The 72,089-nt window shown below is 41.3% G+C and overlaps 1 protein-coding gene across 2 annotated transcripts; it reads right to left on the reverse strand.

Moving 5' to 3' along the window:
• Positions 1–18,310: 18,310 nt before the first annotated feature.
• FAM174A (family with sequence similarity 174 member A) lies at positions 18,311–39,883 on the reverse strand. Of its 2 annotated transcripts, XR_012635618.1 has the most exons (4): positions 39,493–39,883; positions 30,872–31,006; positions 30,653–30,765; positions 18,311–18,796 (listed from the first exon to the last, which is right to left on the reverse strand). XR_012635618.1 is itself a non-coding variant. In XM_074932888.1 (3 exons), exons 1-3 carry the CDS (start codon positions 39,768–39,770, stop codon positions 18,775–18,777), a joined length of 435 nt encoding a protein of 144 aa, XP_074788989.1. In that variant the 5' UTR covers positions 39,771–39,883; the 3' UTR covers positions 18,320–18,774. The 2 variants fall into 2 exon arrangements, 1 of the variants encoding a protein (XP_074788989.1); XM_074932888.1 differs by lacking the exon at positions 30,653–30,765 and having other exon boundaries at positions 18,320–18,796.
• Between the last annotated feature and the right edge of the window lie 32,206 nt (positions 39,884–72,089).

Genomic DNA, 72,089 nt, shown 5'->3' on the forward strand with positions numbered 1-72,089 from the left:
AGGGAAAGGAAGGAAAGAACTCAGGCAAGGAAACCTTCAATACATTGAAGTGCTAAGACTTGGACAAACGGTCCAAGCCAGAGCTGACCTGTAGATGAATCCTGTGTATTTTATAACTGAAAACCATTGTGCTAGTAGGTATTGTACTAAGTTATAACAACTCACTTATGTTGATGTGAAAAGTGCTAAAGCATTGAAATACTGAAGCCTGAACAACAGGCCCCAAGCCGAAGCTGCTAACTTAGTCTGTAATCTTTAACAAAGTATGTAAACTCACCTAGTGAAAGATGTGGCCTAGAATATAATCAGTAGTGGGGATGAAATGCTGAGAGAATGTATCCACCTTCCCTTGTTCAGCCTTGTTCAAGGCTGAGAACCCATGTATTTGGTCTTGTTAGAAACTCCCTTGGTTTCCCCCCCTGAGCCCTGGCCAGGCTTTGGGTGGAATCCAACAGGAGAATGAAACCAGAAATATTATGCTCAAAACAAAGGTGCCAGCTATTCTGGCTTGCCAGTCTCTGGTATATAAGGCTGGACCCGCTCACAGCGACTTTGGCAGCCTCACCTATGTTGGGACAGGCTCTGCAAATCCTCCCTGTAACAGGGGCTGCCCAGCGACTGCGGATCTGGATGATGGTAACGTATGCAAGTGGTGATGTATCTTTCTTAATCACTATTCTTCCTCTTACGTAGTAAGATTTGATGCAATACCACAGGGTAATTTTCCTATTTGTTGCTTTAGGTGCATTATTCTGCCTTTTATTACTGCATGTTTTCTGTATTACTCTGTTACATTATTAGTTTATCACCAGTAAAATACACCTACTCTTTTCACTCAGGTGTGTGAGTTTAATTGGTATCCTTAATCACCAAGACACAAATAAAAAGCATAAATTGGTAAACATTGAAGTGTCTTAATCTATGTATTAGCAAACATGCATTATAATTTTCCTATACACTTTGGTTGATCTGCAAAGTGGAGCTCTGTATAAACATCTTATTTTAGGGATTCAACTTCCTTTCAGAAGGATTAAGTCACTAGCGACATTAATTCCTGGCTATCCACTACTTCCTGCAGCTGCTGTGACCTGAAAGAGACAAGCAGTGCTGAAATTCATTGAGTTTGATTGTCCCTTGTGTGGCTGAGGGATGAAAACTTTTCAGGATCTCTGACTGTCGTAAGTCAAATGCTGTCTCTTGGTTTGCTGCAAGCACTTTTCACTTGCAGCTACCCTGACTCAGCCTCCCTAAAGTGCCATGTCTGTCCACATTCAACCCAGTTTGACCAACCAATATTACACACAGACTTGCAAATGGAAATCTGGTGCATCAATCTCTCCTCTTTATCCCAGACATCAACAGTTATGTCTAGGACTAATATGCTTGGTCCAGCAATCTCTCCCAGCCAGCAGCTGTCCCCTAACTTGTCTTTTGGTCCAGCCAAAGGATTGCACAGACTGTGGGTAGGCTTTGCACTGTCCTCTGGAATCTACCATCCCCCGACTTTCTGTTAGGCGTTTAGGCATTACTGGTCATGTAATTCCTCACTGAGAATAAAAATGACCCTTTCTTATTCTCATATTTCATTATTTCTCTGCATGTAACTGCACTGGTTAGACATTCACCAGAACGTTCTTTAGCACAGGAAGACCAAGGCCAACCATCTAATTTGTGTTACATGTTAAGATGACATTTACCTTTCCCTAGTTCAGAAAAGACTCCTTACTTAAAAACTGACCCTTAAATGAAGTTGTTACACCCTTTTATTGCACCTTCATAAGAAAAATAAAAGGAAAGTTTTTGCTGTCACTTTTCCTGAGTGAAAGATCACAAGGGGTTAGTCTATCAAAAAGTTTATGATTTGACCTACCTACACTGCTCCTTCTTGTCTATGATCCCTTATCTGCTTCACCTGCTTAGTTTCTAACCTTTTGGTCTGTTTTTATATTTATGTTGAACCATACACAGTAAATCCTCAACTCGAGGCACCTTTATCTTTCTTGTTAGAAACCTTTTGTAGGCAAAGAATAAAAACGAATACAAGTGGTTGAGAAGGAATCAAACCAGGTATCTACAAAACAGAGCACTTAATTGTACCAGGTTGTTGACACGAATCTATTACAATCTGCAAACCAGACTGATGACATACATCTATTACAAACTGGAGAAAGCCATATCCTCAGACAGAATTTAAAATTTACTCCTGCCAGATAAATGGTTCCTTCAACCTTTTAGTCTGACAGCCACTAGATTCCCGCTCAGTCATCCTTGAGCAATAACTACTGAATTCTAGATAATTAATGCAGTCCACAGATCTAGCTTTGTAACAGGTTATTTAAAAAAAAAAAAAAATCAATTCAGAATTAGTTTCTCTTAGAGAACTAAGTAAATTGAAACCTGCAGAAAGCATATTCAAGAGACATCTGTCTTCTCAACACATCATCAAAGAAATCCTCCTTCCTTCAGAAGAATATTTAATAAAATATTCCCTTCCAAAACAATCACAAATTAAAGTTAACATTTCCCAAGTTCATCCTCCTTTTTTTTTTTTCCTCGTTACTATCCCAGTTCTCCAAAACCAAATAATTTTTTATTAATCATAGCAGAAGAAAGCTGTCCTTTTGTGCATACCCACTCCAATGAAGTCCTTAATTACATAATCAGAAAGTATTTTTCCCAAAGGAGCCTGCTTCATCCAGCATACCAGATGGAGTACACTCAAGGAGTGAACTAGGGATGTATAGTGATTAAAGATCTCCGTGTAATAACAAGGTTAAAAGGAAAAAGAAAAGGAAACAAAATTGAACAATAGAGAGACAGATTCTACTCCAGGCTCTGCCACTGAGTTACCAGGTGATGTTAAACAAATATTTTAACTCAAAATTTGTCCATTTTCTCATTTGCTATGTATTTCTCATTTTCTGATTGATCAAATTAAGATTCCAGCTCTGATCTGTTAAAGTTCTTACAACATGACAATGACTAAAACACCATATACTTTGAACATGTTAAATGCTTCAACACCCTGAAAAATAATTTCTAGCTGTTTTAACTGTGGCGAACTTACTAAAATTAGTAAGATTTTTGTCTCTCACAGTGTCAGTACCCTACCTGTAAAATGGGAATAAGAACCTCTGATGTCTCTGTGAAAATAGATTTGGTTTTATTTGAAGGTCTAAGTCACTATCAGTATGGGTGTCTTGGAAGAAAGCTAAAAAGAAATTCATTGTTTATGTAGAAAAAATTAGAATTTAGGAATAAAGCCAAAATCATGCAGATGTGTGAGGAAAACAGTACATTGAAAATTTGTTTATTGAATCTCTTCACCCTGTTGTAAGCAAGGAAAGTGGGGAAAAAAAAAAAAAAAAAGTTTATACAGTAATAATTATAATATTGCTATATTTATACTTGAGTATTAAATTAAGGTTGCATAGAAAACCTGTAGGATACATTCCAACATATGAACACTTGATCTTCTATTGTAACCACCTATTTTTAACTTCTTTGTATGCAGTGTGGACACACACATACACAAAACATGAAAGAAGCTAACAAGAGGCAGAGAACTTTTATTTTAAATGTTGTCTATATAAATCCTGACAATCAGTTTTCAACGAAGAGATCAACAGTCTTATTGAAAAAGTTTTAACATTAAAAAAAATGAGATGTGTAAAACCAGATCATTGTTACTTTAAGAAAATACAAAACAGCAAAAAAGGTAAAACCAAACTTCTGATCATGAAGGCAGTGAAAAAAAAACCCTTATTGTTAGTAAAATTAAAGATTACTTGGAACAGATGTTATCAAAAGCATCAAAATACTTATGTCTTAGACTCCTATTAAACAAAAATCTTCAAGTAAATGTAATTATTTTTGAAGATACCAATGGATTTGATTGCCTAATGAAACCTGATTACATTTTTACTTTAATACAAAACAAAGAATAATGTTTAACACATCACGTCATTAAATTTTCAGCATTGCATACTGCCATACCCTTCTTGGTACACGGAAGCATCTAGCCTGCTGAACATCTGTTGTTGAACACATGTGATGAAAGTGGTTTGCAAGTTCTTCATATGTTGCAAGTGATCATTTAAATACATCTACTTCAGAGTGAGCCAAAACTCTGTGGTCTGTCAAATTTTGCTTAGTAACACATAATTTATTGACATGATGTATTGGGTCTGGCTGAACTGGAATCGGTTTTCCCCTACAGCAGCCCTCACGGTGCTGTGGTTTATGCTGGGAGCTGGCAGGGTGTCGATAGCACCCTGGTGTTGTGGCTGCTGCTGAGCAGTGCTCACACAGCACCAAGGCTCTTTCTGATATTTCCCCCAGTGGGACGGGGTGGGCAAGATCTTGGGAGGGGACACAGCCAGGACAGCTGACCCAAACTGACCAAAGGGATATTCCATACCATGTGACGTCTGCTCAGTATAAAGCTGGGAGAAAGGAGGAAGGGGGTGGGGTCACCCTTGGTCCTCCGAGGCAACCACTACGCGTATTGGAGCCCTGCTTCCTGAGAAGGCCCGACATGGCCTCTTCATGGGAAGTAGAGAATAAATCTGTTTGCTTTTGCTTCCGCGCACGGACTTTCGCTTTGCTTTGCTTATATTAAAACTGCTTTTGTTTCACCAACAAGGGTTCGTTTATCTTCTTTCCCCTCTTTACCCTGTTGAGAAAACAAAGGGAAGGGGGGGGGGAAGTGATAGAGCGACTTGGTGGATACCTGGCATTTAGCCAGAGTCAAACCATCACACATGAATAGAGTACTGTGTCTGCTTGTATATTTCCACAGGAATGGCTTTCCTATAGCCTGGTAGTTACCTGATTTTTCCAAACTGGAATTCCATTACTATAATTTACAATGCTTCAAAATCTTTGCTAAGCAGAGACATTAGACATAAGTCACATCCAGTTGACCTCTGTAGGAATTAAGCATAAGATTAAGTGATCTGATAAGTTTATTTGTTTTAAATAAGCATCAATATTAATATGTAGTAAGAATATTGCAAGACAGATTTGTGAATAGTGAAGTTATTCTGGAATTAAACATGTGCATTCCTTGTAAATTAACAGTTTCTCCTCTTAGTACACTGTGTTGAGAATATAGAAGAATCTATATTACAATTAGAGCTCCTTAAAAGGGAATTAAGTACCTTGTAATTAGGTATAAAACCATCATGCCTAGATTGTTCCTTTACATCAAATTTAGATTTGAAATGAAAATGTTATCTGCTTCCTGTTTGAGCTTACATCTATGTAAAATGAACTTGGTTGCCCAGATGCTTTCACTATAGAAAAAATCTGTTACACATATAAGACAATGACTTTACATGACTGTCCTGTTTGCACATGCCTGAGTGACTAGGTCAGCCTGCCACATTATCCCTAAGGGTTTATTTAAGCTACAGAGTTTCACCTATATGCACATAACATTCCCACAAGACAATATCTCCACTCATGTATACATTAATAAATCACAGAGACACCACTAGATCAAGATTTAAGACACAAAGAAGTCATGATCTAAGGCAAAACTTGCAATACTTGGTCTAAGTTTGGCAAGCCTGTTCTGGGCATCTTCTCACTACCAACTCATCAGCATCTCTCTCACCTGTCATGTAGGGTTTTTTTAAGCTCTGTCTGGTGTTTACCTTCAATGTCCACAGAAATTTGATTGAATGAGTATGGTACACCAACCTATGATGTACATGGTGGAGGTAGACAAGACCAAGTAGAACTTCAAGAGATATCTAATAAAGCATGAAAGGCAGTTTACTGAATCTCCAACAACTTGGTCAGATAGAAAGAGTAAGTTGTTGTCCATGTAGTTTTGAGTCGTTGGCAGCTTTTGAGTATACGTCCACCATGGTTAAAAAATTACAGGTATACAGACTGATTCCCTCAACTTCTGTACCCATAAATTTCTGGATGCAGGAGGTTACATTCCTGAGCGGGTTGTTGGAGCTGGTGCTATGTTTAATTCAGTAACTTGCATTATCTGGGCTTCTGTTGACATCCAGCAGCAAGAAACACTAACCTTCAAGGGATAAGCAGTACAGCAGTTAGGTACTGCCCAGTTAACATAATTATAATCAAGGTCTGTGACACCACCTGAAATACTTAAAGTAAGTGCCACAGAATTCAGGACACGTATCAGCTCCAACACTGCCAGCCCATAGATAAGAAATATCGTGACTAACATGGGGATCCTGCTGTCAAAATCTAAGGAACAGGGTGAAATGATAGCTGTGTCTTAGTAGAAGTGATTCATGCATACTTGTGGAATGCCTGGGAAACAACGGACATGTTATGAGTGATCCAGACTGAGTGGCATCACTGTAATCAGGCTGTAGCTGTTGGGAAGAACACCGGCAAGGCCAAGAGGATGAGAAACTGTGTGAGTAGCAAAGAAATAAGGATGCCGGACTGTGGGAAATAAAATGTTTGCCTAACAGAAGAATTACGTGTGAACACCATAACGGGACCAACCATAGAGGGCGTGAAGGCTTGTGGACAGTAGTATAGAACCAATCATTGTTTGCTTTCATGTGATTGCTCTTCGATAGTATGTGGGATGCTTTGTACTTGATAAGGTACCTTCGACAGTTTAAGGTGTGCTGTATTACAGAGTCGAGCTGCCATACACTTTCTTTTGCTTGCCCAGGGGCATGGATGTAAAGATTTTGATGGGATGTGTTGTTTTAATCTATCCGACCACAGTCAATTAATGCAAAACCAATTACAATGGATGAAGCAACGTTTACAAAAAACACAAGTGGTTGTCAATCCTTGAGACAAATGGTTACAATCTGGTTTTGGTCTGTCCCTATGGCTACAAGGTCTGTTACAAGAAGGATTGCGGTGATTAGGAATAGTACTATTGATTGTAGTAATTATTAAAATAGCATATAGTTGTATAATGACAAATATTAGTAAATTTATGCTTGTGCAGCCTGCATAAAAAGAAAAAGGGGGAATTGTTGGAGAACGGCTTGCAGAGAGCAAGGCCATGGGTCCCTGCAGAAGCTGACTGCAGCCATCTGAGGTAAACAAAGGAAAAAACCCAGGGTACAGTTATGCCAAACAACAGACTGTTATGTTAACAAAGAGAGAAACTGAGGTACACAATGGCCTTGATGGTAAAAACAACCTTGGGAAAGGAGGCAGGCCAGAAGAGGGAAGATGTTGTGACATGTCTGAGATGCCACAGAGGGCTGGGACATTATAATGTAGCTTTTTACATGTATCCAATAGATTTGTGAGTAGTATGCATGATTATTGTAGAGTGCTTATATAAGGGGTGATTTCTTTCAATAAAGTTGAAGCTTGCTCTATCATTCACATTGAATCGGCTGCTTGCTTCCTCCGCCCGCTGCACATACTTACATTTTCTATTGCCTCTAAACAACACTGAAGTGTATCCGTATCAGAACTCCAGTAACTGTCTCTTGTGGTAAGCTAGCACCCGTTTCAAACACGGGGCAACTACATTGTCAGGAGTACTGCCTTATCTCTGTTGCTCTGATGTCTAACATTGTTCTGTGCAATCACCAAAGCTATTTGAAATAGAAGGTCACAGAATCACAGAATCATCTAGGTTGGAAAAGACCTCGAAGATCATCTAGTCCAACCATTAACCTAACATTTCAGTTAGGTTAAGTCAGCAGCATGGGGACTATATACAACATATAAGGTGATGAACTTTTAAGGAGCCGAGCTATCAACATTATGACCACCGGTAAGACAATTATAATGGATGCTTATAAAAAATTCATCATGATATACTGATCAGATTTGTTGTAATCTCAACCCTTTGAGCCCCACATTGAGCGCAAAAAGGACTGTGGTGGTTTGAACTCGGCCAACAGCCAAATACAGCCAGTCACTCACTCCCCCCTCTCCACCTGGGAAACAGGGGATGGACAAAAAATGGCTAGTAGGTTGAGAGAAAAAACAGTTTTGTGATGGTAATAAAAGAAAACAGTAACAGCAATAGGAGGTAGAAATGGGTAATGCACAATGCGATTGCTCACCAGCCATTGACTGATACCCAGCCCGGTCCCAGCCAGCAACCCCAAAAGAATGAAGATCCCACTATTGCATAACCTGGAAGTGAGAGAGAACCCACCTCCTTTATATATTGAGCATAATGTCCCATGATATGAAATATTCCACTGACAAATCCTGGTCCAACACTCTGGCTGTGCTCCCTCCCACCTCTAGAAAAGTTATCTCTATCCTGGTTAATTCATTAATTAATTAATCTATCTGTTATCCAGAACAGTTAGGCAAGAGCTAAGCATGTTTTCTGCATGTTTACTTTCTGGTGTTGAATGGTTCTGATGCTGCTACAAAATCTCAGGCCCTGAATCGATAAAAACTATTTAGAGCACTAAAATTGAAAATAAGGAACTTCTTATATTTATGTGTGTGGGGAAGAACGAAAAAGGTTTTTATTTCTTATGTTTGTAAAATTCAGAAAATTAATTGAATGCAAATCACTGAAGTTACACATAAACTTCCAATCACTGAGCTAACAGCTAAGATTTCAGAACATCCCCTTCCATCTCATATGGGGGAGAACTGTGCCTAAGGGGAAACACCAAGCATTATTTTGACAGCTGTGAATATTAGCAGAAAATCTCAAACATGCATGTAGCACTCAGGTAAGTTGCATAAGTGATCAAGGCCAAGTGTTGCTTCAGCAGGAAAAAGCAAGTATATCTACTGCTGTCTGAGAACTAAAGACGACATAGAAACATAGAATCATAGGATCACTGAGGTTGGAAAAGACCCTTGGGATCATCGAGTCCAACCATCAGCCCTACTCCACAAAAGTTCTCCCCTACAACATATCCCCCAGTATCTCATCCAAATGACCCTTAAACACATCCAGGGATGGTGACTCCACCCCCAACCGGGCAGCCTTTTCCACTGTCTAACCACTCTCTCTGTGAAAATTTTTTTCCTAATATCCAGTCTGTACCTTCCCTGTTGGAGTTTAAAGCCATTCCCCCTTATTCTGTCGCTAATCCCCTGTGAGAAGAGACCAGCAGCAACCTCTCTACAATGTCCTTTCAGGTAGCTGTAGAGAGTGATGAGGTCTCCCCTCAGCCCAGTTCCTTTAGTCGCTCCTCATAGGATTTATTCTCCAGGCCCTTCACCAGCTTCATTGCCCTCCTCTGCACTCACTCCAGCACCTCGATATCTCTCTCGTATTGAGGTGCCCAAGACTGGATACAATACTCCAGGTGTGGCCTCACCAGTGCAGAGTACACGGGGACTATCACCTCCCTACTTCTGCTGGTCACACTATTTCTAATACAAGCCAGGATGCGGTTGGTCCTCTTGGCCACCTGGGCACACTGCTGGCTTGTCATTTAGAACCCCCAGATCCTTCTCTTCCAGACAGCTCCAGCCACACCTCCCCAAGCCTGTAGCCATGCAGGGGGTTGTTGTGGCCCAAGTGCAGGACCTGGCATTTGGCCTTGTTGAAGCTCATCCCGTTGACGTTGGGCCACCAATCCAATCTATCCAAGTCTCTCCGTAGTGCCTCCCTACGTTCATGCAGATTGATACTCGTGCTTAACTTGGTGTCATCTGCAAATTTACTGATGACACACTCTATGTCCTTATCAAGATCATCAATAAAGATGTTGAACAGAAATTGTCCCAACACTGAGCCCTGAGGAACACCACTTGCCACCAGCTGGATTTAGCTCCATTGACCAGTGCTCTCTGGGACTGTCCATCCGGCTAGTGCTTGACCCAGCAGATTGTTTGCTCATCCAGGCCATGAGCAGCCAGTTTTTCTATAAAGATCCTACAGGGAACTGTGTCGAATGCTCTCTGAAAATCCAGGTAGATAATATCCACAGCTTTTCCCTCATCCAATAGGTGGGTCTTTTTGTCATAGAAGGACATCAGGTTTGTCAGGCAGGACCTGCCTTTCATAAACCCATGCTGACTAGGCCTGATCCGTTAGTTGGCAATTATATGACTTGTAATGGCACTCGAGATGACCTGCTCCATGGCCTTCCCTGGCACCAAAGTCAGACTGACAGGTCTATAGTTTCCTGGATCGTCCTTTCTGCCTCTCTTGTAGATGGGTGTCACGTTTGCCACCCTCCAGTCCAGTGGGACCTCCCCAGTTAGCCATGACTTCAGGTAAATCATGGACAGCGGTGAAAGAAAGAGCTTCACTCAACAGTCAGAATTAACTGTTAAGCAGGTATTCTTTTACGCAGTGCTGGGCAGCACTGGGGATCTCTCCACCATAAGTGCCACACTTAGTAACAAAAGCCTCTGACTAATATACACAAAAAGCATACATATGCATTAAATTTCTTAGAAAAGGCAGTCTTATGCTAATGGATTCTTAGAATTCATTTACATAGTCTGAACATGTGTAGTAAAAATAGAATGAGGGTCTTCTCCCTTCCTTAGATGCCCCCATAGCCTTTCTCACAGTGCCCATTAGTGAACTTTAGGTTTCTAGTGTCCATATATGGTCATAGATTTACCTCATCTGTCCTTCAGCTCCTGTTTGTTCCAGCTTTCTGCACTTATCTTGATACTGGTATCTTCTTAGGCCTTCGTTTTCTTTAGGTTCCTGCTATTAGGGATGTATTCAGAGAGTTTTTCAGACTGTCCAAGGCCTGTCTTATCTTTACTAGGCAAGGTGTTAAAGGTTTTAAAACTTCTTATAAGTGGGTAACTGGGTAATGACTACAGAGGGTAGTTAGGAAAAAGTATAAATTAAATTATAAACATTACAGTAAAATACAGGAAATATACAGGAAAAAATAACCTAGTAAAACATAAGTGATATCTAACATTAAAACTAGATGTCTTATTATACAGGTCCCTGTACATTAGCAATTTCAAGTATACTTGTAGCAGCTTCCCTTCAGTGGCTTGGCGAGCACAGCTGCCGACTCCTTAAGCACCCTTGGGTGTAACCCATCCAGTCCCACAGACTTGTGTACATCCAAGTGGTGTAGCAGGTCTCTGACCACTTCTTCTTTAATTGTGATGATCTCATTCTGCTTCCCCTCCCCATCTCCCAGCTCATGAGGCTGGGTGTCCAGGGAACACCCAGTTTCACTGCTAATGACTGAGGCAAAGTAGGTGTTGAGCACCTCAGCCTTTTCCTCATCCTTAGTTACCATGTTTCCCTCTGCATCCACTAAAGGAGAGAGGTTTTCCCTAATCCTCCTTTTGCTGGTAACGAATTCATAGAAACATTTTTCGTTATTTGTGGAATGACTGGAAAACAATGGATATATTATGAGCGATCCAGACCGAGAGGCTGTAGCTGTGGTGAAGAACACCTGCAAGGCCAAAGGGGCTGAGAAACTGTGTGCGTACCAAAAAGATAAGGAAGCTGGACTCTGGAAAACAAGATGTTTGCCTAGCAGGAGAGCGGCTCATGGATATTAACAACCCTCCCACCCCAGTCATAGAGGGCAAAAGGGCTCATGGACAAGTAGCTTTAGTCTATTAGCAATCAAGTAGCTGTGTGTGTACTTTATGGTAGTCTATAAATTGCTGTGTATCCTTCAATAAAATGTCATTAACTTGATCACATTGGTCATATAAGTTATGTCCGGAACTTCCATGCCAGAAAGTGGCGCCCAAACAGGGACCCTCTCATCGGTGCTCAACCGAGCAAGAAAAGAAGGCTCAGAGGGGGCGGAAGCCAGCCGGAGTGGGCGCTGCTCCGGTGCCCAGGAAGACACGTGTGCGCAGGTTGGATAACTCGCCTTGATCAGGTGAGCTGCTGAGGAGGAGATGGGGTCCACACCGAGCAAAGAAGAAGTGGCAGTGGTTATACTCCTTCAACATATAGTCTCTGTGAGAGGATTATCTCATGAGGGGAACCTGAGGAAGTTGCTTCCATGGGCTGGACACCACTGGCTAATCCCCACAGTGAGTGCAGCCTTTGAAGTAGTTACTTGGGAAAAAAATAGGCGCAGCACTGTGGGACGATATTAGTTCAGGTTCCAAAGACAGTGGGAAACTCTCCACCGTGTGGAGATTGATCCTAGAGACTCTGAAAGAGATGAAAGCAGAACGGCAGACCATCGCCTCTGCTTTCGCTGCCTTGTCAGCAGAGGCAGAAGGCAGTGGCACTAAGGATTCCGCTACTGCTGTGGCATTTGCGGGATCCCTGTTCCCCAAGACAGCTCCTAAAGAGAGGGGTGGGGACGCCTCATGCGCAGTGCCCAGAGACGCTTCACATGCAGCACCTGTGCGGCAGGAAATTCAAGAGCAAAAATCAACAATTCGCCGCTGCCACTTGATTCTCCCCTTTCAAGCTCATGGGAAAAATCCCTGGAGCGCCGTAGCCCACTCCCGCTGCCTTTCACCCAAGCCCCCCTGCACTGCCACTACTGTCTCGGGAGAGGAAGGCACCCGCCGCCCCCTGCCCCCATCCTCACCTCCATCACCCTGAGCAGGGCATGAACAATATCGTTACGGCTTACAAGATCAGCAGTTTTGAGAACTAACGAGAAAACTAGTAGAACAACTTAACATGCAAGTAAAGGAATTGGCTCGGCCTATTCCTACGGCACCACTGCCACCCCCTCTTGCTATTAACCCCTTTTTTTCACAACAGTGCGGGGCGGGTGGTCAGGGGAGAACAGTGGCAATCAGGCCGCTGCCATCATCGGCTCAGATGGGAGGGGGGGCACTGGGAGGCACAGGGGTTAATGGTAATCCAGCATGTCGATGGCGGGGAGTTATTCAGGATGCAATAATTGAGGGGCATTTAACCAGCTTGAACCAATGTTTCCAGTAATAGTAACCCCACAAGGCAATAAATGGGAGACCTTAGATTGGAAAATGATTAAGGAGGTATGAGACCAACTGATTGATGGAAAATCACCTGGTAAAGGTGATCAACTTATATTCTCTAAGAGAGGGATAATTTATAACAAAACTTCTGTGCAAAGGTTCCTTAAATGGTGTAGAACCCCCGGCATCCTGTCAATGCCGTCACAGCCTCTGAACCAGAAAAATGGGCTGAAATAGGTGAATAGTTGTGGGATGCTCTTGCCAAGGGGGATCAGCATGCCAGTGAGCTGGCAACTGCTTGGAAGTTAGTTTCGCACACTCTTAAGGTGAGGAGTTGGCAGCAGCAGTCCGGGGCCTCCCCGAGCCCCGCCGTTGCGGAGTGACCACCTGCGGCTGAGCCTGGCACCGTGCTCTCGGCTCGCACCCACCTACGCACACACCACACCCCCCCCTCCCCCCCCCGCTCCGCCAAAAGCAGCATTTTTTTCACAGAGAAGGTGCTGACACTGTCATGCAGCAATGGCTTTATATATTCTTAATGGTGTTTTCATGTTTGTAGTATTTGTCATTTTATGCTGTGTCAGTAATAAGTGTAAGGGGCCCCATTGTGTGGTCGTGTGACTGTTGCGCATGTGTGAGACACAGCCCAACTGCAGCTGCGGAGTTCTCCAGCCGCCAGGGAAGCAGCTGGAGAGGAAGGAAGTGCAGGGCAGACTCTGTACCAGTGTGGGGGTAGTGTAGGATGAGTGAACATTCCTCAGTGCAGAGGGCCCTAGGGCCTGCCCGCTGGGTCATCAGTGCTGCTGTTTGTTCGGGCTCAGTGTTTTAAGTGTCACAGGTGAAATATCTCCTCTAGCAGGATGCAGTAATTCTGTGTTCATTGTTGTCTTGAATTTCGGTGCATACTCTGCGGGGACAGTGCATCTCTGTACCATCTGCCTGAAGGAAATATTGTCAAAAGATCATCTACAACTTTACAGGGGTTGTTCATTTTACCGGGTGTCATAGCTGCTGATTAAGAAGGGGGAATCAGAATTATGTCTTCGAACCTGTATTTTACTGTGGCTCCCCCTAATAGTATGGCAAGAAGCCACAGTGACCCAGGATTTGGATCAGCAGGTACTCCTCAAATATTCTGAGCTCAGACAGTGACAAAAGGTTGACCTCCTGGTAAAATGTGCCCTCACTAAAGCAGAAGAATCTGTTGAACTGACAGGCATTTTAGATACTGGTGCGGATGTGACTGTAATATCTGTGAGCAGATTGGCTGTTAGCTCTGGTACCTCAAATGCTTTTCAGGGTTGATGGTCATGCTGTAGCAATTTAAAGCAAGGATCTCATTCATGTAAGGGGCCCAGAAAACTGGGTAGCAAATATTCATCCATTTATATTGGAGACCCCTATTACATTTTGGGGTCATAACTGTATGGCTCAATGGGGAACTCAAATTGGATCAAATTTGTCTTAATCACCACTGCAGCACAACCCACCCCTAAACCCACCCTGAAACTAACCTGGAAAACAGAATCACCTGTGTGGGTGGGTCAGTGGCCCTTGCCAAGGGAAAAGTCATGCCACCTTAATGATTTAATTCAGGAACAATTAAGTGCAGGACACATCATACCTACCACCAGTCCTTAGAACTCTCCAATGTTTGTTATTTTAAAGAAAGTGGTAAACAGTGACTTTTACATGAGCTCTGACACATTAATGATGCCATGGAGGATAACAGTACTTTACAACCATGAATGCCCTCCCCAACAATGATTACCTGAAACTGGCACCTTATAATAATTGATCTAAAGGATTGCTTTTTTTAACATTCCCTTGCATCCAGATGGTGCACCTAAATTTGCCTTTTCTGTTCCCACTATTAGTGAACCTGCAAAACGGTACCACTGGGTTATTTTACCATAAGACATTAAAAAGTCCCACCAGGTCCCCCAGACTGTTATATATCATTATATGGATGACATCCTTACAGCAGCAGAAACACAGGAGATCATGGCAAAGGCTCTTGCTTTAACCAAAGACTCACAATCTCAAATGGAGTTGCAAATAAAACAAAAGGTACAGATATCATCAGGCAGCACCTGGGCTGGAGAATTTGTGAACAGACTATTATACTGCAACAGGTTAAACTTAAAACAGATGTTAAGACTTTATATGATTTATAGAAACTGTTAGGAGCCATAAACTGGATACAGCTATTGTTGGGCCTAACTAATTACGATCTGCATAGCTTGTTTGATATTTTATTAAGAGATCCTTCACTGACATCACCCAGAGTACTTAAGAGAAAGCCAAACAAGATCTCCACCGTATAGCTAACTCCATCTCAAACAGAAAAACATCATGAGTATACGCCACACCACAGGTATACCGCATTCCCCACATCACAGGTATACTGCATCCCCCCATGGGACAAGCCATCATGGAAAGAACGCACCAAACCTTCACAGAGCTTTTGCAAAAATAAAAAGGGAGGAGAGGTCTTGGCTCCAGGGCGGCCATATGCTCTGCTGTTTCAGTGGGAAGAAACACTTAGTGACCCTCTTTTTATTATTGCATGGACTTGTTTTTTATCACACCAACTGCACAAGATCACTACTTGTCCAGAAATGTTTGCCAAACTGATCATGAAAGGTTGGCAGCACCTACTATTACTTACTGGTCAGGAACCTGTGTGTATCATTGTTACAGTTACTATGCACATGCTACAGTGGCTAATACAGATGTCTTCAAGCAAGCACAGCTTTCACATGCATTTTTTCCACCAGAATGCCAGGGCAATACAAAAACAGTTTTCTTTATCAAGGCATGAGGCTAAAGACATCACTGCAACTTGCCCTGAGTGCCAGGACTCCCTCTCCTCAACAGCTAGTGGTGTCAGCCCTCAGGAACTCACGTCCTCAGAATTATGGCAACCTGATGTCACTCACTTCACTGCATTTGGAATGTTAAAATATGACACGTGTCTGTTGATGCCTTTTCTGGAGCAGTGTTTGCATCCTGCCATACAGTATTCTGGCTGGCATTCCCCACTTGCTGACCAGACAGGCCATTTTGGAGTGTATGCCTGGCACGCTAAAGTGTCTATTACAACAAAAAGGGGGAGATGCAGGGTATCAATCTACACCTCATGAAAGGCTAAATAAGGCATTATATGTCATGAACTTTATAAACATTCCCCCTGTCTCACAGGTGCTACCAATATTGTGTCACTTCTCCAAGTGTTAATAAAAAACCTAGAAAGTGGTAACTGGGAAGGACCATATCTTTTAATAACCTGGGGAAGAGGTTATGCTTGTGTCTCCACAGGTCACGTTCCCCGGTGGTTACTGGCAAGGTGTGTGCGACCATACCTGAGGCATGAGAGGCAGCCAGCACTCAGGATCCAGCTGTGGGTGCAATGGATGTCCCTGTGCCGACAGTTTGCAGTTCCTTCAACTGATCATTTAAGCAGGATGTCTGGGTAATGTTTGCTACTGCAACAGGACAACACACTATGGTTGCCAATTCTTTTAAGAGAAAATGCTAACAGTAATTGCAACTCCTTAATGAGATATATAAGCTTACTATTCACTAGTGAAAGATGTAGCTTACACAGGATGTAGTTATTAATGAGGATGAAATGCTGTAAGAATGAGTCCTGGTTCAGCTAGGATAGAGTTAAGTTTTCTCCCAAGCAGTGGGAGGGGATCTCCAGCTGGGTTATTCATACCATGCTGACATCAGGTCCAGCGTGGCAGCGCAGGAAGCTTTTCTTTGGTGGCTTTGGTCACGGGAAGCATGTGGCAGACTGTCTGTATCCATTATGGTATTTCTCTGTATATCTTTTGACTTGTTTACTGTTATTACTGTTTGTTGTTGTTATTATCGGTATTGTTCTTGTTCAGATTGTTCATTACATGTTGTATTAAATTTCTTCTTATTTTAACCCGGGGTTTGTGCCCTACTTGTGTCCAAGGGTGGGAGAGGGGCAACGGCAGTGTGCTCTCTGGTCCTGGCTGGGCTTAAAACTATCACAATATATAAGTAACCTTTTTGTTGGTTGGTTGGTTGGTTTGTTTGTTTGTTTGTTTGTTTGTTTTCAGGAAAATCTCAAGAATTACTTTCAGGAGACACAAGAGCTTTCAGAAGAAGTGTTTGAATTTCCAGGGTTTCTAACAAGTACCTATGCTTATCAAGCATAATAGCTCCTCAGGATGTATTAAGCTCAAAGCCTAGAAAGATTCTACAGAATTAAAACAACAGATTTTAGGATGTCAGGAAGACAGTCTTTACTGCTAGGGCCAACATGTGGAATTGCTAAAAAATTAAAATCTAAAGAAAGATTGCAATTACATTCAGTTTTAACACTGATGGTCCCCTTTATGTTTGGAAGCAACATGCTTTGCCTTCTGTCATTCACTGTTCTCTCACCTTCAGTCTGTGACGTGCTATATATTTCGATTACCCAACTAAGCCACTCTGAGAATCAGAGCTGTGTTTTTATTTTAATTTAACCTTTAAATATGGGCAGAAAAAGTTGGCTACAAGAGGATAGGAAGGAAAATTAAAACTTGCATTTATTGTAAATACAATGTATTTCCCAGCTGTGTGCGGCACAAATGCAACTGTAGGTGAAAATTACCTTGGGAGGCTGATGTGTTACTTCAGACCCCATCTGAGTTGTTAATAGGGCAAGGTTTCAGTACGGCACATTCATTGGTACAAATCTACAGCAGACATCACTGTAGAAACAACCTCAAAGACAAATAAGGTATTCTGATTCTGTTCAAACACCAAGAGGGAACTGAAGAATCAGGAGATAGAATTCCTCTTTCCCGGTAGCCCACACCACAGGAACTTTCAGGAAACACACCAAAACTGCTATAGCAAGTTTATGCCCTGATACTAGATATATACAGAATTAGCAATAAATTTACACAATAATTTTAATGAACTGGAATTTGAACATCTTATCTGTATTACCAAGAGTCCTGTGGAAATGGCAACATATCTTTTTAAAAAATTAGGGCTTTCAGGTCTTAAAGCTTGTTCTATTAATGGCACTAATGAAAAACTAAACGCAACTGCCGGATGCCAGTGACATTCGGGTGAATAATATTGCATACTTCATAGCAACAGCTGCTTCTGATGTCACTTTTTCATTTTAGAGTTACAGCAAATTTAGTATTTGACCTAGATTGTTTAAAGAGTAAAAAAAATAAACAAGGCTACCCAAAGGCTTATCTCTGCTTAACCACTGGTCTGAACACTGACACCATGTGGACTACACCAGCAGCATCCTAATGTTGGTGAACGACATCTGTTTACACAAGCTGAAGATGAATGTCACGATAAAATTGACTCAATAGCTGTAATCAGTAACCTTAACATCAAAAAGATGTTGCAGTACTGTGTTTTATAAGATTATGTTAATATCCTTAAAAAACTATAGTGCTAGGAGCACTGTAAACAGTTTTTATTTCTTTACTGAAGTTTACATAAAATGTATTAATCCAGTTTAAAAAATGTCTCAACACAAAAGGCACTAGTTTGGCTTTTTATTCATAAAGGATAAAGCATCTCCTCAACTAACAATTCTGAGGTGTCCACAGTGGTTATGTTTATCTACAATTTAATATCAGCGAAAAAAATTTGTTTATATTCCAGATTACTGTAGAAAATGTGTATATGACACTTATGGCATAAAAGATTTGTAACAAGCAAAACTACTCTGTTTTAAAAGTAATCTTCCTTCCAAATAGGTCTTTATTTTAGTGCGCTCTCTCTGTAGGCTTTACATTTAGAATCCTCTATATACAAAAAGGTACAAAAAATTGGTACAGTATTTATTGCAACAAATTAAGGATGCCATAATATACACAGATTAAATTAGTCTCCCCAACCTGCATACCCTCTTGCTTCTTACTCCTCCCTTGAAGCAGTCTTCTCCAGTTCTAAGATTAAGTTGTTTCACTGAAAGGCACGTACTTCTCTACAACAGAAGAAACAGATGCATTAATTTGAAATGCCATGTTTCAAAGAGAACTTTAGCCTACATTTTTTCAGATCAAACATTATAAAAAACCCCAGAGATGTAACATTTTATTATTAAATTTGCCTGTAAAAACTCAGTTACCATATTACTGTGAAGCAAAGTTCATAAACCTCCACACATGTAAACCTCCCAAATACAGAAATGGCTTGCTCACAAAAAACCTGGGTTTTTACCATGATGGATATATTTTTAAACTTCCAGGGCTCCTGAGTTCTTATTCAAACTTTGGCAACCGGAATGCTATCATAAATAGGATAAGTGCTTTTCCTTGTGCCTTGTAGTGCAGCAAGTAGTTTGCGTGTAAAGTGGTCTACTGAATGAAGATTGTAAACTATTAACATGAATATACCTTTGAAAAACAAGATGTGATATTAGCATACTATACTTCAGTTGATATGTAGGTAAAGTTGCATGGTGAGAAATCAAAGGTTAGAATTTCAGACTTCCAACAAGTAATAGTATGCTATTGAACAAAATGGAGAAAACATCCCATTCAGGTAAGCTGCCGCAAACTGAAGAGGCACAAAGAGTGACCACAATGGGAGTACACTTAAATTGCATCTATGTTACAACAGAGGGTACTGTGGACATTTTTTTCATATAGTTCTGAAAGAAAATAACAATAACTGCATCACCATACCGGTAACTTAATAACACTGCTATGTTGATTTTAGGGAAGAAGTCCATTTCTCTGCCTGGCCTTGGAAAGACTTACCAAAACAGGCCTATAAGGATTTCTAACATACATGTCTGACATGGTGTCATCACCTTAAAAAAAGCTAGATTGGTTTAGTCAAGAAAAATGAAAGCAGAGTGGATACTACTGAAGTATACTAACAAGTCATAAAGAATGAAAAAAGACTTTTTTTTTCCTATATAAAATGATACTTACATAGTTTGTTGTCCCTAATAAATGTATATGAACCTACCAGAACATGTAGATTAGAATTTCCTGTAATAGTTTAGTTTTTTAGTGCCTTCCATTATGAGTTATGAGGGCACAAAACTTATGAACTGAATAAGCTGATTGCTGACTGTAGTTAAGCAAAACTGCAACTGTAATTTACTTTAAAAATTACTAAACTCAAAAACCTTTAAAGGCTCTTCTTCTTTGTTCCCTAATTAGTTGCTCCAAGCCTGACTGCATATTTATGCCACCTTAAAAGAAAACAAACAACCATGCCTATGAATTACTGCAAATGTCAGGACAAAGTGTAATGACATCTCCTGAGAACATCTGAGTATCATTATCACCAAGTTGTCCTCAGAGACTCTTTTATTACTTACGCTTTTTGTACTCCCTTTCATCATTTCTGGTTAAGAAGTGACATGAAGACTGATAACTAAGCTTCACTGCAGATGCAAAAGACTTAGCTGAAACAAGGGGAAAGAAATTAATGGAAAAAAGTACAGTGTGGGTTGTTGGTTTTTTTTTAAGTACTCTACATTAGTTTTCAAACTTCTCTCCCAGCAATGCCATTGTTTTGCAAAGTTGGGACAGCATTTTATCAGACTGTTCCATAGAGATTTGTGCAGTGCATTCACATTGTTCAGCACTTTCCTCCTACACACAAGTACTGTTTCAAGATAAAAAGTGACTTAAAATTTTGAGAGCCTCTCCCCATAACGGAGAACACAGCAAGCTCTCAATATATATAAATGGAGTATATTCACATTATTTACTAAACATAACCGAAGTCCTTGTTTTCTCAAGCTCCTAATATCAAAATAATGACTATGCCTGATAGCGCTTACTTTTTGAGCTATCTTGAAACAACAGTAACATCTTTATTATCTACAGCTATTCTCTTCTGAAGGTACTACTTCTGATCTGTTTAGCCAGTTTTCCTCAGGAAGTTAACAGAAACATCTGTTGAAATTGTTTGGTAACATCACTCAGTTACTCAAATGCAATTACTCTTCTTGCAGTTTGACTGAGAGGTTGACATTATAATCTCTTCTGTGAGCAAACATCAAATTTTAGGTCTTTTTGCAGCCCCATAGGGCAGAAATAAAGGTATGTCTGTTAATGATTATTGTTACTGATTTGTATTAGTTAGAGTTAAATATGTTTGATTTTAATAGGAATCTAGAATTATAAGAAATATTTTAGTAGAAATTGTATATCTATTGCAGTTTGCACATTTAACCAGTGACCGACTGCTACTATGAAATCCTCTGTACAGCCCTGTACCAAGGCTGAAGGATTTGGTCAAAATCATCTAGTAGGAACATTTAGAACTTAGATAACCGGATTAAGATTCAAGATAATTTGGATACAGTGTTTACATACAGGAGTATTTTTATCACCTAGAAGAATGCATAAGATGTCAGAATTTAGAATTAATGGGAACTGGGAAGAGTCGAATGAAGCAACTCGTAGTTACCTGCCAAGAAACAGTGATCTTAAGCAAAAGGTAATTCCGTCAGGGAGAGATCGTGACTACCGACTCATGGACCACCTACTCATATTACACCCCAGATCCATTTCTAGACATTTCTAATCTTTATTGTGCAGAATCGGAAGTAGGAGGAGAGTATGTTGATGATGACCAGGAAATAATATGTTTATGCATGAACACAATTAATATGTATAAGTAAGTTCTATATAGGATGTATGATTTTGGTGCTTGGTGTGCATTGTGCACTCACTTGCACACCGGGCTGTCAATGAAGAAGTGTCTGCTTATCTGCATCAAACTGGTATTGATAAGTTCTTTATTCTGAGTTTTCTGCAGTTATATCTCTCTATGTATCAAGTTATATCCCTCTATGTATCTATCCCAAACTATGACATGCTCAAACACTACACACCACTTCTCTCTCCACTTCTAGCTCTTTAGACTTGGATCAAAACATCAGGTATTGCTTTTTTCAGCTGAAGCTGATGCTTGTAAAATCAAATACTACTTATCAAGCAGAAGTTCTTTCATCAACAATAGAGCAGAGTGTGTGAGGAAATGTATCTATTAAAATAAATACTTGATATATATTACATTAGCTACACCATCAGCTAAATGAAACACTACTGTCCTGGTTTAATTAGGATAGGGTTAAGTTTCCTCAACAGAGAGAGGGGGAAGGGATCTCCAGCTGGGTTATTCATACCATGCTGACATCAGGTCCAGGGGCGGGACCTTTTTACTTTCTCTCTGGCTTTTTGGTGGAGGTACCCACACGTCGGCTTTGTTCTGTGATCTTTTTGCAGTATTTCTCTGTATATCATTATCTTGTTCACTGTTATTGCTGTTTATTGTTGTTATCATTGCCGCTGTTGTTGTTCAGGTTGTTTATAACACTGTTGTGTTAAATTTCTTCTTATTTTAGCCCGGGGTTTGTGCCTCACTTGCAGCCCAACCGGCTGCGGGTGGGGGAGGGTCAACAGCAATGTGCTCTCCGGTCCCGGCAGGGCTTAAACCAGCACAGCCTCAACTGGCGCCCAACTTGAGGCAAAAAATAAGAATAAAAGGGGACAGACCCTGACCAGAGTGTGATAGAGCAATCTGTTGGGTGTAATGTTTCTGTTTGTTTGATAAGAAAATGTTTGCAATGCTGGCCCACTTGTTTGCATGGTGGGGCTGGATTACTCCTTATATCCAGTGTATGATCCCAGTGCTGGCATTTGTTATCGGTGGAAAATTTATAAAGGGTCTTATGTTGTTATACGGGCTATTGAATGCTTATGCTGCCTTTGTATCACTGGGGGGGGGGGGGGGGCAGGCCGGTACCTGTTTGCCGTTTGGGCTTCTGTTAGGGGTATCACCCCCTCTGTTGGTGAGCCAGGGGAAGAGATCCTCTCGGCTTTGGGGTGTTTCAGTTATCCTTGGGGCCTGCAGGGCAGTGTGATTGTGGCACAATGGCTTCTGAATATCTGCCTGATTTCGGTTTTGGCCATGTGGTATTTCTCTAAAAATAGCAGTGCCCAGAAACCTGCCCCGAGGTCAGATAACAGTGAGTGGCAAGGGGTGTGGGAAAAGATGGGCAAAGGCCTGAGTTGGTGGGCACCTCCAATGCTCTGGAATTTCACTCCTGAAAAAATGCAGAGCCCTGAGAAGCTGATGGAGTGCTTAGAAAGGGAGTGTTACCAAGCTGGCAAAACCCAGGAGACACAACTCTCTGCAATGTGTTGGGGACTTGCCCATGCCTACCGTGTCCTCTTTAATACCACCCACTGCCCTCAAGGGGGAGAAAAGACCACAGAAGCTGAAACAATATCTGAACTGAGGGAACAGGCAGAGCCAGTCTCAGTTGCCTCCACCAGCACAGCGACTGAGCCAGAGAGCCAGCCAGTGCCAGTGTCAGTCGCCCCAATACAGAAAACAAAATATACCAGAAAGTCAGTTTGCAGAGTGAGGGATGAGGATGAGCCAGGCCCATCACGGGAACAGGAGGAAGGGCCAGAGGTGATAGTCCGATCTCTATCCCCGACTGAGCTGAGAGATATGCGGAGAAATTTCAGCCGCCTGGGAGGTGAGCAGATTTGCACCTGGCTGCTCCGATGCTGGGACAGTGGAGCTAGTGCTTTTGAAATGGAGGGGAGAGAGGCCAAGCAGCTGGGAGCTTTGGCCAAGGAGGCTGGCATTGATAGGGAAATAGGGAAACAGACTCAAAGCCTCAGCGTTTGGAAGTGACTCCTGCTCAGTGTAAGGGAGAGGCACCCATACAAGGATGATATCCTATGTCAGCTAGGCAAATGGACCAGCATTGAGAAAGACATCCAGAACCTCAGGGAACTGGCTGTGTTTGATATGATCTATGGTGCTCTGAATAATGAGCAGACACCCATGGACCCAGATCAGGCCCCTTGCTCACACCTGATGTGGCGAAAGTTACTGAAGAACACACCAGAAGCACACTCGAAAGCACTGGCAATAGTGTCCTGGTGGACAGACACCCACACTCCAACAGTGGATGGAGTGGTTGACAAGCTCTGGCAATATGAGGGAAATCTCCCTTCATCTCAACATTTCTGGGTCTCATCTGTGAAGGAACTGTATCAGAGGGTCCAGAAAATGGAAGAGGACATGTCCTACGTTCCACCTGCACAGGTAAATGTCTCAGCCATTAGAAGTAAACGTTTCCCCACCCAAGAAAAAGGCAGTAGAAGGCACACACCACGAGGCACCCTGTGGTTTTTACTCCGTGACCATGGAGAAAACATAAGGAGGTGGGATGGACAATCCACTGCTGCCCTAGCTGCACGAGCAGAGCTCCTGAAAGGGAAGACCACCATGAAAGGGAAGTCCTCCAGGAAGAGCGCAGCTCCAGTGTCCAGTCAGAAATCCCCCAGGCAGAAAAGAATGGTGAACGTTACGTCTGACCCTCTTGAGGGGACCAGTAAATCATTCTTACAAGAAGTGAGTGATGATGAGCAGGATTAGAGGGGCCTGCCTCCAGCCAGGTGGAGGAAAGGGATAATCGGATTTACTGGACAGTGTGGATCCGATGGCCTGGCACGTCAGACCCACAAGAGTATAAGGCTTTGGTGGACACTGGCGCACAGTGCACCCTGATGCCATCGAGCTACAGTGGGGTTGAATCCATCTGCATCTCCGGAGTGACAGGGGGATCCCAACAGCTGACCCTACTGGAAGCTGAAGTGAGCCTGACTGGGAAGGACTGGCATAAGCACCCCATTGTGACTGGCCCAGAAGCCCCATGAATTCTAGGCATAGACTATCTCAGGAGAGGGTACTTCAAAGACCCAAAAGGGTTCCCGTGGGCTTTTGGTGTAGCTGCCCTGGAGGAGGCTGAACAGTTGTCCACCTTACCCGGCCTCTCAGAGGATCCCTCAGTGGTGGGGCGACTTAAGGTTGAGGAACAGCGAGTGCCGATTGCTACCAGGACAGTGCACCGGCGGCAGTACCGCACCAACTGAGATTCCCTGGTCCGTATCCATCGGCTGATCTGTCAACTAGAAAGCCAGAAGGTGATCAGCAAAACTCACCCTTCAACAGCCCTATATGCCCAGTGAGAAAGCCTAATGGCGAATGGAGGCTAACTGTGGACTACCGTGGCCTGAATGAAGTTACACCAGCAATGAGTGCTGCAGTGCTGGACATGCTAGAGCTCCAGTATGAACTGGAGTCAAAGGAAGCCAAGTGGGACGCCACGACTGACATTGCTAACACCTTCTTCTCCATTCTGATAGAGCCAGAGTGCAGGCCACAGTTTGCGTTCCCTTGGAGAGGTACCCAGTACACCAGGAATCGATTGACCCAGGGGTGGAAGCACAGCTCCACCATTTGCCATGGACTGGTCCACAATGCACTGGAGAAAGGTGGGGCTCCAGAACACCTGCAGTACATTGATGACATCATTGTATGGCGGAACACAGCCGAGGAAGTCTTTGAGAAAGGGAGGAAGAAAATTGAAATCCTCCTGAAGGTCGGCTTTGCCATTAAGCAGAAGAAAGTTAAGGGGCCTGCAAGGGAAATTCAATTCCTAGGAATAAAATGGCAAGATGGGTGTTGGCACATCCCAATGGATGTGATAAAGAAGATAACAGCCAAGGCCCCACCAACCTCTAAAAAGGAGATTCAGTCTTTCCTGGTCACTGTGGTGTTCTGGAGAATGCACATCCCAAACTACAGCCCGATTATGAGCCCTCTCTACCATGTAACCCATAAGAAGAACGATTTTGAATGGGGCCCTGAGCAGCAACAATCCTTTGAGCAAATTAAACGGGAGATTGCCCAAGCACGAGCCCTTGGGCCAGTCCGGGAAGGGCAGGAGGTTAAGAACATGCTCTACACTGCAGCCGGGGAGAATGGCCCTACCTGGAGCCTCTGGAAGAGAGCACCTGGGGAAACCCGAGGCCGACCTCTAGGCTTTTGGAGCCGGGGATACAAAGGCTCTGAAGCTAATTATACACCAACTGAGAAGGAGATACTGGCAGCGTACGAAGGAGCTCGGGCTGCCTCAGAAGTGGTCGGCACTGAAACACAGCTCCTCCTGGCACCCCGACTGCCGGTGCTGGGGTGGATGTTCAAAGGAAAGGCCTCTTCCACACATCATGCAACAGATGCCACGTGGAGTAAATGGGTTGTGTTGATAACACAATGGGCTCGAATAGGGAACCCCAGCCACCCAGGGATACTAGAGGTGATTACGAACTGGCCAGAGAGCAAAGATTCCAGGATGTCACCAGAACAGGAGGTGACACGTGCTAAGGAGGCCCCACCATATAACGAGCTGCTGGATGAGGAGAAGCGATATACCCTGTTCACTGATGGGTCTTGTCGCATTGTGGGAAAACATCGACAATGGAAGGCTGCTGTGTGGAGTCTCACACAACGGGTCACTGAAGCTGCTGAGGGACAGGGTGAATCGAGCCAGTTCGCAGAGGTGAAAGCCATCCATCTTGCTTTGGATATTGCAGATTGAGAAAAGTGTCCAACGCCCTACCTCTACACTGACTCATGGGCAGTGGCAAATACCCTGTGGAAATGGTTGCAGCAATGGAAACAGAACAACTGGCAACATAAGGGTAAAACCGTCTGGGCTGATGAAGTATGGCAGGACATTGCAGCCCGTGTGGAAAACCTCGCTGTGAAGTTGCACCATGTGGATGTCCATGTACCCAAGAGTCGGGCCACTGAGAACACCGACACAACCAGCAGGCAGACCAAGCTGCTAAGATTAGAGTGGCTCAGGTGGACTTGGACTGGCAGCGCAAAGGTGAACTGTTCATAGCCCTGTGGGCCCATGAGACCTCGGGCCACCAAGGTAGAGATGCAACATACGGGTGGGCTCGAGATCGAGGGGTGGACCTTACTATTGACACCATTGCAGAGATCATCCACGCATGTGAGACGTGTTCTACAATCAAATATGCTAAGCAGGTGAAGCCCCAGCGAAATGGAGACTGATGGCTGAAATATTGGTATGGAGAGGCCTGGCAGATCGACTACATCACACTGCCACAGACCGGCCACAGGAAGCGCCACGTGCTCACAATGGTGGAAGTAACCACTGGATGGTTGGAAGCTTACCCAGCACCCCACACCACAGCCCAGAACACCATCCTGGGCCTTGAAACCCAAGTCCTGTGGTGACACAGCACCCCAGAGAGAATTGAGTCAGACATTGGGACCCACTTCCAAAACAACCTCATAAATGCTTGGGCAGAAGAACATGTCATCGAGTGGGTCTACCATATCCCCTACCACGCACCAGCCTCTGGGAAGATCGAGCGCTACAATGGACTGTTAAAAACCACATTGAAAGCACTGGGATGTGGGACCTTCAAAGACTGGGACACGCATCTAGCAAATGCCACCTGGCTAGTCAACACAAGAGGATCTGCCAGTCGAGCTGGCCTGGCTCAGTCGAAACCTCCACGTGCTGTAGATGGGGATAAAGTCCCTGTGGTGCGCATGAGGAATATCTTGGGAAAAATGGTCTGGTTTAGTCCTGCACCAGGCAAAGGTAAAGGCAAACCCATCCATGGGATTGCTTTTGCCCAAGGACCTGGGTGTACCTGGTGGGTGATGCAGGACAATGGAGAGGTCCGATGTGTACCACAGGGGGACTTGATTCTGGGTGAGAACATGCCATAAATTATACTGTGCCTTTGTAAATGATTGTTTTTGTTATTGTTAACTGCTAAATAGCAGCTGGACATGACGCAGATTGTATAGAATAAAGGGGTGGATTATGTCCTGGTTTAATTAGGATAGGGTTAATTTTCCCCAACAGAGAGAGAGGGGGAAGGGATCTCCAGCCGGGTTATTCATACCATGCTGACATCAGGTCCAGGGGAGGGACCTTTTTACTTTCTCTTTGGCTTTTTGGTAGCGGTACCCACACGTCGGCTTTGTTCCGTGACCATTTGTGGTATTTCTCTGTACATCGTTTGTCTTGTTCACTGTTATTGCTGTTTATTGTTGTTATCATTGCCACTGTTGTTGTTCAGATTGTTTATCACACTGTTGTATGAAATTTATTCTTATTTTAGCCCGGGTTTGTGCCTAACTTCCAGCCCAACCGGATGCGGGTGGGGAGGGGAAACAGCAACGTGCTCTCCAGTTCCAGAAGGGCTTAAACCAACACAACTACTGATGCACTCAATTTGTAACATATGTCATCCAAAGGAATATTTTTTAAATGGTCTGAATCAGTAATCTACTTTCTAATACTTCCAAATTGCCTGGTATAGCTAAACTAGATGATGATTTGCTGCAGTACTTCAATTTAAAGAGGGGCTGAATATTTTGAATTTAGGACGGGGGGTTTGTGGGTTTTGTTTGGCTATGGTTTGGTTTTTTCCAACTACACACTAATAATGTGAATTTTTTTGTAGTTACCACAGTTAAGGGCAAGTGCAGTTTAAAGCCTGCTCTCTACAGTTATGAAGAGTTTGCTTTAATGCAAGTTAATTTCTTAACCATAAACCAAATTACTTTCAACCGCAGAACCATAGAAAGTGTACTGGCAAAAGCATTAATTTAGGACATAATTTGACAAAATCCGTATTGGGATCAGAGGTAGGGCAATCCATAAGACATACTCATTGAGTATGAGGTTCCAAGATAAATTTTGAAGGGGAGTATTTTGAAGGGGAATATTTTGAAGGGGAATGAATAGAATATTCTCTACCTGATTAAATAACCATGATAGACATATATAGGGTCCTTGGTACAGCCCTGTTTAGTTTTTAGGAGTTCTCAGCTTTGTCTTCTTAAGAAGCATATATACACCCCAGGATCACCCTACCATGTTTGTGTGGCAAAAAGGGAAAAGTAAAATAAAAATAAGGATCTCTGTCTAAACCATACATCCTTTTCTTACTGTTTTCACTGTTTCATCCTTACACATCCTGCCAGGGACAAGAATGAAATAACCAAGAATGAAATAACTTAAGCATGTAAACCAGATAGGAATGGTATCTACCTGCTTTACATAGTTTGGTTACTCCATAAGCCACTGCAAGACTGATTGCAAAAATGGATCTGTAACAGTTTAAAAGTACTATATATATTAGATACTTCTACAGTAAGACACTTGAATGAAAACTTTTTCTTCCTCAAACTGAAGTATTTAGAGACATACAGGAAAAAAAAATAATCAGAAATCCACCCTCTGAAAACCTCTGATAATATTTCAGTGGATTTACCCTCTAGAGTTTTCACTGTTTCTACTTTAAGGTACTCAAATAAGTTTAAAGAAAACAGACACAATCATTCTGACACTTTGGGGTGGTTTTATAGCTTCAGACTTCAAAAATACAAACTCATTTATCTTAACATACAGTAAGCTTCAAGCTAGGAATGTTGGATTTATCTGTAGAACATGAATTAAATACAGAGCAACCTACTAAAGTAAAAGAGTAGGGTTAAAAGATATATGCTGCCATTTAAGAGTCTGGAAGGCTTAATACTCTTAAAATTTTCAAAATAGGATAATTGGAAGTTATTATAAGCAGTCAAAAAACTCAGAACACCTATATACATGCATAAGACAGATATATTTCAATACCACTTATTGACACAGCCGTGTCTGCACTAGAAGACATAATGCATATAGCTACTTAACATACTAATAGTATAGTCCCCTTAGATAAAATACTGCTTTTGAGACATCATCAGCTCCTCGAAGCTTAAGAAAAAATACAATCATGCTTAATCTCCAAATAAACATACAAGAGAATGAAGTAACCTCTATAACATGAATACAATACCAGTGTTAATTTTATAATACTGTTTGCTAATGATGACTAGCCACATTATCATGTTCATTCCTAGTAAGAAGGTAACTTGATGCTCACGTAAATAAATATTTATGAGGATTATCAAGTTAAGTGGTCATCAAATACCTCGAAGTCTAATAAGTATGATGAGTTGCAAGAGACTTTAAAAGATCTAACACAGACATTGAGGGAATTCCTGGATTATAATGTGACAACTACTTATTACATAATAACCATAATTTATACTGGAAGAAGACTGGTAATGTGGAGTAACTGTAAGTGCCACATAACTCTCTAATACAGAGGAGCAGTAAGTGGAGAGATTCCAACTAGTTTCTTCTAATGTATGGGGGAGACAAAAAGGAAAGATTGTCTTAGGAAAAAAATTTAATCTGAAAGATTCCCCCATAGGAGAGAAAGTTAAAAAAAGGCTGAACCTTTCACTCCAAGTTCCAGAACTGCATCCAAAGTTGTTTTCTGATAAACAGCAGAACATCTGACTTACCGCTCCAACAGTTTTAATTCATTTGAGACATCATGTACCACATTTATTGAACTGTTTTGCTTGAGACTTTAATTCAGTTTCATATTAAAGTGTTGAATCAGTTACTAGCTGTGACTGGCAGAATTGATTTTTTTATCTCATACCTAACTTTAGTTCTCGCTATGACAATTCTTCCAAATTTTTTACTATGTCTTTGCATGTGCAGTGTGATGGCACTACTCAATAAGCAGTACTGTTTTAAGTTTGAACTGCATATGCTTAAGTTTGAATTGATCATAATGTTTAAGTGTACGGACAATAAGGAACTATAAAAAATTTTTCCTGTATCCACATAGTTTCAGATAGTGACTTAAGAATATGTACCTTTCTATGCAGCAGTACCAAAACTAAAACCTGGTGCAGGTTCATCATCAATAACTGCTGACTACTTCAGCAGTGAGAAAGCAGAATAAAGCTGCTGGAAAGCAGAACTCATAGGAGAAAATACAGCCACCAAAATAAAAAATTACAAAAGAAAGAAAAGAGAAAGGTAAAAGCTAGCTGTTGATTTTAACATAAGCATCGGTAATGACACTGTATTTGTAACAAAATATCCTACCTTCCTCTCCATTTCTCTGGAACTCACATGCTGAAGACAAATGGTGTTTATCTTCTTGCTCACTAAATTCTTGCCAATTTAAAATTCAAGTGATCTTGACATCCCTTCTCCAACTACATGCATATGAAACACAGTAGTGAGCTTTCTCAGTGAAACTGCTTATCATCCATGTTCCTTCACTTCTATTGCTAGAAGTATATTTGGCTTCTATATACAAACCTTCGCGGATGACTGGCATCAAATACTGTTGTGTCATCATCACCATCATCTTGCTCTAATGGGGTCAGCTCCATGTTTTCTATGTTTGTATCCAAAACTCCATATCTTCGTGTTTTTCTATTTCGCCTTCTGAGCCTGAAATGTAATTTAAAACATTTAAGTTCTAGAAATTCATCTCTACTTTACTTTCCCGCAATGTAAGAAAACTATCACTTAAAATACTGCTATACTGACACTTATCAGAAATTTTAAAAAACTTAGCATATGTAAAGTGTACACACTTAGCTCTATGAAATTCAAAGGTCAGAAAATTCTAAGTATCAAGAGTTTACATTAAATGATTAAGGCCAATAAGAATGTCATCTATAGTTTTGTACAGAATTACTGTAGTGATTACAAAAAGCCTATACAGGCACTTGGTAGCTAAATGTAAGAACCAGGTAAAAATACTTGCAGAAGCATACTTCTAGCAGATCTTACAATAAGAAAAAAATCGACTTGCTACATCTTCTCTATGTGTTTTATGCATCTCTATAGCACAGTAGATCAAAACAGAGAGAAATTCAACACAGCTATAGCAAAGAGTAACACAAGTCATGGATGATATTGAAACTTTTTATTATCATTTTTGAGGTCTTTTATAGCTATCAAGTTAAAAACATTGCTTATAATTACACTTTGGAATAAAAGAGAACTTGTAGGGTTAATGTCTTCTATGTTTCACAAAACGTGGAAGGAAGAGGCAGTGATTCACATTTCAGGATTAAGGCACAGTACTTATCACAGATGAACTGTTTGCATCTGCTTTTCTCACTTTCTGTGGCTTCTCTGCATGGGCCTTGGTCCCATGTAAGCCACACACACACTGAACTCACTCCATTTGGCTTTGAAGAACTAGTCCTACACACATTGAACACGCCTTGCTCAAGTCTTTTTGCATCAGGAACTCAGATCCCTAGTCACTCAGCAAACACTCTGCGAAGGCATCTTTACAAAATGCTGACAGTCACTTTCAGCTACTGTATACTAGCAAACAGAAGTTACAGGAAAGCTATTGGACTTAAAAAAAACCCAAAACTGCTTTCTAGGCATTTAGTGCTAAACTCAAAGATGATAGTAGCCCTTCCTTTTAGAAACTGCAAAATTTATAAAGCCAAGCCAGGTGCCTAGGAGAGGTGTTTACAACATTTAAAACTTCAATACTGGTTATTTCAGAGCTAATAATCACAAGGATTATTTATGTATAACATAGTATGATAGTACATGCTATAGCAGCATAATATGTACAATACATTATACTATTATTTTAATGTGCATAATCACCTCTCTGCCCCACAATGAGGCACCACTTAACCACCTTGTAAGAGTTATCAAATATGATATTGAGACTCTCAGCTTCAGATTCTGTCATGATCTCTGGTGTGTTTAAAAAATTTTTAAAAATATGCTTCTTGGAAAACATTTACCTTTTCACATTAGGGCAACTTTGAAAGAACACAAAGCAGGATCTAATCTTGGTTTAGGTTATACACCAGTGAATTAGACCTCCCTTTGGAATTGGGAAGCAAATGTAACCCTGTTAGGATGGGAAGGGTATAAAACCTTTCTTCAAAGTCCTCCAACTTCTGATATAAAAAAAAAAAAACAGTATGATCATTTCCTCCCCCCTCAACTATGATTTGAAACAGCAGCAACTGTTGTGCCAGCCATTTCAGTGCTTTAGCACAACTTAAAGTACCTAACTTCATTGTTTAAAGCTAAGGCTAATAACAAAAGACACAAATTTCACCTTTTGGTTCAAGACAAAGTTCCTTTCATTTTCTTCATTCATTTCATCTGGCCTTTAGTCCTCATCATAGAAAGAAGTTGTTTACATCAAAGCACCAAGTAGAAGAAAATTCTAAAGCTTTAAGATGAAAGCATGATGAAAGATATGGTTGTTTCATATTGTGTCTTTTGTTTTGTTTTTACTAAAATAGAAGCTAAGTAACTGGCACTAGGACTCCCAGATATTCTAACAGATTAGAAATTATTTTGAACACAAATAAAACGGGAAATAAAGGAAAGGCAGTTCATAATAGCTGTATAGTCAGTATTTCCATCAATCTCAATATACACTTTTTTTTACTTAATGGGGTAAGAAGGAAAGTAATTGCTACTGTGAGTTGAGAATAACCTAAGACAGCCACATGACATGACAATGTCCACATGACAGATAATGCAAAAAAAATCTTATCACAAGGCTGGCATAAATTGCTACATTCAAACAAATGTTGTTGAAAAAGGGATAAAAGAATTACTTGTGATATGAAAACTTTCTGTATATACAGATTAAGTCAAAAGACTAAAGCTAAAAGAATACTAGAGACACCTATGCAACATGCATGTATGGTCATAACTATGACACTAGAGCAGTGTTATGAATGTTAACAAAAAATAACTTCAAACCTTTTACCCTGTGATTGTTTGGAAGAAAACCTAGGACAAAATCCTAATTTTGTTAAAGTCAGTAGAGTTCTCTATGCCTCTCATGAATTTAACAGGGACAATTTTTATCTTCGTAGTTACTAAGGATACCTTAGGGTCTAATGAGATAAAGAAAATGGATTTAAAAGTACAGAAAAAGTTAATGTTATATTTCTACATGGTCAGTCTCAATCCCTCCTCAAATGCAGCTTATAGCAGTAGAGGAATCCCCAAGCAAGTATGAACAGATATTATCTGACTAACATCAGAGATGGCATATAGACTGTTAAACTACGAGGACAGCTAAATAAGACCAACTCAGAAATGTTGGTGGGAAAAAAAAAAAAAAAAAAGCAGAAAGTATGTTAAGAAAATGAGAGTTGAAGTAAAGCCATTGGTCGAGTTTAAAGAACATCAAGTACCTAGAGAAACATAAAACTACAAGGGACTTGGGAGGTTGGGATGAGTTAAACACCAAGTAAGGTAAAAAACAGTCACTACATAACAGCTCTCCTTTTTGGGGGTATACAAATACAAAACTGCTGACAGAAATCTCAAAATCTCAGTTATCTTAGTAAACATTAGTATAGCTCCCAGAACTTCCTTGTACAAAAAGGTATTTTCAATTACATATGTGTAAGTTTTCTGAATGCTCATCAGCTGTATCAAATACAATCAAACAGCAACAGAAGAATCATTAAAAAGCAAAAAGACAAGGTACCTTTACATGAAGGAATTTTCATTTTTACACAAAGTCTTGACAACTTCTTGATTTAGTTTTCTGTATCAACACATTGATAGGATATATCTTGAGAAACTTTATATTTTCAGTGTCAAATACCACTTCAGTCAGAAGTGGCATACTTCTTTCAAGCAACAAGATGGTTCAAACACAATTCTTAACTGAATATGATACCAAATTAAAGGTTCACAGCAATATTTGTCCTTAATTTTATTGAGAAAATTAATTTAGCATCATAATGGTGTAAAATATTTTTTTCAAGGACCTTTCCACATATTTTCTGTGTAGAACATAAGATTGTAGCATTTGCAGAATAATGGCTACTTATAAACTGACATAACTTGAACAGCCTTCAAATAACATGCTAAAAGAAATGTTAGCACAAAATAACATTTTCCTGTAGTCATTTCCATCTGTGTAAGAGGACAAAAACAAGTTATATTATACTATCCTCATTTGTCCATGTGCAAGGTACTACTCTTGCTTCAAACCACAAATACTTTAAACAGGATCAGTTCAATAAAGTAGCAATTCCTAATCATCCTGTCTTCTTAGGTAAACTGCCCTTCTACTAGAAGCTTTTCACTGTTAGTAAACTCTACAATAACCAGCCTCCTCAACTCATCACCCTTCAGCTTCACAGTATTTTAGAGGATTCTCAGAAGCATGTGCCAAAGAAATCACAGCTCTCCCATCACCTCAACCTACAGACAAGTCTTACTTATGGGCCAGTCAATGCCTTTGCAAAAGTAAAACTCAGATTTTCTTGCTCAATAGTTCCAAAGACAGACTACTTTCAAACAGGTGGATAAGTTATGAGAAACAATCACAGATCAGCAAAAATATCATGGAAGAGTTTGGTAAAAGTCTGTGTGACACAACTATGTTTTATCTGTCCCAGAGCTGACCCAATGCTAGGAAAGTTCCACCCTGGAGTTTTCTCATACCTTGTGCTACAAAATACTGTATAGTTAATTCATAGTCTCCTTTAATGCTCATTTTTTAACTAAATTCATTTTTCCTGAACTATGAACTATGTCTGTCACAAAAAGTATTCTCATAAAGTTATTATTTGAAGTTAACTAAGCCTTTCTTCTGCAAAAGGCATGCTCAAGCTACGGATTTCACACCCAGGAAAGACACTCAGTAATCACCTTTCAAAAGGCTTATAAATAACATCTCAGAAATATGTTTTAAATTAAAATCATGATACACGGTTCAAACCAAAACATATTTTGGATCTTATTTAGCATGACAAATTATGTAGCACACTTTTATCTAAAATGAAAAGCTGTTTCACCTCATCTGCTACAACTTTTTTCTCATTACCTCAGAAAGGCTGAAAATTTAAGGCCAGGCACTTCTTTCTACATAAACATGGAATAAGAGCTTTGTCTGTTACAGGCTTTCAAGTTAAAAAACCCCAAACTCTCCAGAGTCAATAGGCAGAAAACCCAAAAGAACGTATGAATTTTAACTTCATCCTTTCTATGCATCATGAAGGGCAATCAAACACATAAGCTATTTTATGTAAGTATCAAAACAAGAAGCAAAAAAGACAATAAAACTACACCAGTACACTGAACAAGGCATCGGTGTGTCTCAGTTTTCTTATTCCTAGTTCTGATGGATGTGCTGTATGATCTTTGTGCTAAATACTTTATTCTTTGCAAATCTTCTGTTATAAAAGGACTTTGATATATAGCAGAATAAGAATTCATAAAAGACAAAAACTTTTATTGTAATTGGCAGAATTAGCTACTGTAGTAAAACAAGTCTGCGCAAGCAAGATCTCCAGTTCAAGGGACACTAGAAAAGACTAATGTCTCACTACAATAAAAACTTTTTTTAACCAATGAGATAGGAGATAACCAAAAAACAGTAACAGCATCAACAGAAAGAAATTACTTCCTTAATGTGAGAGTGGCAAAACACAGGAATGTGTTGCCCAGAGAGACTGTAGAATCTGTATCACTAGATATTGAAAACTCAGCTGGACAAGAGCTGACCAACCTGCTGTAGGTGACCCTGCTGTGAGCAGAAAACTGGACTAGAAAGTCTCCAGAGCTGCCTGCCAGCCTCTGCCACTCTGTGATTGTCTATTTCATTTGTCACAGCTATCAACAGTGCCTCCCAAACTAAGCTTCTTAGTGTATCAGGAGGAGAGATGCAAGCAGACCAACCTTTATAATCAAGGGGTTCAAAGAGCAAGTCCCATAAAAAGCTAGAAATGAAAATAAGATTATTCTTTTTCCTGACGGAAAAATTGCATTATCAGTAGTATCACTTGAGAAAGTTGACAGGAGATTGCAATAGCTTACATAACTATTCCCAACAAAATTAATCTCCTGTATGAAGAGAAGTTAAGCATTAGCCATATTAGCAAAGTTGCATCAGCTTGAACAATTTTTTTCTTGAAAATGTATTTTCAGGGCACCATCTTCAAGAAAACCACATGGCTCTCAAAACAGAAAAGTCATACCATTATCAAAATGTATAAAATTCATAAAGGAAGAGATTACTACCCTCCTGAGTCAGGCAAAGCTTTGGCTGAAGGTATCTCAAAACAGATTACCTAGATTTTCCAGGTTAAGTCTCTACAGAACTTGAAAAACATTATTTTTTATTTTAAAGTTACAGATCTTTTCTCTGAATAGATAAAGCAGAAGGGTGTGTATATATTAAGTAATAGAATAGAACATAACAGAATAGAACATTTCAGTTGGAAGGGATCTACAACAACCATCTGGTCCATCTGCCTGACAAATTCAGGGCTGACCAAAAGTTAAAGCGTATTATTGAGGGCATTGTCCAAATGCCTTTTAAATGCTGAGAGGCATTAGGCATCAACTACCTCTCCAGGAAGCCTGTTCCAGTGTTTGGCCACCCTGTTGGTAAAGAAATGTTTCCTAATGTCCAGTCTAAACCTCTCCTGGTACAGCTCTGAACCATTCCCATGCATCCTACCACTGGATACGAGGGAGAACAGATCAGCACCTCCCTTTGCACCTCCCCTCCTCAGAAAGGTGTAGATAACAATGATATCACATCTCAGTCTTCTTTTCTCAAAGCTAGACAAACCCGGTCCTTAGCTTCTCCTCACAGGACATGCCTTCCAGCCCTTCCACCAGCTTTGTTGCTCCCCTCTGCTCACATTCAAAGACTTGAACATCCTTCTTAAACTGTGGGGCCCAGAAGTGCTCACAACACTCAAGGTTGAGGCCACACCATCACTAGATACAGCAGGATAATAACCTCTTTTGCCTGGCTGGCTGTGCTGTGTTTGATGCACCCCTAGATGCAGAATTTTGTCCTTCTTGGCTGCCGGAGCACACTGCTGACTCATATTGAGCCTGCTATCAGCCAGTATGCACAAATCTCTTTCTTTCTGCAGGGCTGATCTTCAGCCACTCCTCTTCCCATTTACACTTGTGCAGGCACTACTCCATCCTAGTTGCTGAATCCAGCATTTGGACTTGTTAAATTTCATCCCATTAATCATCTCCAATGCTCCAATCTATCTAGACCCCTCTGCAAGGCCTCCCCAGCCCTTCAAGAGAGTGAACAGCATCGCCCAGTTTAGTATCATCAGCAAACCTGCTAAAGGTGCATTCAACTCCTACCTCTAGATGATTGATAAAAAGATTGACCAGAACTGGTCCTAGAATTGAGCCCTGAGGAATACTGCTGGTGACTGGCCGTCAGTCAGATGTAGCCCCATTCACTACAACACTTTGAGCCCTGCCATTCAGCCAGTTCACCACACAGTGCACCACATACCTACCATCTCACAGTTAGACAGGTCATCCAGAGGGATGCTGTGAGGATGGTATCAAAAAGCTTACTAAAATCCAGAAAACCTATATCCACTACCTTCCCTTCATAAGCTAGGTGGATGACCTAAGTTGAAATTTGTAAAAAGCCCTGAAACGTTTATGTCTGGTAACAATATATATTGTTTCATCACAAGAAAATATTTCAGAAGTTAAGATAGGTTTATACCTAACCCTTAAAATTCTTATACAACCATTGTCAAAAATATTTCAGTCACAAGCTCAAATTGAAAAGCATATGCTTCATCTGTTCCAAACTTCAGAAGCAAGATGCAACAGAAAGATGCAGAATTACAGAATAACAATGTGAGTTTATGTAGAACAGCAACCAAAACCAGAATATCAAAGAATTGCCACTTATCCAGAAAATAATGGCAGTAGACAAGAACTTCCTTCTCCAGCTCCTGCAATAAGAGGCTTTTACTTATTTATTTGGCCTTTCCATAGTACTTGTCAGAATTCCACATCAACAGGCTCCTATTAGGAGGAACAGGAAGACTGAGAAGTACTCTTGTTCATTTTCATGTGCTTAAAAGATTATGCTGTTTCCTTTAAGATATGATATCATCAAGGTATGCACTCTAATGAAAATAGGACTGAAGACTCCTTAAGAGTGATCTGTAGGAGCTATGGAGCAATCACGATATCCTAGTTTACTTGCACTGCATGTCTTAATAAGTGCACCACATAGACCATCATTCAACCACATTTCTGGAATAAATGATGAAGGTACTGGACACACTATCCACCAGTATATCTAACTGTAATGAAAAGTACATAGAGAACCTGCTGCATAATGCACGTGCTTCATGCATAATCACATATTTGGGCCTGTGCAGAAATGTTCACAGGTTAAGCATGAGAGAGAGCAAGGACAACAAAACACAGTGACAAACACTGTCATTAACAGTAAAAGCACATGCAGTTATGCAGCCAATAGTTTTCATGATAAACATGAAGGCAGCTCACCAGTAGTACAAGCTTTTTAAGGGCCTTTTCCTTAAGGAAGTGCAAAATACATGTTTACTGAAAAAGAAAACATGAAAGATGTTTACTGATAAACAGAAGATGGACAAATTTGGTAGTTCAGAGAGATGGAAGTTTGCAAATGGGACAAAAATAACCCACAGAATGTATAAAATTATATTCAGGTGGACTGACATATCAGTAGTGACAAGTCCACTTGAAGGCAACAGGAGAGAGCTGGGAAAGGCCCGACACTGATGAGTGGCATCACTGCTGTGAGTGAAACCCGACCAAGCACCTTTCTGCACACATGCGGCAGGGAGTCAGCACCAGGAGTTTCCCAGACGCCTCAGTCAGCAGCACTTTCCGCAGGCAGTGGAGACAGGCCCCGCACGCTGGCCCTCAGTCAGCAGCTGAGTGGGGCATGACAGTCAACACAACCGGCCGGGTCCGGCACGGCGCAGGTATAATTAGGGCCAGCCTCAGCCCCTCGGCGGTGCGTTGTCTACACACGGTGTCCCGGAAGGGACAGCAGAGCCTCCCTCCCTCCCTCCCTCCCTCGCCCGCCGGCCCGCTCCCCGCGACAGCGCTCCAACGGGAGCTCCCGCCCTCACCGCACGGTCCGGATCACGAAGTAAACGATGAGGGCGGCGCTGGCCACTACCAGCACGGACAGGGCGCGCTGGGTCATGGGCTGGCCCTGCTCGGGCGGTGCCGATACCTCGGCCAGGCTGCTGCTGCTGCTTCGCGTGGCGCCACCGCCGGCCACCACTGTGGGCCGTGAGGAGGAGGTGGCAGCACTCTGGAGGGAAAGGGCCGCCGCCACAGCCTTCCCGCAACAGGCAGCCAACAGCAGCCTCGCCAGCAGCCAGAGCAGCGGCGGGAGCCACATGTTGCCCTCTCCTTCTGCCTGCCGCGGGTACCTAGGACTCCTACCGCCCGGCGCAGCCTAAATGCTGCCGGGCCATGCCACCATCTGGCCGCCGGAAACGGAAGCACTTGTCGCCCGACGCTGCCATTTCGTCCTACTCTCAGCTGCAGTGAGGTAGAGCTGAGCGGAGTATGATCGCGTGGGAGGCAGAGCGTGGGTAGGTGGGAGGGAGTTTTGGTTCCCCACGCCCGCCGGGGACCGAGTTGTCTAGACCTTGCAGCGTGCAACCTTCTGCTTAAGGGGCCCGCTTTCCTCCCGCAGGGCCCCGCGGGTGTCTGCGGGACAAGGGCTGCGTGAGTTGGCTGGGTGTGTGGGGTGGGGTGGCTGCAGACGGTGGTGATCTGAGGAAAGCAAAGAAAAAAAAAAAAATCGACAAAGTTGTGGGGCCCCTTAAAAAATGCTAGCCCTCAGGCAATGTTAAGTAGATAACATTCTTACAGAAAACAGGATAGATAGTAAACTAATCCCTGTCTTTGAGGTAAAGGGGGAGACACACCAGCTAAAGGACTTACTTTCTGGGACATCTTAACAGACACAAAAGTTCCAATTAACAAAACAAACAGGTAAAAGGCTGACTGTACAACCTGGAAAGGAACCAAAGGGCCAGAGAGCATGCACAGGAAGCAAAGTTGAAAAATTCATGAAGAGGAAGGAGACATCTGGACTTTGCTTAACAGCAGGACACTGTGAAAAGGACCACATACTTCTCTCCTTGAATAATTCTAACAATCACACCTATTCCCCGAACTAATTGTAATAACCCAGCCCTTCCAAATGAATATGTATGTTTTGTTGTAATAAATATCTGGCTACTTGCCAGAGACAGTGTGCAAGCTTTGTGGAGAAATCCCCTTGCACACCCCGGCCAGAATAAATATGCCTGCTTTATAACTCTTTCTGAGTTGTAGAGTTTGTTTCCGTGCCTCAGTGGCATCCACAGCAACCTGCTCTGCCTTCTGCCTGTTGGGCGGTATTGTGGCTTTCAAAGCTTGAAGATAACTTTCGAAGGTCAAGCTAGTATGGGACATTCATTTTCTCAGTTGTAATGGCCAGAAGTTAAGGATGTGGTGATGAGGTGCCAGATTTGTGATCTGCTAAGCTTTTCCTATATTAAACGTTTTGCAAAATGGTTTAGGAAAGATAAGCAAAAGAAGGGTTTGAAAAATAATTAGGGTCTGAAGACTTAGACGTCAGTTTTTACTTCATTGAGGTCAAGTGGTGGAAAGATCAGCAGAACCACAGCCAAAGGTGGTGGAGTAGTTAATTACTTTAAGAAGTTAGTAGGTGGACGTTCATGAACCTCGGAGACAGGACCCTGACTTAGATTAATGCTTTGTACAGAGTGAATCTGCCATAATGTTTATTACGCTTGTCATGTAAATGGTAAAATAATCCTTTAATAGTTAGTGTCCATTATTAGATTATGTTCTTTGGCTCCTTCTTTGTGAACAGTAAAGTACAGCATGGCTTTCAGGGGTCAAATCTGCATATAGAAGAAGAGGAAATCCACACTGGCAGTGAGCTCTTTTTCGTTGGTCACAGTGTAGAAGGAAATGGATAAAATGCCAGAGTAGCAGTGAAGCCTTGTACCATAATGTTACTGATTTTATTGTCAATTGAAATTAAATTGTATTTGATTTTAATATAAGTGTAGAATTAAGGGATATTTTAGTAAAAATCATTTTACATTTATTGTATTTTGAATCTAGCAACCGACTGCTACTCTAAAATTCCCTGTACAGCTCCGTACCAAGGCTGAGGGGATTGGTCATAATCGTTTAGTAAGAACGGTTAGAACCTAGGTAACGAAACACAAGGTGATTTGTAAACTGATTTATAATACATATATAGGACTAGAAGAATGCAAGCAGTTGTCAAGGTCCAGGATTAATGGGAACTGAGGGAAGTAACTTTAACAGCTTGCAAGTACCTGCCAAGAAAACTATGTCCTTAAGCAAAAGGTAATTCCGGCAGGGGGAGATCACGACCACTGACTCATGGACCACCTACTCACATTACACCCCAGACCCATTCTAGACATTTCTAACCTCTACTGCGCAGAATCGGAAGTAGGAGGAGAATATGTTAATGATTTCTTGGAAGTTGCATGCTTATTTATGAAGACTTAATGAATATATATGAGTAAGTTCTATATAAGGTGTATGATTCTGGTGCCTGGCACGTGTTGTTGGTGAGAGCACTCCCCTACACGTCCGGCCGTCAATAAAGAAGTGTCTGCTTATCTGCATCAAATTGGTGTCAATAAGTTATTTTATCCCGGATTTCGGTGACAATAATACTTATGCAGACTTATTTTGATGTCCCAGAGCCTTAAGCTTTTCATTTTGTCAATCATATCAGGTCATGTAAAATCACATACAGATAATTTCAACAGTGATTAGTTAATGAACTATTAAGTTTAGCTGTTTGCTTTGTTGGGAAAACAAGTTCAAGGTCTTGTGTCACACAAACAATGAGACAATTTAGAAAGGGTGAAACATTGAAATAGCATGTGTGCCATTTAAGTGTCATCTGTATGTCTTCCCCTTGAAAAATCACAGTGTTTTTCATGGGAATATTGTTTCAGATACTTTTAACAACAGTTTTGCTGGAGGTGCTGAAGAAAGCATGTTAGTAAATTTTCTTGATAACTTTTCCCATGGTTTATAAGTTTGACAGAGTTTGACTGATTGAGGTCCCTGCACCCCCATTATATATGAGGCTTCTTCTTCCCTATGAATTCCCTTGAGCTATATTTCTTCCTGAAAAGTCCAAACAACTGCCTTCCAGCACAGTGGCTTATGATTGCAGAAAGTGTTATATTCAAAAGTCAAGGAGAAATATTTTTTAGAATGTTAGTCGTTGATGTTAAACTGTCCTAAAGAAATGTCAGTGATGCATGGACTGTGTAAGATGTAACAGTGCTGTAAGATGTAACAGTGATACTTGCTCAGGGGAATGTGATGACAAATGCATGGCAAATGGTACATCAGCTGCAAAGTGTGAGGGTAAAAAGGGAGGATTGTTTTGGTCAGTGAAGACTATGACATGACTTAAAATTCTATTTTTTTATTGTCTGTATTTGCAAAACTGTCCTTCTTAGAACTGAGGGTTCTAGTGGTGTATGACCAGGGAAGGTTGTTTTTTGAAGTTTTTTCTAAAATGAGAAGCAAGTGTTCTTATTTCAGCAAGGTAAGATAGTCTTTGAATTTTCAGAAATCAAAGTACAGCACTTAGGGTTCTTTATTTTGAACAAAAGACAATTACTGAAGTTTTGTATATTTCTTTTGGGGTTTTTTAATCATTTGAATGCATAAATTTGTTTACTATTCAAGTAAGGTATAAATAAACTTCAAGTTTGTAAGCAAAAATCTGTTTTGAGAGAGCTATAAGATAGTTCTGCAATGAAATGTGACATAGCTTTGGACCTGCATGTGGAAATTGATTTGACAGTCTTTTTTTTTTTTTTTAAGTGTACCTGCCTGTTAGTAATTGTTGTAATAAATTATTGTAACTAATTTGCTAAGTTAAGCAGGGCCGGTGTTGTAATAAAACTATTGTAACTAATCTGCTGGGCTGGGCAAGGCGGGTATGGTACACTTGAACGACCTGTAAATGTTAGACAATTAAATGTAAAATGGGCCATTCAGATTGGAACAATGTAACCGTGTCTCTGAAACCCCACCTAACATTAGATGGGAACAATGTAACTATGCCTCAAAAACCCCACCTAGAGCTGACATGTAACTGCTGTTTGAAGAAAAGCCCGCCAAAAGGATGAGATCATGAGGCTTTTAAAAGATCCAATAGGAGAAAAGCACGCCAAGAGACCAAGGCTTCGAGACTTTCAAAAGATCCAATAGGAGGAGGACATGCACCCCAGCAACCCAAATGATCCAATGAAAAAGAGCAGGACAATCATCTGACAAGAAAAACTGGTTAAAGACCATGACACAAGAGTATAAGAACGCGGGTTTTTTGGAATTCGGTGTGCGTGTGGCAGAGTTGTGGCTCTCCGTGCACCCAGCACTGCTTTGCCTATTGTTTCTCACCCTAAATTGATTGAACCCAAATAAAAATAAATTTTTATTAAAATTGGCTTCATCTGATTATAACAATTTGGTGACCCTGACGTGATCTCAGTGTGCTTTCCTGGACTGTGCCTTCTCGAGGGGCGCCCCACAGGTTGTGGCTCGAAGGCAACAGTCTGGGTCAGTCTCCGGAGATCAACGGACAAAAAAGAGAAGCAATAGTGAAAAGAATCGGAGCTCCAAAGGAAAGACTGCAGTATTAAATACCCGTAATTCTGGTGCACGAAGATCCGAACGCAGACGACGGAGTCGTGAGTGTAAGGGATACCGTTCGGTTGGGTGGGATTCGGTTGCTTGTGTGTGAGAGTGTGATTGAGACGGAACCTCATTCTGGAAACGAAAGTAGTTTTGGAGCCAGGATTTGAGTTCCGAATCGAGTGTGGAGGTCTTCTAACCGCAGTTCCAAACTCCCGCGAGGGATTTGGCCGGTGAAGGACCGAAGCGGATCCTATAGGACTCGTGGGTGGGAGCACGGGTTCTAGGGGTACGCGGGTGGGTAAAGGGTTCAGCCCCCCCGCAGGACACTCTCACCCATAACCAAGGGCGAGAGGAATTGCCGTAGAAAATTCCCAAGGTGAGAGGAATTGCCGTAGAAAATTCCCAGGAGGTACGTGGGTGGGTAAGATATTCAGCTCCCTGGATCTAACCCCCTACAATGGGTGAGAGAAACTGCCACAGTAAAACCCCTAGATGGGTCAAAGAGAATCAAAAAACCGGGACCAGAAAAAAATTAGTAAATTACCAGATATACCACCAGATAGCCCATTAGGCATAATGAGTAGAAATTGGAATGAAAATGGTCCTACAAAAGGAAAAAGTAAATTAAAATTAGTCCAATATTGTATGGTTGAATGGCCGAAGAAACCTTTAAAACCACCTGTCTTCTGGCCTACTTTTGGATCTTTAGAAGACTGGATTTGCCAGGCTTTAAGTACATATGTTTACTCAAAAAGACCTTTTAGTCAAGAAGAAAGTGATTACGCAAAATTGTGGATCAGGACTTCACGTCCCTATCCAGCTTCAATATTTAAACTAAAAAACAATGAGAAATCTGAAGAAAAAGGGGACAAGAACAAGAAAGGGACAGAGAAAGATGATGAATGGGAACCACTAGATAACTTGCTGCCCCCATACTTTAATTACACAGCCCCGGCGGCTTTAACAGCCCCAGCGGCTTTAACCGCTCCGGTGGCTTTAACAGTCCCGGCGGTTCCCCTTCTACATCCGGTTGCATGTACAAGAAGTAAAACTGCCGTAACTGAGGGAGCCTCTTTATATCCCTTACGGGAGGTGCCCCTCGGAAGCAATCAAGGAGGCATCGGATTTGTGGCAGTCCCGTTAAACGCCTCCGATGTACAAAATTTTAAAAAAGAAATGGGGACTCTATTAGATGATCCTCTCGGAGTAGCTGAGAGGTTAGATCAATTTTTAGGTCCCAATACTTACTCTTGGGAAGAAGTACAGTCCATTTTAAGCATCTTATTTACTGCCGAAGAAAGAGGAATGATCAGGCAAGCCGGAATGAGAATTTGGGAGAGTCAATATCAGGCAGGACCTCCAAGGTACCATAAATGGCCAAATGTGGATCCCCACTGGGATCACCAACAACCCCAGGGGAGACAAAATATGAGAGATCTAAGAATAATAATTATTCAAGGCATAAGGGAAGCAGTTCCCCGAGGACAAAACATTATTAAAGCATTTAATGAACAACAGGGAAAAGATGAATCTCCAACGGAATTGTTGGAAAGGTTAAGAAAAAGCCTACATATGTATTCTGGCATTGATCCGAATACAGTAGCGGGAACAGCACTCCTCAGAACACAATTTGTGGCAAAATCTTTGGAAGATATAAGAAAGAAATTAGAAAAATTAAAAATTGGCAAGAAAGGGTATTGGAAGAATTACTTAGAGAAGATCAAAAAGTTTATGTTAGAAGAGATGAAGAAAAACAGAAAACAAAGGCAAAGATTTTTGTAGCGGCCGTAAGAGAAAGCCAGAAAAATCAGACTCCTTCCGGGGAGAAGAAGGAGAAGAAATCAGAGCGGCCAACCCGGGAAAGACCTCACCGAGAAAGGTCTGCTGCCCCTATTTGTTACTATTGCAATAAGAAGGGACATGTTAAAAGAAACTGTCAAAAACGAGAACAAGATGAGAGAATGTTTCAAGAAGAATAGGGGTGTCAGGGGCTATGTCTTTTGGGGACTTTAACATCAACAGAGCCCTTGATAAAATTATTAGTTGGTCCCCACAGAGAAGAAGTTTTATTTCTAGTTGATACAGGAGCTGAAAAATCAACCATTCAAAAATTACCAAAAGGAATAGAAAAAGGGAAAAATTATATATCAGTAATAGGAGCAAAATGGGAACCCTTTCAGGTACCTAATTTGAAAGATGTAGAGATAGAAGCTGAAGAAAAAATTTGTCTTAATGATTTACTTTTGCTCCCTGAAGCAGAATATAATTTATTGGGAAGAGATCTAATTCTAAAACTTAATTTAAGCATCCAGAGCCAGGGGGATAAATTTCAAATTAAATTATATAATCTAACACAAGAAGATGAAGAAGTTATTGATCCCTCAGTGTGGTATAAAGAAGGGGACTCTGGAAAAATAGAAATGGCTCCCGTAAGTATCCAAATAATAGACCCACACCATCCAATTAGAATAAAACAATACCCTATACCAATGGAGGGTCCAAAAGGATTAAAACCAGTAGTTGATGGGCTTTTGAAGAAGGGAATATTGGAGCCATGCATGTCACCTCACAACACACCCATCCTCCCTGTAAAGAAACAGGATGGATCATATAGAATCGTACAGGATTTGAGAGCTGTAAACCAGCGAACTATTACTAAATTCCCTGTGGTAGCAAATCCGTATACTTTATTAAGCTATATTTCCCCTAAGTATACCTGGTATAGTGTAATAGATTTAAAGGATGCTTTTTGGGCTTGTCCTCTGGATGAAGGGTCTAGAGATTACTTTGCTTTTGAATGGGAAGACCCTGAGACAAGACGAAAACAGCAATTAAGGTGGACAGTATTACCACAAGGATTTACAGAGTCACCAAATTAATTTGGTCAGACTCTGGAAAAAATATTACAAGATTTTGTGCTTCCTGAAGAGGTGAAGTTACTACAGTATGTGGATGATTTATTAGTAGCTGCAGAAACTGAAGAGGAAGCCAGAAAAACCACTACTAAATTGCTCAATTTCCTGGGAGGAAAGGGATTAAAAGTGTCCCGAACAAAATTACAATTTGTACAACAAGAGGTGAAATACTTAGGACACTGGCTGAGTGAAGGAAAAAAAAAGTTGGACCCTGACAGGGTGTCTGGGATCTTATCCTTAAGGCCCCCACAAACAAAAAAAGAAATTCGGCAAGTATTAGGACTGCTAGGGTACTGCAGACCCTGGATTGAATGTTACAGTGAAAAAGTGAAATTTTTATATGAAAAACTAACCAATAACCAACTTAAATGGTTTATGGAGGATGATCAGAAATTTGAGGAAATAAAAAAAGCCTTAATACAAGCGCCTGTATTAAGTTTACCGGATATGGAGCAACCTTTTTATCTTTTCGTGAACACATCAAATCAGACAGCATATGGAGTTCTTACTCAGGACTGGGCAGGAGTCAAGAAACCTGTAGGATATTATTCTAAGCTTCTTGATCCAGTAAGCAGAGGATGGCCTGCTTGTCTCCAAGCTTTAGTTGCCACAGCATTATTAGTAGAAGAAGTCAGGAAAATCACCTTTAGCGCTCCTTTAAAAGTATATACTCCACATAATGTCAGAGGTGTGTTACAGCAAAAAGCGGAAAAATGGCTAACAGACAGCCGAATTTTAAAATATGAAACGATACTGATTGACTCCCCTGATTTGGAATTAAGAGTGACCTCTGCCTAAAGTCCAGCTCAATTTTTATTTGGAGAACCATCAAAAACATTGCAACATAATTGTTTGGAAGTAATTGAAACCCAAACAAAAATCAGACCAGACTTAAGTGACATTGAATTAGAAAAAGGAGAAATACTGTTTATAGATGGCTCTTCCAGAGTAATAGAAGGTAAAAGAAAATCAGGATATGCAATAATTAATAAAAACTTGGAGCTTATGGAATCAGGACCTCTAAGCCCATCGTGGTCAGCTCAGGCTTGTGAACTGTATGCCTTATGCAGAGCTTTGGAGCTGCTAAAAGGAAAAAGCGGGACTGTGTTCACAGATTCCAAATATGCATATGGGGTAGTTCACACCTTTGGAAAAATTTGGGAAGAAAGGGATTTAATTAACACCCAGGGAAAAGGTCTTACACACCAGGAGTTAGTGGTAAAAGTTTTAAAGGCATTAAGAGAACCAAAAGAAATAGCAGTGGTACATGTGAAGGGACATCAAAAAGGATTGGATTCTCAAACTAGGGGAAATAATTTAGCAGATAAGGAGGCTCAGGAAGCAGCCCTGAAGGCTCAGGTAATCAAGATCAATGCAGTACAGAAGAACAGTAGTGAAAATGAACAGGAGGAGGGAGAAAAGAAGTTCACTCCTGAGGAACAATCAAAGCTGGAAAAAGTAGGGGCTAAATTGGAACAAGGAAAATGGATACTACCTGATGGACGGGAAATGTTACCAAAAGCTTATACCAGGCAAATAATAGAACGCTTACATACACAGACACATTGGGGCACTAAAGCGTTAAGTGATCATTTTCTTAAACAATTCAGTTGTATTGGAATTATTGAAATAGCAAAACAAATTACGCAAGGCTGCTTAACTTGTCAAAAAATAAATAAAAAGGTATTCCGACAAGTGGCAATGGGGGGAAGAAAAACAGCTTATAGGCCTTTTGAAAGGGTACAAATTGATTTTACAGAATTACCTAAAGTAGGAAGAACAAGATATTTACTGGTAATAGTGGATCATTTAACACAGTGGGTAGAAGCTTATCCTACAACACGAACCACAGCTCAGACAGTAGTAAAAACATTATTAGAACATTTAATTCCTAGATATGGAATAATACAATATATTGATTCTGATCAAGGCACACATTTTACTTCTAAAATAATAAAATTATTAAGTCAATCATTAGGTATTCTGTGGGAATACCATACCCCATGGCATCCACAGAGTTCAGGAAAAGTAGAAAGAATGAATCAAACAATAAAACAACAACTGGCCAAATTAATGGTTGAGACGCAAATGCCTTGGGCAAAATGTTTACCATTGGCACTTTTAAATATAAGAACCAAACCATATAGCGAGACTGGATTATCCCCTTATGAAATGCTATATCGTATGCCTTATTTTCAGGGAATGCCCCTGGAGAATAATGTAATTGAAGATTATAATATTAAAAAATATATAATTGCCATTGGGAAAAGATTAAAAGAACTAAGAGAAATTGGAATAAGAGCTCAAACCCCACCTTTAGGACTCCCAATTCACCAAATAAAACCAGGAGATAAAGTTTTAATAAAAAGCTGGAAAGAAGATAATTTATCCCCTCGATGGGAGGGAACATTTCTTGTTCTTCTAACTACAGAGACTGCGGTACGGACAGCTGAAAGAGGTTGGACTCACGCCACTCGAGTTAAAGGACCAGTGAAGCAGCCTTCAGCAGAATGGATGGCGGTGTCTAAACCAGGAAGTCTCCAAATGACTATAAGGAAAGACCAGAAGAAAACTGAATGACCCACTCTAGAAGGGAAGTAAGAAATAGTCTATACCAGTGGCTCCAGATAGCCCCTGGGGATACTTTACAAAAAGTATATTTTGCACCTTGGAGAAGAGAAAGGATACCTTACCAAACTGGGGGAACGGGGTTATGTAAGTTAAAAGGAACTCCACAGGTTTATCCTTTCTGTTGTGAAACCGAAACTGATATACCTGAACTACCCGCAACAGAAGATATATTGGAAATGCCATGCATAAAACATCCTACTTCTGGGTGCTCATGCTGGGTTACTTGTCAATGTTCAAATTGTAATAAGAAATGGTCTTGTGTTTCGCTTAGAAGGCATCTTTATTGTATTCAATGCCGGGATAGTATAAATAATATAACAGTTAATAGGGAAGAGTTTGCTCAAATAGAAATCTGTACTCTGTTTTGTGGATGGGAGTTGCTAATACCTACAACCTGGGAAATATATGAAACAGACTGGTATAAAGTCTTAAGACAATGTGCCACAAGATTTGCTTGGAAGCGGGCACAACAACAAAATAGATGGAAATATCAATGCATTTTAGATTTTTAAATTTGATTAACAGTCATAAATACGGAATAAACCTCAGAATAGGCTGTGTGTCTTCAGTTAATTAGGCTTACGACTGAAAAAAAAACAATAACATAAAATAAAATAAAATAAAATAAAATAAAATAAAATAAAATAAAATAAAATAAAATAAAATAAAAAAAAAATAAATATATATTAACTCCTGAAGAACACCACTGCTGTTGAGAAGAATTCATACCTCGTTGCTCCAAGCAAAGGAGTAGACGAAGGAGACAGAGGGGTGTAACAGTGGAGATAACATCTGGATAAAATACATCCACTAGTAAGCCTACAACTGAAGACAATGCACAGAAATATGAGTGGTATTCTAATATTGTTATACATAATTCATATTAAAAGTGTAACAAATTATTGGGTACACCAACCTTTTGAATGGATTTTAGCTCGTTACAAGGATTCAACTATCATTCAAAAAGTAATTACTTCCGGAACTCCCACATTCAATGTCACAAATTGTGATTTATTGAACCCTACTTTGGGGTCTCATTGTAACTCTGAACACCAATGGGACTGGGGCACAACTAACCTAAAGGCCACTTATTGGTGTCCAAGTTCAAACCCAGGAAGAAGGTATTGCAACTCACCAGGTTACCTTTATTGTGCCTATTGGGGTTGTGAAACTATAGCCACTGCTTGGGATGTATCAGAGAAGGACAAATATCTAAAAGTCAGGTGGAGTCCTGAACATTGTAAAACTCCAACCTATGACTATTATGGGGGGATACTCAACAGTGGAAATTGTAAAAGTTTAACCCTGACAGTACAGAAACCTGAAGAACCAGGATGGGCTGTAGGAAGAACTTTGGGCGTAATGTTGAGGGAACCTGGAACTGATAGGGGAGGATTAATCCTGATCCAAAAAAGACCGGTCCTACTGACACCTAAACCTAAATCCATAGGCCCAAACAAGGTAATAACAAATGAAATTGGTCAGAATAAGACAGTAACAGATAAAACTGGAAATAACACTACAAATACCCAGAAAAATATTACTGCTTTGAGACCCATAGGATCTAACCCCTTATGGCTACTACTACAGACTGCATACCAAGCCCTTAACAGTACCAATCCTAATGTTACTTTCGGATGTTGGCTGTGCTACGATGTAAGACCACCTTTATATGAAGGGATAGGACTTAAGGCTACATACCGCCTAAGTAATGAAGCTAGCCCAGAGCAATGTAAATGGAACAAAAAGAAGATTGGGCTTACTATGCAACGAGTTAGAGGACAATGCACATGTATAGGAAAAGTGCCTAGAAACCAAAAGAATTTGTGTGGAAATAAAAAACGACAAATAAACAAGGCTGGAAATAAATGGGCCATACCGAAAAAAGGGGAATGGTGGATCTGCTCAGGGGCAGGACTAACTCCCTGTTTGTCCCTAACTATGTTTAATGGAAGCAAAGAGTTTTGCATACAAATAGCAGTCATGCCTCGGATCTTATATCATCCGAAAGAAACTGTTTTTGAATATTGGAATAATAATAACCTCAGGATAAGGAAAAGGGAACCACTCACAGCCCTAACAATTGTGACCCTCATAGGTCTAGGAACTGCAGGGGCAGCAACTGGAATTACTTCTCTAGTACAACAACATAAAGGATTATCATCCTTAAGAACTGCAGTTGATGAAGATTTGGAAAGAATTGAAAAATCAATATCATTACTAGAAAAATCCCTTACTTCCCTTTCGGAGGTGGTGCTACAGAATAGAAGGGGGTTAGACATTATTTTTACAGCAAGGAGGGCTTTTTTTAGCTCTAGGGGAAGAGTGCTGCTTTTATGCAGACCACTCTGGGGTAGTCCAAGAATCCATGACCAAACTGCGTGAGGGATCATAAAAAGAAAAAAGGAAAGGGAAACTCAACAAAACTGGTTTGAATCATGGTTTAATCAATCCCCTTGGATGACCACTCTAATAACAACCTCAATTGGACCCCTGATTATTCTGTTATTAATTCTCACTTTTGGACCTTGTATCCTGAACAAAATAATTAACCTTGTTAAGAATATGATTGAAGCTGTCCAACTCATGATGTTAAGGCAACAGTACACTGGTTTAGCCCAACAAGAAGAACACCGACTAGAGACTGAACGAGAAGATACCACCCTTTTAGAGGCTACGAGAGGAGCTATTTTAAAGCTTAACTAGCAAATTAGGGTACAAAAAAAAAAAACAAAACAAACAAACAAGGGGGGGGGGGGGATTGTAATAAATTATTGTAACTAATTTGCTAAGTTAAACAGGGCGGGTGTTGTAATAAAACTATTGTAACTAATCTGCTGGGCTGGGCAAGGCGGGTATGGTACACTTGAACGACCTGTAAATGTTAGACAATTAAATGTAAAATGGGCCATTCAGATTGGAACAATGTAACCGTGTCTCTGAAACCCCACCTAACATTAGATGGGAACAATGTAACTATGCCTCAAAAACCCCACCTAGAGCTGACATGTAACTGCTGTTTGAAGAGAAGCCCGCCAAAAGGATGAGATCATGAGGCTTTTAAAAGATCCAATAGGAGAAAAGCGCGCCAAGAGACCAAGGCTTCGAGACTTTCAAAAGATCCAATAGGAGGAGGACATGCACCCCAGCAACCCAAATGATCCAATGAAAAAGAGCAGGACAATCATCTGACGAGAAAAACTGGTTAAAGACCATGACACAAGAGTATAAGAACGCGGGTTTTTTGGAATTCGGTGTGTGTGTGGCAGAGTTGTGGCTCTCCGTGCACCCAGCACTGCTTTGCCTATTCTTTCTCACCCTAAATTGATTGAACCCAAATAAAAATAAATTTTTATGAAAATTGGCTTCGTCTGATTATAACATTGTTATCTAATTTATTGCTTGAAATAGAATTAGAAACAGGTGGTGACATTCTGCAATCATCCTGGTACACTGTTGCAGTGGAGACGGACATGACAAACGAATGTTGCATTTAAAATGTCTAATAATCTTTATTTTTCAAACCCTTCTTTTATATCTGCTTTACAAAACCCTGTGTTCATCTGATTGGTTACATAGTTGTCTTAACATTAGCATTGCTATCGGTTAATCTTTACTCTTCTAATCTGCTCCTCAATAGGTGTGAGACTGCAGCTCTTACATCCTGCTTCCTTGCTCATTGTTCCTCTTATGTTGTTTATTCATCAGACATTCCTCCTTTTCAAGGGTACACTGGAATCTTATCAAGGCGAAACTTTTTCAAGTTTCAATCTAGTTGGTGGCAGACCTGCTGCCTCCCCCAACAATTGCCCCTTTTTGTATTTGTGCTAAAAATATTGCATGAGCAGTTCTCTGCAGGGCCCTTTGCAGAAGACTGACAAGACAAGGCAACATTAAAAGCACAGTCACAATTAGCAAGATCACTAACCCCACAGTTTTGACCAAAGATATTAACCATTCAGACAGTTTTAAACATCCTTGTTAGCCAATCTAAGGTCTTGTCCTCTTTCAAACGCTTAACACTATCTTTTAACTGTTGTATGCTCTTATGGATTGATTCAGAATGATCTGCAGTTGCTGGGGAACCCTGGTTGCAGCAAGGATTTGGAATACCTTTCCTTGCAAGCTGGAAATCCTACACGTTGCGTCCATCCATAGGTGAGACATCCAAAGTCGCTGCAAGCAGGTCCAGCCTCCAAAGCAACAGGCCAAAGTAACAGGCAATTTTCTTTGAGCGGGAACATCTGATGTCATCCTCCTCTTGGGTTCCACCCAGAGCCTGGCTACCACTCAGGGGGGAAAACCAAGGTTAAACACTTGAGTTCTTAATTCTTAATATTACTAAACAAAGGAAGTTGAATACACACATTCTTACAGCATTTCATCCTTATTGATAACTACATTCTGTCTAAGCTACATCTTTCACCAGTGACTAGTAAGCCTATATATTTCATTTTGGAGTTGCAATTACTGTTAGCATTTTCTCTTAAAAGAGTTGGCAACTGTAGTGTGATTAAGAACAGAGATAGTGTATTTTGTCCTATTGCAGTAGCAAGCATTACCCGTACATTCTGCTTAAATGATCAGTTAAAAAGACTGCAAACTGTTGGCACAGGGGCATCCACAGCACCCACAGCCAGCTCCTGAGTGTCCAACAAAAGCTGCCTCTTATGCCTCAGGTATGGTTGCACACACCTTGCTAGTAACCACTGGGGGCCGTGACTTGTGGAGACACAAGCATAACCTCTTCCCCAGGTTAATAACTCACATGGTCCCTTCCACTGGCCAGTGACTAAATCAAACTTGTACGCCCTTTTGCAAATTCTGTTTTGAAAAAAGAGAAGAAAAATGTTGGAAAAGAGGAGGTAAAGAAGAATTATCCCCATAATGGAAAAATTTAAGAACATAAAACTGCTTTATCTAAACATGACTGTGGTGGTTCCCCAATCATTCCCCCTTTTTGTATTTGAAGCTGCTGCTTCAGCATACCATGTGCATGCTCAACAATCACTTGTCCTGTTGGAGAATGGGGAATTCCTGTAACATGAGTAACACCCCACAACTAAAAAAAAGTTTGAACTTTCTGTGAAACATATGTTGGGCCATTGTCAGTTTTAATTTGGCGTGGCACCCCAAGCATAGAAAAAGTCTTCTACAAATGTCAGATCACATCTTTTCCTGTTTCTCCATTATGTGCTGTTGCTCCTAAAGCATGGGAATAGTCTGCCAAACTCATTTATATGATGTTGGGATTCTAGAGGGCTTTCTGCGAGAGATTGGACATGTGAGCAATCCTGTATGAGAACAAGACTGATAAGAGCCTCAGCTGAGCAAGAATGCAATAAGGATGTGACCCTGAATGAGGGGGGAGAAACTCGACGAGACAAACAACCCCCGCAAGGGGTTGGGACAGAAGAGGAAGTTACACAAGGCAGGAAGCCTGGCAAGGCTGATGTGGCACTTTTTATCCAATCATAAGAAGGTTTAAAGCACGGGCTAAGTTAACTGTCCAATCTTGAGGACTTGTACTGCATGTTACTCACGTGTGCGGGAGAACATTATAAAAGGGCTTTCTTAGTTGTAATAAACAGGCATTTCTTGATCACATTGGTCGTGTGCGTGCTCAGCTCTCCAGCAAGTGGCGTCCCTGGGTGGGGGCCTCAAGATTGGCACAAAGTCTTCACTAAGGAGGACTCGTCGGAGTGCAGTCTGAGGGGGAGAAAGCCGGTCGACATATCCAGACACTGCCCCGGTGTCTGAAGGTGAGAATCAGTGCGCTGTAACTTAAAAGGGAGAGATAGAGAGTTTGAAGATAACAGATCTGCGAGAGGCGGCGGCCGGGGAGGAATGGGGCTACCTTGCCAAGGACGAACAGGCAGTGGTGAAACTCCTCCAGTGTGTCCTCTCTATGAGGGGGAAGAAATATAAGTTCACTCTAGAAAGTTTAAGGTGGAGCCAAGAAAAGGGACTTATATCTACTTGGGAATCTATAGGAAAACAGCTTTGGAATTCGATCAGTGATGGAGGAAGATCAGCAAAAGAAGTGAGCAGCAGCACACTCTAGAAACAAATCCGTGAGACTTTGCAAGAGCTGAGCAGCGAGCGTGCTGCGGATGCTTCTGCTTTTACAGCGATCGGAGTAGCATCTCGTTCTGATAATTCGCCTCCGATGCCTGCGCCCCTAGCAGCTCTCGTCGCGTTAGCTCAGGAAAAAATCCTGCTTACTTTGCCGGTCGCGCCGCCGGGTCCACGGCGGGCAGCAGGGGCGAAACCGAGAGCTGCGCGGCCGGGAGTTGAGAACACCAGAAGGGCACCTGATGCCGTCAGGAAGGAGAATGAGGCGGCATCGGGGGAGTCCGCGGGGTCCAGCAGTGGGCGGGGCGCGCAGTATGGAGTTGGCGGCGGCGGCCCGGGGCCCCCCGAGCCCCCCCCCGCCGCGGAGGGACCGCCTGCGGCCCAGCCCGGCACCGCGCTCGGACCACACCCACCCCCCCCAACCCCCGACAAAAGCAACAATTTTTTTGACAGAGCAGGTGCTGACGCTGTCATGCAGCACTGGCTTTATATGTTCTTAATGGAGTCTTCGTATCTGTAATATTTGTCATTTTATGTGGTGTCAGTAAGGAGTGTGGGAGACTTCTTTGTGTGGTTGTGTGATTGTTCCGTGTGTGTGAGATGCAGCCCAGCTGCAGAGAGTCATCGGTGCTGCTGTCTGTTTGGGCTCAGTGTTTTAAGTGTTACATATAAAATACCTCCTCTAACAGGAGGCAGTAATTCTGTGTTAATTGTTGTCTTGAATTTAGGTGCGTGCTCTGCAGGGAGAGTGCACCTCTGTACCATCTACCTGATGGGAATATTGTCAAAAAATCATCTACAACCTTACAGGGTTGTTTGTTTTACCAGGGGTCGTAGATGTTGGTTATGAAGATGAAAATCAGAATTATGGCCTGAACCCCTGTGTTCTGTAACAAAAGGGTCAAAAATTGTTCAGCTTGCTTACTTTACTGCGGCTCCCCCTAATAGTATACCAAGAAGCCGCAATTACTCAGGACTTGGATCAGCAGGTACCCCTTAAATATTTTGGGCTCAGACAGTGACACAAGATTGACTTCTAGTAAAATGTACTCTCACTAAAGCTAAAGCGTCTGTAGAACAACAAAAAAGGGGAGATGTACAGTATCAATCTACACCTCACAAAAGGCTAAATAAGGCATTATATGTCATGAACCTTTTAAACATTTCCTGTCTCACAGGTGCCACCAATATCGTGTCATTTCTCATCACAGATACCAGATCAACAAAAAGTCCAAAGTAAAGCTCAAGTGCTAACAAAAAACTTAAAAACTGGTAACTGGGAAGGACCATTTCCTTTAATAACCTGGGGAAGAGGTTATGCTTGTGTCTTCACAGGTCACAGTCCCTGGTGATTACTGGCAAGGTGTGTGCAACCACACCTGAGGCGTGAGAGGCAGCCAGCACTCAGGATCCAGCTGTGGTTGCTGTGGATGCCCCTGTACCAACAGTTTGCGGTCTCTTCGATTGATCATTTAAGCAGAATGTCTGAGTAATGTTTGCTACTGCAACAGAACAAACTACACTACAGTTACAATTCTTTTCAGAGAAAATACTAACAGTAATTGCAACTCCCTAATGAGATATATAGGCTTACTAGTCACTAGTGAAAGATGTAGTTTAGATGAAATGTAGTTATTAATAAGGCTGAAATGCTGTAAGAATGTGTGTATTCAACTTTCTTGTTTAGCAATATTAAGAATTAAGAACTCAAGTGTTTAATCTTATTAGAAACTCCCTTGGTTTTCCCCCTGGAGTGCTGGCCAGGCTCTGGGTGGAACCCAACAGGAGGATGAAATCAGATGTTTCTGATCACAAAAAAAAAAAAAAAAAAAAAAAAAAAAAGCCAGTTGTTTTGGCCTGTTGCTTTGGAGGCTGGACCTGCTTGCAGCGACATTGGATGCCTCACCTGTGGATGGACACATCATGTAAGATTTCCAGTTTGCAAGGAAGGGCACTCTGAATTCTCGCTGCATCCAAGGTTCTCTAGCAATTGCAAATCTGAATGTTAGTACTCAATTAAGTGTGCTACTCTGTATTTTCCTTACTGTTTATTTTTGTAGTATTTAGTTATATCCCTTAATTATGGGTAGTGAAATTAGCCTACTCTTTTTAACTAGTAATTGTAACTGCTGTATTCTTTTAACCTTCTGTGGAACTATTCTAAGTATGCTGTGTTTTGAAGTTTGTCTAAGCCCTGATTGATACAGCTCTCAAACAAGTCTTGCAGGTGCCACAGCAAAACAAAGAAAGGGGAGATCTGGGAGGCATTGGCCTTATACAACTCTGACACATGGTTGGTATAATCAGACAGTCTAGCTAGGATAGCAAAACATGACTCCTTCAGCAGTACCAGTAAATGACACTTGGTTTTGTAGTGATGCTTACACGACAAGGTTACATCTTGAAGAAGGAAGTGTGTTTAATAATGATTCGGCTAAAAGGTTACCAATACTAGATGGTTAAATGATTTGTTTTTATATTGAATAACAGTTTTGATTGTCATTGTAATCTTTTAATGGTATTAAACTGTGTGTGGAAGTGTTTTATGAAAACGATGGACCGAACAATAAAAGGGGTCTAGATGGCTCAAAATCAAAAAGAGGGATTTGTGGAATGGTTAGAAAACAACAGACATGTTATGAGCGATCCAGACTGAGTGGCCTCACTTTAACAACACCCTGTAGCTGGTGTGAAGAACACCTGCAAAGCCAAGGGGCTGAGAAACTGCATGAGTAGCAAGAAGATAAGAAAGCTGAACTGTTGAAAACAAGATGTTTGCTTAGCAGGAGAATGGCGCATGGACACCACAGCCTCTTTTGGCAAGTGTCTCCAGTTGGGACCAAAAAGGCATTACAACTAGTCACTTGTTTTGCATGTTGGACTACTAAACAAATGAACTTGACATCAAATGTAATAGGTGATTTGGCTATGGATGTCAAGAGTCTTAGACATGCTGTACTTCAAGATAGGGCTGCCATTGATTTTCTGCTTTTAGCACAAGGGCATGGGTGTGAAGAGTTTGAAGGAATGTGCTGTATGAATTTATCTGACCATTCAGTATCTATCTATAAGAATCTGAGAAAACTGAAAGATAACATGAAGTTAACTGTTGTAACATCACCCTTATCAGAATGATTTGCTTCATTGGGAACCACAGGATGATTGAAAGAGTTGTTATAAAGGGGAATTGTTGTAATTCTTGTAGTTATCATGCTTGCTGTTATTTTACCGTGCTTAGTTTCCTGTGTTATACATTCGGTACAAAAGGGCCTGCAAGAAATCCGGATTGCTCAAAAACAAAAAGAGGGATATGTTGGGATTCTAGAGGGCTTTCTGCGAGAGATTGGACATGTGAGCAATCCTGTATGAGGACAAGACTGATAAGAGCCTCAGCTGAGCAAGAATGCAATAAGGATGTGACCCTGAATGAGGGGGGAGAAACTCGACGAGACAAACAACCCCCGCAAGGGGTTGGGACAGAAGAGGAAGTTGCACAAGGCAGGAAGCCTGGCAAGGCTGATGTGGCACTTTTTATCCAATCATAAGAAGGTTTAAAGCACGGGCTAAGTTAACTGTCCAATCTTGAGGACTTGTACTGCATGTTACTCACGTGTGCGGGAGAACATTATAAAAGGGCTTTCTTAGTTGTAATAAACAGACATTGGCTTGATCACATTGGTCATGTGCGTGCTCAGCTCTCCCGCAATATGAGTAATATCAGTTTACCAAATCTGTAAAGCCTGCATACCTCTGGGATTAGTATCAAACTACATTGGAGTGTAAGTTCCTTGGCAATCAGGGCAGGCAGCTATAATAGAGCGAGCTTCAGTATGGGACAAACCAAACTGCTGTTGTAAAGCTCAAAAACCTTGATGAAAAAATAGATGTGATAATACAGCTTGTTGCTTCATGTTAGGAACAGTACTCAGAGCCATAGCAGAAACAAGAGCATCCGCTCTGGCATTACCTTCCATATAAAACCCTGGTAAAGTAGTATGACTACGAATGTGCATGATAAAATAAGGTTCTGTTCATAGTTGAATACTTTTCCAGAGTTCCAAGAGCACGTCAAATAATAATTGATTGTCTGACATGGTCAAAACCACTTTGTCTAGTTGATAAACTAAGTTAGCTACATATGCAGAATCAGTTACAATATTTACAAGAGTAGAAAAAATAGAAAAACAATAGCTATTGCACGTAACTCTACTACTTGTGGAGAACCATTTTGATATACTACTTTGTTGTTCCAGTTGTTGTTTTCATACCATACTACTGCTGCTTTACCTGTTTTCCCTGAACTATCTGTAAAGACAGTGGGGCCTTTCACAGGTTCTGGCTGGCTTAAATTTTTCTGACCAAATGATATTTCTTGAGCAAATTTCAGTAGCGGGTGCAATGGTAGATGATATGATATCCCCTTGAAAACCCGCCATGGCCGCTTGCAAATCATAATTATTTGCCAGACACCAGTCAAAATACCAATTCTGAACAGGTAAAACAATCGTAGCTGGATCACGCCCTGTTAGTTCTAAACATAATTTTCTGGCTTTTATGATTATATCAGCAATAAGTTCAAACAATCCAGGAGCATTTTTTTGTGGCCGGAATGATAAAAACACCCATTCTAGAATATGCAGTGGGTCATCCCACTCAGGATTCCACTGCACCAAAGCACCAAATGGCCCAGGTTTGTCAATTAGTACAAAGAATTGTACCAATTGAGACAGATCTATTCGAGAAAAAAATTTCTTGTGTATAGGTTGTTCCACAATGTGAATTACATTTCATGGTTCCTTGTTTAATATTCTGGGTTCTGTTGGATCATTGGATTTTTTTTTTTTTTTTAATAATTCCAATAATGGTTGCAACTGCCAATTGGTCTGTCCAAGATAGGGCCTGATCCAATTCAAGGATCCCATCAGTTTCTGTACATTATTGAGTGTTCTAACCTTAAGGTTGAGTTTCACAGGTTGGGGCACAACCTGCTTGCTTGTGACTGTCATTCCCAAATATTTCCAGGATTCTGTCTTTTGTACCTTTTTAGGGGCAATAATTGATCCATATTGTTGTAATGAGTCTCTGGCCAAATTCTCCATGTCGTTCAACTTCTCCTTGCTGTTTGATGCTAACAGGTTGTTATCCATGTAATGGTAACAATAACTAGTAGGAAATTTTTCCCTTACAGGTGACAAAGCTTGTGCTACAAACCACTGACAAATTGCTGGTGAATTTTTCATGCCTTGTGGTAAAACCTTCCATTGATACCTGTTTGAAGGTTCTGCATGATTTAAAGAAGGCACAGAAAATGCAAATTTTTCTTTATCTTGAGAGGCCGATGGGATAGTAAAAAACCAGTCTTTTAAATCTATCACAATGATTTCCCAATCTACAGGGATCATGGCAGATGAGGGTAGGCCTGGTTGTAGGGCTCCCATCGTAGCCATGATAGCATTAATTTGCCGTAGGTCATGTAAAAATTACCATTTTCCTGTTGATTACAAACACCGGGGTATTCCATGGGCTATGAAAAGGTTCAATATGTCCAGCAGCCAGCTGTTCTGCCACCAGTTCCTGCAGGGCCTTTAATTTCTCAATTGGCAGGGGCCACTGATCCACTCACACAGGGCTATTTGTTAACCAGGTCAATGCAAGTGTGGGTTGTTTAACATGCTGCAGCACAGTGGCCCCCATCAAAAATCAGTAGTGATTTTCACTCCTCACTGTGGCAAACAGTCCCTCCCCCACAGATTCAGGGGGGTTGTCATCACATAGGGTTTGATGGTCACCTGTTGACCCTCAGGGTTGGTGATCAGAATTGACACAGCTGCTACTCCTGCTTGTGTCGACCCTCCAAGTCCTATCACTCCCGTTCTCATACTTTCTGTTGGCCAGGTGGATGGCCAGGAATAATAAGATATAATAGTTACATCAATTCCTGTGTCCAGAAGTCCAGCAAGTGTTACTGTTGCTGGCAATTGTCCTCTGTTGGATAGTGTACAGGTCATCTGTGGTCTTGATGATGAAACAGTCTATGACCAGAACACTTGGGGAGGTCCTGTAGAGCTGAATTCTCCATTATGTCGCAACCTTTGTTCTATCTTAGGAACACAACTCAAAAAAGGTACAAGCTGAGCAATGTGAGTGCCTTTTGGAATGGTTACTGGTGGGTAAGGAGTAGAAATCATAGCACAAATTTGTCCAGTAAAATCAGCATCAATAATTCTTACATGCACAATTAATCCATTCAAAGTGCTGCTAGATCTCCTGATTAGTAGTGCACTCAATCCTCGTCCTATAGGTCCTTTCGCATCAAGTGGGACCTTAACAATGTCTTTTTATTTATACTTGTGCTTGGAGGTCCCCTTATCTGTCAAATACAGCCTAGGGGATACTTTTTTACTATTCTCCCACTCTGGCTGCTTCCTATTTCATCTACTTTACCTTAAAACACTACTTAAGTTAACAATATTCAGATAGTACAAAGGTGCACTCTCCCCACAGAGTATGCATCGAAATTCAAGACAACAATTAACACAGAATTGCTGCCTCCTGCTAGAGGAGATATTTCACTTGTGACACTTAAAACACTGAGCCCGAACAAACAGCAGCACCAGTGACCCAGGGGGTGGGCACTAGGGCTCTGTACTAAAGAATGTTCACTTGAACTCCGCAGTTGGGCTGCATCTCACACATGCAAAACAATCACACAACCACACAAAGAGGCCTCTTACACTTGTTACTCACACAACATAAAATGACAAATACTACAAACAGCAAAACACCATTAAGAATATATAAAGCCATTGCTTATTGATTATGTGGTGCTGACAGACAAGGGAAAGGGATGGTGCATCCAGTGTCAGCACCTGCTGTACAAACTGCCCCTTTTGCCGGGGGGGGGGCAGGCACGGCCAGAGAGCAAGGTGCAAGAGGCCGCAGGTGGCCACCCCGTGGTGGGGGGGGCTGGGGAGGCCCCGGGCTTTTCTGTTGTTCTTTAATAACAGGAAAATGCCGTCCTTATCAGCAGGTAGTGGACATGTGGAAGGGGCTGGCGGCTTTTATGGAGGTGTTTCAGCCACAACTGTGGGATCCCTCCAAGAATCAGATCCACTAGGTGACGTGGCATCGCCTGCAGCTGCCACAGCAGTCCCATCACCTTTTAACTGTTTCAGGGGTTGATGTACCTGTTGCCATGCAGTTGAAGATGACACAGCGACTGCATTCTTCCTTATGGCCACCTTGAATAAGGCAATCCCTGCCTCTTTCCGTGTTTCGAGATCAAAAGCAGACAGTGCATCAGCAGGGACCCCATTCCTTTTGCACCAGATAAGCAAAGTGCTCAGGGTTTTCTCCTCATCAGAGGGAGGTGGTGGAGCAGAGGTCTCCATGGTGGGAAGTGAAGGGGCGGCTGCCTGAGGGACTTTCTGCTCATTCGGTCTTTGTGGAGGAAACAACTCATCTTGTGTTTCTTCATCAGAGTCCTCATACAATCCCCTCACCCTCAACCGCAGTCTGTGTTTAGGATGGGCTCCCCCCGCTAGGTCTATACCTTGACTTCTTGCTGCCAAGACCTGGACTGTGGACGCCCAAGGGGTTTCCCCTGAGCTTTCTTTCTTTGCCTTAAAGTCCTTTAAAGTCTCTTTTAACAACCTCCAGGTTGTAAGGAGGTCGGTTGCATTCTTATTACCCTGAGAGGCACACTTAAGCAATTTTCTCTCCTAATTCTTCCCATTTGTTCACACTAAATGCATTACAGTGCTAGCTTCATATCCTTAGATCTTACTCCATATAAGCATTCTCTTTAAACCTTGGTTGGTGGTTTTTAAACCTTTTCTTTTTAATAGGGCCTTCCAAGTAGACAATATTGTTTCTTCCTCTTTCATTATTTGTTGGCCCATAATTAAAGTTTTGTTCCCGGTGGTTCACCTTATTAGGTGTCAAAGTTCAGGTCCAGACCAGGCAGATTCCCACTGCATTCAGCTTCACCGGGCTCCATCTCTGCTGCAAGTCGTCATGCAGCCCACACAGAATTTCTCGAATTCTGTCAAAATTGCATCGGATTCTTATTACTTCCCCTTTGTTGCAATTATGTCGCCTTCAAATTATCACGTCGGGGTCACCATTTGTTGCGGTATTGACGGACATAACAAATGAATGTTGCAGTAAAAATGTCTAATAATCTTTATTTTTCAAACCCTTCTTTTATATCTGCTTTTCAAAACCCTGTGTTCATTTGATTGGTCACATAGTTGTCTTTTAACATTAGCATTGCTACCGGTTAATCTTTACACTTCTAATCTGCTCCTCAATAGGTGTGAGACTGCAGCTCTTACATCCTGCTTCCTTGCTCATTGTTCTTCTTATGTTGTTTATTCAGCAGACATTCCTCCCTTTCAAGGGTACACTGGAATCTTATCAAGGCGAAACTTTTCTTCAATCCAGCTGGTGGCAGACCCGCTGCCTCCCCAACAGTACAGAGCAGCTTGTGAAAGAGGTGTTTTAGGATTGTATTCCCCCATTACATGTGTAAATTGCATAACTTTTTTTCACTTAAAAAAGAAGTAATGAACTTTCACTTTCATATCCTACACACAAAAGGTGGAAGAACGTGAGTGCCAGTGAAAGACCCTGAGACTGCGGGAGAGCTGAGCACGCACACGACCAATGTGATCAAGCAATGCCCGTTTATTACAACTAAGAAAACCCTTTTATAATGTTCTCCGGCACACGCGAGTAACATGCAGTACAAGTCCTCAAGATTGGACAGTTAACTTAGTCCGCGCTTTAAACCTTCTTATGATTGGATAAAAGGTGCCACATCAGCCTTGCCAGGCTTCCTGCCTTGTGTAACTTCCTCTTCTGTCCCAACCCCTTGCGGGGGTTGTTTGTCTCGTCGAGTTTCTCCCCCCTCATTCAGGGTCACATCCTTATCGCATTCTTGCTTGGCTGAGGCTCTTATCAGTCTTGTTCTCATACAGGATTGCTCACATGGCCATTCTCTCGCAGAAAGCCCTCTAGAATCCTAACACTGAGACTACTAAATTGTCCATTAAAATTAATGGAGCTTACTTGACTTTCAGCTTTGAGAAAAAAAAAATGGCCATTTTTTTTTTGTTCCTTAAAATAGGATGTGTCAGGGATGTCTGGGAAGGGGGCTTTTCATAAGCAAATGAAGTAATTCGGAGAAAGGCACTTAGGATCTCTGTAAATTCTTTCTTTTTCTTGTTTTACTAGTTAAACTATTAAAATGCCTTTGTGTGCTTCCTGATACTGGAAGAGACAAATGGGACAGTACAGAACACATCTATTTTCTTCTCCCTCAGACCTATCAGTCTGGAGATGTCATCCTTTACAAAGTCCTTGTGGAACAACTTTCAGGTGATCTTGAAATAAAGAAACCAGAAGTGACCATGCTTCTCTGCTCTGATAGGAGGCCACTCATGTACAAACTGTTCTCTGCCCATATAAGCCCTATTAAGCTCTTAAACCCTGAATAGCACTATCCAATTCTATAGGTCTCCAGACCACATTCATAATCACTATTATTTATGCTATCTGAGGACATAACTGTCCAAATATATCTATACTTACACTGGCATAGATGGTAAATCTTTTCAAGCAATCAATTAAAAAAAGCCCACGGGTTAATCTGTCTCTTTTCTTTCACTGATTCTTCTCATGATAATATGCAACTAAGTAACTATGAGCTGTAGCAGAGGTTTTCAAAAGAATATACTCTGCAAAGGATTTACAGATTTATTTTGTAAAAAAACCACATATATAACTTTTCTAAAAAAAGAAAAAGTGATGCATTTTACATTTATGTACGATCAACTGGAGCTTAGTCCCTGAATGCTTTTTAGAATGCAGCTGAGTGCCTCTTTAGATAGATGCCTGTCCTGGTTCAACTAGGATAGGGTTATGTTTCCCCAGCAGTGGGAAGGGAGCTCCAGCCAGTTTATTCAATACCGTGCTGACGTCAGGTCTGGTGCTGAAGCACAGGAGGAGTTTCTTGTGGGCTTTTGTCTGGGCAAGCACACGCGGCAGGCTGGCTGTGTCCATTGTGGTAGTTCTCTGTATATCTTTTGTCTTGTTTACTGTTTTTACTGTATTATTGTTATTATTGCTATTGTTGTTGTTCAGATTGTTATTTATTACACTGTTGTATTAAATTTTTCCTTATTTTAACCCAGGGTTTGTGCCCTACTTGGTCTGAGAGTGGGGGAGGGGCAATGGCAATGTGGTCTCTGGTCCCGGCAGGGCCTAAACCACCACAATGCCTTTAAAAATTTAGCTATTTTGGTCTACATATTTTAAATATGTTCATTAGCAGTGGACCAAACTAATTAAGCTATTGTATTTAAAGAAAACTTCATGACAAAGACAGTATGATTTCCTGGATGTAAAAATGGTATCTAGAATCTGAAGGTAAGGAATATTTCCAAAGTTTGAGAAAATACTGCCTAAAATCAGGCTTTGAATGGTATTCTGATGGTGCAAAGAGATGTACCCCAGAAGACACATGGGATGGCTCTTCCTGTACATGTGAAATTACAGAGCCAGAGACTATCTAGTACCATTGAAGTAGAACAACTCTATGGTGTTCTTGTCATGGTACTCCTGCACAAAATGTTTATCATAATTAAAATAATTGATTGTACTTCTGTGTAAGTTTTTGACAAAATGCCTTGAAGGGACTGAGGAATATCGTCATGTTGAGTTATTTTCATGTTCGTTTATTACCTTTTATCCTTGTAATACCAAAAGGCTCTGGTAGTGCCAGGATCAATTTCTTGTGCTCAAGAACATGAAGCAATTAAGAGGACAAAAGAATACTGCAACAAAAAAAAATCTCATGCTTTTTATTGTAACTCATTAGCATATACTTAGGAATATATCACATCAGTTTAAATTCTTTTTAGAATAGATTGGGGTGATATTTGCTAACAAAATCACAGCATTTTACGCACTCTGTGTTTTGATTTTTTATTTTAAGCATAACGAGAAATATAAAAGTTAACAATAAATGTTGGTCACTTATAGTGCTTTTGTAAAACTGGGTTGCCAGTTAATTTGTTTCAAAGAAGAAATAATTTTATATACAACTATAAAAAAAATCAGTAGTTAATAGTAGCAATAAATTGGATTAAAGATTTTAGAATAAATTCTTATTACTGGTCTGAACAAATGTTTCTTTGGAAGGTTTTCATCTACATCAGTTCTTCCAGTATTCCAGTGAACAGTGTTTTTCTTTCATTACTCTCACATTTATTTTTACATCCAACAGCTTCCAGCATAATCTAGGCTGTTTACGTACAGATGGAAACTGGAAGGGCTCACAATTGGAATCGTGCATTATTACATGTGACTTTGTATCACAGTCCCCTGATTTTTTTTTCTTAACTGAATTGATCAAAAGTTGTGGTTTCTGCATATTTTGAGCCTATGGAACATTACAGCCCCTTCCTCTGTCACAGAGACATTGTAAACTTCTAGAGATACACTGTTTTGGTTGAAGTAAAAAAAGTGTTGCTACCAAACACTGTCAGCTGAAGTGCTTCCTGAAAATCTTCTGTTGTCCCCCCTAATTCACAGCTGTCCTGGCCAAGTGATGAGCAAAAGGACAAAAAGGCCCAGTAGAAAGAGCCACAGTGAACATGATGTATTAATTGTTCTCACGACAGCTGCTCATTTCTTTTGAGGGCTGCTTCACTGTACACAGAGACTCACTTGCACAGATGTGCTACTGTTGGCAAAATATGTCCACGTCACCACTTGCATACGTTACCATCACCCAGACCCGCAGTGTCTGGGCAGCCCCGGTTACAGCGAGGATTTGCAGAGCCTGTCCTGGCAAGTGGGAAATCCTATGAGGTGCGTCCACTCATAGGTGAGGCATGCAAAGTCACTGCAAGAGGGTCCAGCCTTCCAGCCTTATATACCAGAGATCGACAAGCCAGAATAGCTGGCACCTTTGTTTTGAGCGGAAAATTTGTGGTTTCATTCTCCTGTTGGATTCCACCCAAAGCCTGGCCAGGGCTCGGGGGGGGGGGGGGAACCAAGGGAGTTTCTAACAAGGCCAGATACTTGGGTTCTCAGCCTTGAACAAGGCTAGACAAGGGAAGGTGGATACATTCTCTCCTCACTACTGCTTATATTTTTGTCTAAGCTGCATCTTTCACTAGTGAGTTTACTTATTTTGCTCATGATTGCAGACTAAGCAGCTTCGGCTTGGGGCCTGTTGTTCAGGATTCAGTATTTCAATGCTTTAGAACTTTTAACATCGACATGGGTGATTTGTTATAACTTAGTATGATACCTACTAGCACAATGGTTTTCAGTTATAAAATATACAGGATTCATCTATAGGTCAGCTCTGGCTTGGGCTTGTTCTCCAAGCCTTAGCACTTCATTCAGTCCTTTGACCTATACGTGAATCATGGCTCTCAAACCATTTCTGTGGTTACTGACATTAGTTTTCATTCATCAGGTGATGATGTCTCGTCAGGCATGTCCCAATCCAATATGGGGGAAGGTTCTTAAATGATCCTAGGAGTAAACTTAAGACACAAATGAGGTTAGATGCCATACAGCTTAAGGTTGCTACAAGCTACAGGCTCCACTGAGAGGGAGATGATGTTGAAAACCCAGCTCTGAGCCCTGAGAGAGGAGTACGCTGTCCTTTTATTGTTCCAGTCCCCACAGTTCCTCCAAAGAGTCTGTCCATTTCCACAGAGTTCATTGTCATATGTGCCACCCCGTGTTCTTCCATGTGCACATGCCTAGATGTTCACAGTAGTTTTTCACTTGACTTGTGCAAGCACATCTTGACAGGCACTTCCAAGGATGTCGTCGTTCTGGCTTCAGGCAGATATGGTGGTTCCTTCGGGAACAGTTCATCTCCTTCAGAGCGTACTTCCCCATGGCAACAAGATGTTGAGGCCAGGTAGTGGTAGTGATGCAGCAGCAATGTTGGGACAGGCGCAGTCTAACATAGTCTTTTACACCAACCCATGGCTGGACATTGCTGTCCTCATGGTGGCATGAAGGAAAGATATAGAAAGAGAGAGAGAAAGGATAGCAATAGCACGCAACATGATAATAACACTTTTGGCTAACATATAACTAATATTTTTAATGGATAAATTTTCTGTTAATAAACATGTAACTAATAATTAACAAATATGAATATCTTCAGTCAACAAGCATATATCGAACAACATCCCTAACAAATGTGTCATGCTCAAAATTAACTAACTCTACAAAACCAAAACGTTTTATAAGGCTATATGGTAAATTGGAATCACCACTAATATGTAATCCATTATTTTTCCATGGTTCTGGCAATGTCCCACTGAGTGTTTGTGGCCCTGGCAGTCCACGTGCTCTGCTACCCTGGTTTGCCAAAGCTGGGGTCAGCATGCACGGAAGGAAAATTGGTTTCCACACCCCCTTATCCTAAAGCACATGCGTCATCTGGACCTTCTATCCCATATTCAAACAAAGGTAAATTAGTAATAACACTATAAACAACAAATAAAACAATATTAACACTAACAATGGTTAACAACATTTTAACCAAACATATAATAAAGGTAACAGTAACAATAACAATATCCCTTAATAATATTTTAGATAAATATATTTAACCAAAATGTGTCTGAGGCTGGGCCAAAGGATGTGCTCCCAGTCCTTGGGGATTGGTCGAAGAATGTGGTTGTCTTTATGAATAAGTACAATTGCAAGACAGTTTACATGGACACTGACAAAATAAACACATACCACAAGAGAAAATATAGCAAGAACTAGCAGAGCAACCTCCACAAAATTAAGTATCAAAAGGGGATAAATTCTGGTTGTTGTCAATTGTGTAGCTGAAGATGGTGGTCTGGCTCGCTGGAGCTGGGGTCTGCCTACATAACAGGAAAATGTATTTCCACGCCCCAGCCCAGAGTGCATGGATAGTTTAGGCCTTGGCCGTTTCCATCTCACCTTCATGGGCTCGGTAATGACCTTTTAAAGTTCAGGCCCCATTAACAAAAGGACTTTCCCCTGATTTGGTGCCTGTTGTTTGATCATAATACTGGCAACAGAATGACGTAAAACCATAAATTCGCTTTCCTCCCATTCTTGGTTAATACTTGGTAAGCCAGAGCTTCCTCCAGAACCAAGGGAGAGGAGAATGGTCACCCAAAGCAATTTTGCAATGATAGACAATGCATCCTAAAGACATTAAAAAGACAACATCAACAAAATTCAAAAATTTAAATTCTCATAAGGATTTCCCGTTGTGACTCAGGATTTCTGTCTCTGGGGGTTGTTACCTGCAAGAAAAAGGAAAGAAAAGCTTCTCGGATTGTTTTGAGAATCAGAAGTGGGTTATAATTTGAAAGATGGGATAATGCACCTTGTATTAATTTTGTGCTCCTTTCCATGACCATCTTTGTCTTTCCAGGTATACCTGTTTATTGGGATATCCAGTATCAATGGTGCTGCTCCCACCGTGGGGAGTTCGACTAAGACAGGTTGTCACGTCCTGCTCAGACGAGGGGTACAGATGACTCAGATTCGCAAATCCCCAATTGGAGCGGACAACAAGTCTCCAAGTTCAAGCATTTATTAACTACCTACAATACACTAATTGGCTAAGTACAGAGCAAGTTGTGGTGAGCAATATAATATGCCTTGCATTTCTTAATGGACAAAGGAAAAGAGGGAGATAGAGGGAATGGGGGAATACAGATAACCGGTCTGGGTTCCTGCGCTGATCCCGCCGGCGAGGGTTCCAGGAGGCGGCCGTCTTTTTGCTGGCATCCGCCTTCTTTGCTTCACTGCTCTCTCCAGATGGCCGGGGGGGGCAGGGAGAGGGGGGCAGAGAGAGAGAGAGAGTCCTTTCTTCTCCCCTTTGATTTATACCCACTTTCCTTGGGTCAGTCCCCTAGGTTGACCCACAGACCTACATATCCCATGTATGGGGAGGGGTAAGGTGTTTCATGGGATGATGTAATTAGCATGATCATGACAGCCCTCGTTAGCATATTGAGGGGTGTTAACTTTAATATGCATTTCATGGATAATGAAGCAAAGTTCATTCACCGGACACATGGCCCTTGAAATCTGCCCAGGTGCCCCAGGGCAGAGCCGTCCTGTCTCCACAGGGCTCTCTCCCCCAGCTACATCAGGCAGCGTTATCAGCTTTGGCCTCCACAGAATGCACCCTGTGACTCATAGTTTTGTCTTGTGAGTGTTTGGGCATTTCTTCAATCACCCTCAACTTTTGCTTTTCCAGGCTGTTTGTCTTAGTTTCTCACAGGCCTGGTTTCTCCTCTCTCACACAGGTTGTCCTGGAAAAGGAGATGGATTTCTGGGGTGGTCAAGGCCATGTGGGTCTGGCATGTTTGTTAGAGCCTTTGGACAGAATGCTGTGATCTTTGGGCATCCATTTACTGACACATTTAACTCCTTTCTGCAGAGGCCATAAATCTAAAGCCTTCTGTATGAAGCCTTGCTGTTCATTTCTCCATTCAAATTCATATTTTTTCCTTGTTACCTTATACCAAGGGGTTAAAATTTATCCCAAATGGGGAATATGTTGCCTCCAGAAACTGAATAGCTCAATGAATCTTTGAGCTTCTATTTGTCTTGTGGTACAGCAAAATCTAAAAAAATTTTGTTTGTCAGGCTTTAGGCAGTATTTCTCAACACCTACAGTGCCACTGAATTCCCAGAAACTTCATCATCTGAGATGGTCCTTGGATTTTATTTTTTTTTTCCCCAGGGTTAAATTCCGAACCCTTCTGTTTCATGTGATTTACCACTCATTCAAGGACTTGTTGTACCTCCTCATCATCATTTCCTTGGATAAAAACATCATCTATATAGTGACTTAATTCTGTGTGAGGAGGCAGCTGTATCTCATCTAAATGTTCAGCTACAATTCTATGACAGATAGTGGGGCTATGCAACCATCCTTGTGGTGATCTAGAAAAGGTGTATTGCTGGCCCTGCCATGTGAAGGCAAATTAATCCCAATGTTCTTCTGCAATTGGGATGGTAAAAAATGCATTAGCCAAATCTATTACAGCGTACCCAGTTCCTGGATGTTTCTGAACTTTTTCTATTAAAGTGACAGTGTCTGGCACAGCTGCTGCAAGCGGTGCAGCATGTTTATTTACTTCTCTGAAATCCACCATCATTCTCCAGGATCCATCACTTTTCTTGACAGGCCATATCAGATTGTTCCATGCTGTCATGGTTGGCATTAAAACTCCTACATCTAATAAATCTCTAATTGTCTGTGATATCTCTACATGTCATTCTTGAATTCTATACTGCTTCATTGTCACTAACTTAGTTGCAGCTGGGAT

This window comes from Athene noctua, chromosome Z (genome assembly GCF_965140245.1).
Source record: "Athene noctua chromosome Z, bAthNoc1.hap1.1, whole genome shotgun sequence".
Classification (NCBI taxonomy): Eukaryota; Metazoa; Chordata; class Aves; order Strigiformes; family Strigidae; genus Athene; species Athene noctua.

What these genes read in the sequence shown, in the direction of transcription:
- FAM174A (XM_074932888.1), bottom strand. Translation starts at nt 39,770, where the DNA reads ATGTGGCTCCCGCCGCTGCTCTGGCTGCTGGCGAGGCTGCTGTTGGCT. An exon ending in TTCGTGATCCGGACCGTGCG is followed by an intron (nt 31,007 to 39,492) that starts GTGAGGGCGGGA and finishes ATTACATTTCAG; the next exon opens with GCTCAGAAGGCGAAATAGAA. An exon ending in GATGCCAGTCATCCGCGAAG is followed by an intron (nt 18,797 to 30,871) that starts GTTTGTATATAG and finishes CTTCTGTTGTAG; the next exon opens with AGAAGTACGTGCCTTTCAGT.